This window comes from Pinus tabuliformis, chromosome 1_2, assembly GCF_031772625.1.
Source record: "Pinus tabuliformis cultivar Carrire ecotype Pingquan chromosome 1_2, CPIR1, whole genome shotgun sequence".
Taxonomy (NCBI): domain Eukaryota; kingdom Viridiplantae; phylum Streptophyta; class Pinopsida; order Pinales; family Pinaceae; genus Pinus; species Pinus tabuliformis.
In genome coordinates this window covers 1,322,730,377-1,322,802,465 of record NC_142298.1, presented here as the reverse complement: position 1 = coordinate 1,322,802,465, position 72,089 = coordinate 1,322,730,377, and positions in this window count along the sequence as shown.

Here is a 72,089-nt window from a genome sequence, read left to right as displayed (position 1 = left end):
TGAACATAGCCCAAATCAGTCATTTCAAAAAAATTTCCTAATTCTTTCTTTATGGATGCAATATAACTTTCATTGTTCCCTGTCATTAAAAGATCATCTACATATACCACAAGATATACAACTGTTTTGCCAACTTTCTTGACAAATAAAGTTGCATCATCAAGATCAAAATGTTTGAAGTTGAGTTTCAGAAGATGCTCAGTTAGTTTTTCATACCAGGCTCGTGGTGCTTGTTTGAGGCCATACAAGGACTTCACAAGTTTGCATACTTTGTGTTCATGTCCTTTCACAGCAAATCCTTCAGGCTGGGACATAAAAACATTCTCTTTTAGATCTCCATTCAAGAATGCAGTTTTTACATCCATTTGATGGACTTTCCCACCGTTCTGAGCAGCTAGTGCAAAGAGTGTCCGGATGGTGGCCCATTTTGCTGTGGGAGCAAAAGTTTCCTCATAATCGACCCCTTCCTTTTGTGCAAAACCTTTTGCCACAAGCCTAGATTTGTGCTTGTCAAGTGAGCCATCAGCTTTGTACTTGTTCTTGTAGACCCACTTACAGCCAATTGGTTTGGTTCCAAATGGAGGATCAACCAGCTTCCAAGTGCCATTCTTTATGAGGGCATCATACTCCTTCTGCATCGCTTCTTTCCATTCATCATGAGAAGCAGCTTCTTTGAAGGAAGTTGGTTCAAAATCTGTAGACAACTTCAATTCACAATCATAAGTAACATCCATATCAACAGGTGAATTAGAGTTATCTACATCACCTCCATCTTGTCGGTTTGAATTTCTGGTTCCTGTTTTTCCAATTTCATCAGGATGAACACTTTCAAGTGTCTTTGTCAGCCACTTTGGGGGACCTTTCTGAGATGGTCCAGGCTGTTCTGTTCATTGAGTTGGGACTGAATCAAGATTAAGTCTCCCAATTCTATCAATTACATCACTTAAAGCATCATCCGTTGTTGGAGTGTCATGTAGGGGAGATTGTTCTTCAGAAGGAGATTCCACATGTTGATCTAGTATAGGAATCCCCCCTTCAAGATGTGGAATCTGATTATCAAACTCTTGGAATGATTTCGGTTTTGTGAATCTATCCAAGCGATCAAGTTGCCGCTCAACAACACTGTCTGATTTGGATGCTTCAAGAAAAATGACATCTCTAGATAAAACAAACTTTTTATTTACTTCATCATAAAGGCGGTATGCTTTAGATGTGTTTGAATACCCCAGGAAGATACACTTACGACTTCTAGCACCAAGTTTGTTTCTATGTACCTTTGGTATTAAAGCATAACAGGTGGAACCAAAAATCCTGAGATGTTTTACCGAAGGAACATGTCCATACCACAATTCATAAGGAGTCTTGTTTCTTATAGCACTAGATGGACATCTATTCTTTATATATGCAGCACATAGAACAGCATCAGCCCAAAACATTGTCTTTACATTTTTGAAGAAAAGCATGGATCGTACCATATTCAAAATTGTTTTGTTCATTTTTTCAGCTACACCATTCTGTTGCGGATTATAAGGCACAGTTGTTTGATGTTTAATCCCATGTTGGCGAAGATAGTGTTCAAATTCATTTGATGTATATTCTTTTCCATTATCAGTGCGAATAGACCCAATATGAGATTGTGCATCATTTTCAATCCATTTATGAAAATTCTTGAATGTTTGAAAAGCATCAGATTTGTTCTTCAAAAAATAAACCCAACACATTCTGGTGTAATCATCAATAAATGTCATTATATATTTATTTCCATTTGCAGAAGGAACAGGCATTGGACCACATAAATCTGAATGAATAAGTTCAAGCTTCCTATGTGCTCTTGAATGTGAATCATGAAAAGACGGTTTGCTATGCTTTCCTAGAATGCAAGCATCACATTGTTTATGTTTTCTAGGAATTGTAGGCAAACCAGCAACACCATTTTTCTTCAACAAGCGGAGAGTATCATAGTTTAAATGTCCAAATCTAGCATGCCATAATAAACTTGATGGAAGTGCACCTTCTTCATGATGAGAAATATATGAGAAATGCTGTGCATGAGCAGAGGTTCCTTGCAGTTTAATGAGTCTTTCTTCTTCTATACCCCTCATGAAAAGTGAGTGGTCAGATGCCTTTCTTACCTCAAGCTTGCCATCAAACATGTGAATGGAGTGACCTTGCTGGCGGATGTGGACCAGGGACAGCAAGTTTCTCTTCAGCTATGGGAGATATAGAACATGATCCAGAAGAAAGTCTGGAAGACCAGGCAGTTTAAGCCTGATTGTGCCAAGCCCTGATGGCTTGATTTTTGACTGATCTGCAAAGTATACTGCTCCATCAACATTGTCAGTGAAATCTTCAAAGAAATCTCTCCTATAAGTCATATGACAGGTTGCTCCTGAATCAAGCAACCAGTCATTTTTCGAAGAAGCAAGTGAAGCATTAAACAAATCTTCATTTACTCCAATGTTACATTGTGCCTCAATATAGTGAGTGGATTCAGGTGCTTTACCTTTGTCTGTGTCATCAGTTTTACCTTTCTGCTGATTTCTTCTCTGCTCAACCTTGTCCCATGGTAGCTTGCATGTAGAAGCATCATGTGATCCATTTCGTTTGCAGCGAATGCAATGCAGATCTGCCTTTTCTGCTTGGGAATGTCTGCCCCCCCTGCCTCTGAAGTATCTTCCTCTTCCTCTTCGTCCACCTCTTCCTCTTGCAGAATCTTGAGTAGGATGCTTTTCTTTGTGAGCAAGGCAAACAGTCTCTTCAGAAGATTCAGGGACTGTTTTCTTTCCAAAGGCTTTCTCTCTTTCAGCAAACTTTTTCACAAGGGTGTCAAAGGTTATATCTTTAATATTTCCATTTGCTTGTAAAGACTCAAGATAGTTAGAGTAGGTAGGATAGAGTGCTTTGAGAAAGGCAATAAGAGAGATATCCAGCTCAACCTTAGTGGATTTAATATCATGCACTATAGACTTTATTTCAGATGCAAGAGTAAGAGGATCATTATTTTTCAGTTCAAGAGTGAAGAGTTTAATCATGAGCTGAAGAACTTCAAGTGCAGAATGTGTATCATAGAGTTCTTTCAGCTTTTGTAAAGCTTCAAAGGCAGTGGAATAGGATGAAATATGACGACTTACTTCCTCACTTACGGATGCTGCGATCAATGCAAAGGCTTTGCTGTTCTTATTTTCCCAAATGGCGAGTTCTTTGTCTGATGTGGGCTGCACAGGGTCTCTGTCTTCTTCTCCGACACACACACCTTTCCGCAGCTCATTGTAGATGAGGGTGTGTTTTACCATCCGAGACCATTCAGAATAGTTCTCCTTGCCAGTGAGAACTATTCCAACCATTGAAATGATTGAATGCATTCTGTGAAAAAAAATATCTCTGCCAAAAACACTTCTGTTGAGAGAGAAAAAAAATCCTTATATAATAGCCTTATGCATTTTATTTTTCTTCTAACATTTCATCAGCATCAGCATTTCTTATATCACCATTACTTCCATAATATTATGTTTTAAGAAAAAAGAGGGCGCTCAAATATATATCACTGCTCAACATATATCACTGTTTTGAAAAAGAGGGCGCTCAAATATATATCACTGCTCAACATATATCACTGTTTTGAAAAAACAGGGCGCTCATATGACTTGACTATATCAGTTTTCAAATCCCGCAATCTCAAAAATGATGCACAGATTACAAAAATTAAGAAATGATATATTTCAGGTACCACACCACCTCTTCGTTGCCACAAGTGTCTGGCAATGAACGCTGGATTGCTGGAATGAACGCAGTTCTTTATAACAAAAAACGATACCACTGTTCTTACCACAGTTTACAGTCTTCGATACCACAGTTTACAGTCTTCAATAAAAACACAGTCACCATCTCAAGTCTTCAAAAAACGCAGTCCACAGTCATTTAAAAATACAATGCAGTCTATAAAAATGCGCATATAATAGCTAGCACAAAGGTATCGAATACCATGAGAGGTCATGAGAAGTCTTGTCTTCAAAAAACGCAGTCCACAGTCATTTAAAAATGTGCATATAATACAATGCAGTCTATATAAAAAACGCAGTCTCAATCTTCAATACCACCATTCAGAACTGTATGCAACATTCAATACACCTTCTGCACCATTAAAAAACGATAACCTTTCGCACCATTAAAAAACGATACCACAGTTCCATGAAAAACGCAGCGCAGACTTCAAAAGAGCAATGACGCAGCGTAATTTCAACACAGTCATAACAAACGCAGACACCAGCGATACCATTTACCTAACAGTGAGATAGGTTTTACCTAACAGCAAAAACGCATCAACGTATACCATTTTGTTTGAATGGAATGAGGTAGGTTTTAGCAGAAACACATCAACGTACAGTTCCACGGACAGAGGGCGCAGTCTCCATGTCAGGACAGAGGGCGCAGTCTCATGAGAGGGCAGTGTCAGGCCAGAGGCGTTCAGGACAAAACAGACCAGGAGTTACAACCAATTTGGGACCTGTGCTCTGATACCATGTCAGGCCAGGGTAACTCCACATTGAACGAGAGAAAACACTGATTGATTTTATTCATTAGCTAACACATTATTTATACATATACAAAACGGATCAGTTCATCTTCTAGATGACTGTCCAGCTTCACCTCATCCATTTCGGATTAGGTGTCAACACACTCCTACTAAGGTTTTAAAGAATATCACTCCAGAAGAAGCATGGAGCTCAATTAAACCAGATGTAAGTCACTTTCTTGTCTTTGGAAGTGAAGCATGGGCCCATATTCCAGATGAGAAACATAAAGCTTTAGAACCTAAGAGTGAAAAATGTGTTTTTGTTGGATATTCTGAAGATGTCAAAGGATATAGACTTATTCCACTTAAGTCCAAAAATTTTATCATTAGAAGAGATGTAAAGTTTGCTGAAAATATATCGGCCTACGAGCCTAGTTCGGCGGATGTGCCACCTCTCCCTATCTCTTCTACTTTTGAAAATATTTCTTCTTCAGATGATGAAAGCGATGATGAAAATCCTCCCCCACCTTCTTAGGATCCTCCTTCAGCTCCTCAACTTCCAAAATGGGTCCATTTTACTCGGGATGTAGCAGGTGATCTTGCCGGTGATCCTACAGATCGATGACGTACACGTTCTCAGTTTGATAGAGCCTCTTCTTTACTGGCTCAAGCCTCAATGAATTATGATCCTGACACCTTTGCAGAAGCTTCAGGCCATCCAGATTGGGAAGCAGTTATGAATGAAGAATATCATTCATTATTGACAAATGATACATGGGATCTTGTTCCTCTACCAAAGGGACGAAAACTTGTTAGATACAAATGGGTTTATAGAACCAAGTATGGACCAGATGGGAAAGTTGATAAACATAAAGCTCATCTTGTTGCTAAGGGTTTTTCACAAGTTGAAGGCATTGACTACACTGAAACCTTCTCCCCTGTTGCCAAAATGAACTCTATCCGCCTTGTTCTTTCCTTGCTGCCTCTTTCAAATGGGAAGTCCATCAGATGGATGTTAAATATGCCTTCTTGCATGGGGACTTGCATGAAGAAATCTATATGGAACAACCTATTGGCTTTATACAAACAGACTCCAGCCTTGTGTGTCGGCTTAAGAAATCCCTTTATGGTCTCAAGCAAGCTCCTCGGGCTTGGTATGCCAAAATGGATAGCTTCCTTTTAGAATCTGGCTTTTCTAGGTGTCATTCTGACAATACTGTCTACACCAAGAAAGTGGGCAAGTCTCTTATCATTCTTGTTCTTTCTGTTGATGATCTTATCCTCACTGGTAGTGATCCAAACCATATAAACCATGTGAAGTCCAGCCTTAAAAGGAAGTTTGAAATGACAGACTTAGGACACTTACATTATTTTCTTGGTCTTCAAGTCTTGCAATCCAAGGAAGCTATTTCCCTTTCCCAGTCCAAGTATTCCTGTGATATCCTACGCCATTTTCACATGGAAGACTGTAAGCCAGCCCCTTCTCCCTTTCAGTCTGGAGTCAAACTTTCAGTCACTTGTACTTCTCCTGAAGTTGATGCTACCTTATATCGTCAACTTGTAGGAAAACTTTTGTATCTAACCCATACTCGTCCTGACCTTTCCTTTGTCGTTGGCCTTGTTGCTCGGTTTATGCAAAACCCACATGAAAGTCATTGGAAAGCAGCTAAAAGAATACTTCGTTATGTTCGAGGTATAGTTCAGTTTGGGATTCATTACAGTGCCTAAGCAGCTCCTCTATTGGTTGGTTTCACTGATTCCGATTGGGTTGGTGACCCTAATGATCGGAAGTCTACTGCAAGTTATGTGTTCACTCTTGGTTCAGGACCTATTACATGGGCTTGCAAGAAACAAGGTACCATTTCTCTTTCTTCAGAAGAAGCAGAGTATCGTGGTGCCGTAGAAGCTAGTAAGGAAGCCTTGTGGCTTTGTCAGATCCTATCAGAGTTTGGCTTTAAGCAGCAGCATCCGACTACACTTTGGTGTGATAATCAAAGTGCCATTCAACTATGCAAAGATCCAGTCTAACATCAGCGTAGCAAACACATTGAACTGCACATGCACTTCATCAAAAATCTCATTCATGACCATGTTCTTGAAGTGCAATATTGTTCAACAGATGATCAAGTTGCAGACATCTTTACAAAGGCTCTCACAGAGGCGAAGTTTACTAAACTTCGATTTATGGTTGGAGTTCAGGAAGTTGTCACTAAGGGGGGATAGGCTCTAGTGCCTCCTTCCTTCTCCTATTGTGTCATATTTGTAAATCCTTCAATCCTATTGATCCGTATTTAAACAGGAACGCAAAAAATTACAGAGATAACCATATACACAAAAATGCAGCGGAAATAATACTTCATTTCATTAATGGAAAATACTGAAATATGCTTACAACCAGAAATGGAAATAAACCAGCTAGGGCGATGGTAGCTTATCTCTGAGAAGAGATGTGATGGCTACATGCCTCTGAACTGTATTACAATGAGGCTCGAAGGCCTATTTATTGTTGAGAAACAATGGAAAACCCTTAACATTCCAAAACCTAACCCTAGGAGATGAAACGCCAAACTGTGGGCCCCGTTTGGGGTAAATTGGTACATCAACTTCCCGGGGTCGTAACTTTGGCATATGATCTCCGTTTGACGCGTACAATAGCTCATTTGATAGTGCCCCTGGATTCCCCAAAAAACGTCGTTTAGGGCCTCAAAATGGCTCCGGAAGTTCAGGACCTGAAAAACTGCTAAAAATAGTAAGTTGTGCTACAATTAAGGAAACTGAAAATGCTGAGAAAGACAATGGTGGGGGTCCAGGTGGACTTGGCAGGTGGCCACCAATATCCACCTGGATCATTCCTCCCCCCTTAGGAAGCAATGGTCCCCATTGCGTTGAGCTCCTCCATGAGATGAGGAAACTTCTGCTGAACTTGTTCCCTGGTGAGCCACTTGCCCTGCTGAAGGAGTTGGCCTGCTTTGACAACTCGATACAGTTGGATATTCTGTTGGCGATTGTTCTTGATCTGTGTGTCCATGATCTGATCAGTTGCAGCTTGTTCCATGCAGTCGGGATTTAATTCTGTGGGTTTGAGCTGTTCTGCAATGTCGGATGTGTCTAGCAATGGTGGAAAGTATGGCCGAAGGCGGTCCACATTGAACACTGGGTGCAGGCCAAGGAATGGGGGAATGCTGAGCTCAAATGCATTGTCTCCCATAGCCTTAGTAATGGTGTAAGGACCATATCGGAGTGGTCTCAATTTCCGATAGGCTCCAGTAAGGCGTTCCTTTTGCAAATGCAACCAGACTTTGTCGCCCACCTGAAACTTGTGTGGCACCCGGTGTTGATCATGTCGTTGCTTGTACTTGGCATTTGATTTCTCAAGAATGTCATGGACCTGCTGGCGAATATGTTGGATGCGCTCAATAAAGCTGGTGGCTTTATCTGTTTCGGACTGGACATGAGCTGAATTCATGTGAGTAGCTGCAAGTGGCATGGCCACATCAATGGGGCATAGTGGCTGGAATCCCAAACCCACCTGAAAGGGGTTATGGCCAGTGGAGCTGTGAAGAGATCGGTTGTAGTTGTGCTGAACATAGGGGAGGCTCTCGTCCCATGTGCGTGGATGCTTTGAGTTATACATGCGCAGAATGTGCACAATCATCTTGTTGACAACCTCTGTTTGGCCATCAGTTTGAGGATGGAAGGCTGTAGACTTCGTGAGTTTGGTGTCCAGCATTGACCAGAGACTGGACCAAAATGTGCTGAGAAACCGACTGTCCCGATCTGAGATGATAGACTGTGGGATCCCAAAGTGCACCCACACTCGTTCAAAGAAGAGTTTAGCAGTGGCTTCTGCTGTGATATTCTTCTTGCAGGCCACCATAATGGCCATCTTCGAGAACCTGTCGACGACCACAAAAACACAGTCATTTCCATGCTTAGTGGAAGGAAGGCCTGACATGTAATCCATGGAGATGGATTCCCAAGGTCGACTAGGGGTAGGCAACAGGGTATAGAGGCCGTGCTTCTTAATGGTCGGTTTGGCAATGGCACAGGCAATACATGATCGGATGTACTTCCCAACATCCTGTCGAAGATTCGGCCAATAGAAATAATTTTGCAGTACTGCCACTGTTTTCTCGACCCCGAAATGCCCAGCAGCCCGACTGTAGTGCGCTTCCCAAATCATCTTGGCACGCTCGCTTGAAGGAACACAAAGGTGACCGAGGTGGCATAATAGGGCATCTTGGAGGTGAAAATCTGCAACATGCCGACCCTCCAAGAGTGTCTGGTATGTGTGGTCGAATTCTGGGTCGCTTTTGTAGAGAAGTGGCCAATCAGAAGTCTCGTGCCCACAAGAGTTGAGCACGGTGGTTAGCGCCATGATCGGTGGCCGACTGAGGCAATCTGCAACATTATTGGTGTTGCCCTTTTTATACTTGATATTCAAGTGAAACTGTTGCAGGTATGTAGACCACTTCTGATGGCGATCATTCTGCAATTTCCCTTGGGTCTGTATGAACTGCAGAGGTCGGTGGTCTATGTGGATGACCGTTTCCTTCCCCAAAATGTAATGCTTCCATTGTCGGCAGGCCTGTACAATGGAATACATCTCTTTATCATAAGTGGGGTACTTCCGGACTGTGTCTGAAAGTGTTTCACTGTGATATGCCACTGGATGTCCATGTTGAGTAAGGACTGCCCCAATAGCATAGTCAGAGGCATCTGTCTCGACCTCAAATGGTTGTTGTAAATCTGGTAACGTGAGAACTGGTGTCGTGCAGAGGCGATCCTTCAACTCCCTGAATGCCTTCTATTGAGATTCAGACCAAAAGAATTTTGCTTTCGCCCCGCCCTTGGTGACTTGACTCAAGGGCCAAGAAATATGAGAAAACCCCAACACAAACATGCGGTAGAAGTTGGCAAGGCCTAGAAAGCTGCGGAGCTCTGTTAGAGTGGTTGGAGAGGGCCAATCCCGAATGACTTGGACCTTGGATGGATCGACATGCACCCCCTGTTCATCAATGATGTATCCCAGATACTGAACCTGGGTCATGCCAAAAGTGCATTTCTCCAAATTGGCACATAGCTTGTGTTGCCGCAGTGTTTGGAGAACCTGTCGGATGTGGTGGAGGTGCTCTTCCCAACTCTGGATGAAGATCAGAATGTCATCCAAGTATACTACTACAAAGGAGTTGGTGAATGGCCGCAAGATGTCATCCATTAGCCTCATAAAGGTTGTAGGAGCATTCGTCAATCCGAAAGGCATGACCAACCATTCGAAGAGGCCCTCCTTGGATTTGAAGGCAGTCTTCCACACATCGGAGGGTTCGATTGGTACCTGGTGATATCCTGACTTCAGATCGATCTTGCTGAAATATTTCGCCCCCTTTAGTTGGTCTAGGAGGTCATCAATCCGTGGGATTGGGTACCTATTACGGACAGTGATCTTGTTCAGCGCCCGATAGTCAATACAGAGTCTCCACGTCCCATCCTTCTTCTGTACCAACACGATCGGGCTCCCACAGGGCAATGAACTCGGACGGATGTGACCTTTCTGCAGGAGCTCCTGAATCTGACTCTTGATTTCATCGTTCTCCAGAACGGAGCGCCGATAAATTGGTCCATTGGGTAGCGGCGCACCTGGGGTCAGATCGATGGAGTGCTTGACTTGACAGTGCAGAGGAACCCCTGCCGGGGAGGTGAAGGTGTTCTCGTACTCCTCCACAACCTTGTCCATCTGTAGTTGTCGTGCAGAGGGACCCCGTTTGGAGGCCGCGGCCACTGTCTTCTTCTTTCCTTGAGGGTGTATCATCAGGAAAACAAATTTCCTGGTTTTGGAAATGATCTTACTGCATTGTTTTGCAGTAATCAAAGAGATGGCGGCAGGTGGTGCTACCTTTGGTATCCTGAACAACTTATTTCCCAATGTAATAATAACAGCACGGGGCCTTGATTCATACACAGCATGTTGCTTCCACAAGTATGGTTGTCCTAGTAATACATCACAAACTTCAAGGGGAGCAATGTCACACAATACCTCATCCGTGAAGGGCTTGATGTTGTATGGAAGGCGACACTGCCGGCTCACGCGAAGATCTCGTCCTTGGTGGAGCCACCCGATGGTGTATGGTTGTGGATGTGCTGTGGTCGGTAAGCCCAACCGCTTCACGACCTCTGCCGAAATGAGGTTCTTTTGACTCCCGCTATCAACAATGAACTGTATTGGGGAGCCCTTTACCCACATCTGGGAGTGGAAGAGACGCTCCTCCTCCTCTGGATCTTCAGGTTCGTTTTTCTGGATCTTCGCGGTAGCAACGGTGGCCCTGGGATCCGCATCAATGATCTGCTTCCCTTTTTCATACCCCTTATCGGGTTCTGACTCAGAGTCGGAACATGCATCTAATTCTGAAACCTTTAGCTCAGCCACCAGTGACTGCTTGGCCCGACACTCACTTGTGTTGTGAGTGGAGCTCTTATGGAACTCGCACCATTTTCCAGTGTCCTTTCTCAGCTTCGCGGTGCTGTTCTTTGCTTGCAGCTTCGGCTGGTTGTCTTGGGCTGTCCCACCTTGGCTTTGTCCTTTGTTCTGCGGTTTAGGGGCACCTTTCCCCTGCTTTGGATTCGCAGATCCAAAGTCTCGCTTCTTTTGTTTAAACTTCTGCTCGACCTTGACGGCATATCGGTATGCTGCGCCGAGCGAGGGGATGTTTAGGAATTGTATTTCTTCCTGGATGTACTTGTGCAGGCAGCCACGGTATTTGAGTATCAAATGTTGCTCTGAATCCTTGATACCCAACTTTGTGCGAAGGGTATGGAAAAGATTGGTGAACTCCGACACGTCTTGGTCCCTTCCCTGCCGCAGCGTGGTCCACTTTATGTATTCATCCTCATAGCTTCCGACAGGGTAGTACTGCTCCTTGATGGCATCCCGGAACGAATCCCAGGTGGGCGCGGCTGAAAATAGTGCGCCAGTACTTTCATCCTTCTGCTCGCAGTAGGTTTCCCACCAGTCCTTGACGTGGGGGGCTGCTTTGAGAAGAGCAAAAACAATCTTTTCCCGACTCGAAAATTCATGAACAGAAAAATAACCCTCTAGCAGATTTAACCATTTATCTACGGCATCTGCGTCTATCTGACCCTCGAATATGGGGATTTCAAAATTAACTTGTACCTTAAAGGGTGTGGCGTTTCCAGAGTAGCTGCTGGAAGCCAATGCGTTGCTTCTGGGTAGCCGCCAAAGGATCTGGGCAAAGTTGTCCATCATCGCGTTCCATTGTCGCTCGAGGGCTTCTTCGAGCAAGATTTTGATGGGATCTCCTGCCCCCTCGTCTTTCTTCTCGTCCGCCATGGGAGGCCGTCGGGATTTGCGAGGCTGGTCTTGCAAAGGTTCAACCAGTTCAAGCCCTAACTCCTTATATCCCGACCTTGTTGGGGACATGCAAAGAAAAACAGAGAAAAAGCAGACCGCTCTGATACCACTGATCCGGATTTAAACAGGAACGCAACAAATTACAGAGATAACCATATACACAAAGATGCAGTGGAAATAATACTTCATTTCATTAATGGAAAATACTGAAATATGCTTACAACCAGAAATGGAAATAAACCAGCTAGGGCAATGGTAGCTTATCTCTGAGAAGAGATGTGATGGCTACATGCCTCTGAATTGTATTACAATGAGGCTCGAAGGCCTATTTATTGTTGAGAAACAATGGAAAACCCTTAACATTCCAAAACCTAACCCTAGGAGATGAAACGCCAAACTGTGGGCCCCGTTTGGGGTAAATTGGTACATCAACTTCCCGGGGTCGTAACTTTAGCATATGATCTCCGTTTGACGCGTACAATAGCTCATTAGAAAGATCTATCCAAGCACTATCATTGTTGGAACAGGCAACATGGGTCCATGGACCCATGTTGCCCCTGGATTCCCCAAAAAACGTCGTTTAGGGCCTCAAAACGGCTCCGGAAGTTCAGGACCCGAAAAACTGCTAAAAATAGTAAGTTGTGCTACAATTAAGGAAACTGAAAATGCTGAGAAAGACAATGGTGGGGGTCCAGGTGGACTTGGCAGGTGGCCACCAATATCCACCTGGATCACCTATCCCAAGTTGTTCTTAATGGGGGATGTTAGGATATTCCGACACATAGGAAATAGTTAAGTATAACTTGGTCTAGTGTAGAGTTAGGTAAAGTGTGTTTCTTTACTATGTACTTTTGTAACTTACAATCTGATGGTCACGATATGTAGTGATCTGACGGTTCATTCTCTCATCGGTATTATCGACACTTGATCTGTGTCTTAACACCCGATTGGTCCATGATCTCTATTTAAAGAGCATGGAGGGTCATTTGTAGGTTAACCATTCATGAGAGAAGCTTATGTAAAATTTCATTCTTTCATTAATAAATTGCCTGAAGTGACCGCGTTGGCTCAGGCCGTGGACTGTTTCCCTCTTTGATGGTTTTAACCACGTCAAAATACTGGTGTATTGATTTGTGATCTGTTTGTGAGTGGTGTCCTTTGGTGTTCTGTCTGAGGAACTTACCTTGTAAATTCCTACAGTTTCCTCCTTGGATGAAAGTGAAATCAAGCAGGATTTCTATGATGAAAATTTGTAGCAATCTTGCCAGTCTTTCAATGATCAAGATATATGTGAAGATGCTCACTTCATTTTCCCTTCATTCTTTTCCTTTCCAGAGTTATCAATTGAGAAAGAAATTTTTGAAGATCAAAATTTTGATTTTCCTCACATAGAAACCCTAGAGGGTCATGATTCATTTATTGAGTCTAATAACAATGTACAATAGGTTTGTTGTTTTGAGCTTAATGAACATATTCAGCGGTTTCCAAATGATCAAGAAAGGGGCGATAATATTGAATCAGTTTGTTTTTCATTCCATTCTTTTTCTCAGTTTTCATTTCATGAAGAGACTTGTAAAGAACATATTTATGAAATTGCATGTATAAAAACTTTAGATAGACAACTACCTGGGGTTGCAAGAAAATTTTGAAGAAGAGCATATTTTTCTAGGTCTCATGGATGTGGAAATTTTTTCTATTAATGATGTGATTACCTCAATTGAGGATATACATGAAAAGATTTATGAACAAATTGCTCCCATTTCTTTTGAAGGTAGCCCTCAGTTTCTGAAAGACTACTTCCTTCTTGTTGCCAATCATCAGGTAAAGGTAACTAATCATGCTTTTGAAGATTCTTTTACTAACTTGTTGGAATCATTAAGAGGAAAACATTTTTTATTTTATCCAAGTCAATAAGGGGTAGCTTCTCATGTTTCCCAAGACCCTGTGGCTAGTATGTTAGAATCATCAGTGATGGTAGAGTTTGTATTGTTCATCATCAAAGGGAATGGATTCAGTTTCTAGTTTGAGTTTCCATTTCTTAAAAAAAAATATCTTCTTAAAAAAAATGTGAGAAGAAATCAGTTAAGCAACCATTTACTCCCATGGTTGCATTTGGTTTTTTATTTCACTTGATTGGGAAGATACTTTTAGTAGGTTAAAGTAGGAAATGGCATGCAAATATGTGTGGTTTTTCAGCAGTGAGTTTTTCAATTTCCATTTTCAGCATGCAGTGTGCAATAGGTGTGGATGAATTTCCTAAAGGACTTGAAGCCCGAAATGAAGGCCCTAAGGTTCTATTGATATTCATTAGAAAAATAAGAAAAAATTTAGAAACATTTGTATTTTTTGCTCTTAAAGTTTAGAGTCTGTAAAATCATCTTTTAAAAGAAGAAGTTCTATTTCTTAACCACTTTTTCTTTTAGCCAAATTTTGTAATGGATGAGGCAACTAGTCTATGGAAGGTTCTTGCTGCCATCATTGATTGACAACATCCCCATGGAGCCAGCTGTTATCACAATAAACTTTCCCCATTTTTAAATCTTTTTGGATAATGCTGACAATTGTAGTGTCAGTGTTTAAATTTTAATAAATACGGAAAATTGCTTGATAGCAAGGCTGTCAACATTTTTCGGAAATCTGAGTTGATAAACAGAGACGTTTGGAGTCATTTTTCAAGCATCAGAAGGAATCAAAGCCTACATCGACCCCTGTATATTGGAAAGTACTCTGAATTAGCTTTTCAACGGTATATGGAGCTTCCCAAATATGTTAGGATATTCCGACACATAGGAAATAGTTAAGTATAACTTGGTCTAGTATAGAGTTAGGTAAAGTGTGTTTCTTTACTATGTACATTTTGTAACTTACAATCTGACGGTCACGATATGTAGTGATCCGACGGTTCATTCTCTCCTCGGTATTACCGACACTTGATCCGTGGCTTAACACCCGATTGGTCCATGATCTCTATTTAAAGAGCATGGAGGGTCATTTGTAGGTTAACCGTCCATGAGAGAAGCTTATGTAAATTTTCATTCTTTTATTAATAAATTGCCTGAAGTGGTCGTGTTGGCTCAGGCCGTGGACTGTTTCCCTCTTTGGGGGTGTTGGAGAGGTAAATCCCCTCTACGGATAGAGGCGATCCCTACTAGCCCAGAATGGGTCTAGCAACAATCAGTCAATGCTACTATGCAAGTTCCTAATTGCAAATAAAAGATAGGCAATGAAAACCTACTTGGATTCCAACGCTATTGTTTGATGGAGAGATGTCATTCTCGCTCCTTCGCTTTGGCCGGTCACAATCTTCCACGATCCTCGTAGATAGATACCTGCACACACGAAGAGAAACACAAACACAAGCGTGAAATCTAATAAATGCAATTATACATCAGTCAGAAAGGACGTAATTCACATTAACCATTACAAAGACAAATGAGAATGGAACCATAATAGTAGTCATCTATTATTAATCAATAACAGAGAAAGGTACAACCAAAGTCCTGACGTTGAGTCCTTCTCAAGAGGGTCCATCCAACAAGTCTCTTAAGCATTCACCCTTGGAGGTAGATCTCCCAAGACAAAAACTCTCTCTCACACAAGAAATACTTCACAACCTTCCTTAAGCTCTCTAGCAAATCCACACTTGTCACACCAACTACCTACTAGCAGCAGCACTCTAAGCACTATCAATTCCATACTATCAAAAACTAGTTGCTCATGGCAATGGTAGAGACCTAAATAGGAGAAGGGGTCTCCATGAATGGTGGGAGGATGAGCTTATCTCCAAGGAAGGTGGCTCAAATGACGAAACAAACATGCCAGAGAAGGGAGGGCGACATTGACAAGGCCAACAACCAGGTCTGGAGTCATCTGGAAGGCCGGCTGTTAGAACAAACTTGCCCAAACAGGATCAGCGCCGGTGTATAACTGCACTGGAGCGCTGACATCGCATCTGAATAACAGGGAAGGTTATGTCAGCGCGACCTAACATGAACAGAAGATGTGCTGGTTCATGAAATTCGACCAGCGCGGAAAACACGTGTGCTTCCGTGCTGGCAGCGCATTCGTTGTATTATGAGGCGCCAGTCAGCGCGGTTATTTTAATAACAGTCGCGATGATGGAAAAAACTTTGGCAAAGTGGGTCACTTGGCAGCATTAGAGAGCATGAGCATGATTGATTTGAACTCATGACACAGTAGGGACACTGACAGGGAGACAGTGACAAATTACTGTGTAACAGATGCCCCCTAAAGCATGAAGCCCGAGAGAGTGGGAGGGGTGAAATGCTTTACAAAACTCGCTGAACTGGAGCACCACCAGGAAGAATCTGCACGTATGTACAACTGATATCTCTATTACATGTAGTCTAGGCATGGGCGCAGCCATCCAAAAGACATACGAAGAAGGTCTGTGGTATGGACGCAGCCACCCAGCTGAAGAGACCATGATGATAATAAGGTATGGTCGCAGCCATCCCAAAAGACTCAGGCATGGGCGTAGCCATCCATCAGTGAGTCATGTAATGATTATAATAATCCACAAAATCGCAACCTGGATTGCAATAGACAAAATCCAGGGTCTTGTGCTCCATCTCGACCCGAACAAAGTACAAGTCCAAGCATGTGAATATGGGAGTTGAAGTCGAACATGCAAGAACATCGTCTGATTAGCAATCAATGATGAAAACTGTTAACAGACGCGAGAGGGACCACCAATAATGACAATGGTCCTCAAGGTACTATAGGTACAATCCACGGCGTGCGAATCAATGAGCTGGCGTCGAACACCCGCAGAATCAATCGATCGGAGGCCAATGATGAAAACCTCACGTCGAACACGAAGAACCTGCCATTGAGGCATGCAGGCTCTAAGGCACCTGAAGGGAGTCTCTAAGTCACCTTCCTGGATAATGAGTTGAAGTCGACAGGAGGTAACCTTGATCGAAGGTGGGCCATAATGTTTCCCACATCATCGACACGAGACAGAGAAGGATAAAATATTTTGTGTGAGGTATCAGAAGGAGGTTGTAAGGATGCAGAGGTCAACTTCTCTTGAACATATCGGTGGCACGACAGTGGAGTTGGCAGTATCTGACGTCAAATGAGCAGAGGTCATGGTGACAAGGCAATGAGCAGATGAGAGGTCAAATAGGATAACCCAAACCCGCGGAGGCTAGTGTAAAACAAGATGAGAAATCCCCACCCAGACACGAATGCATACTAGTGCCATGTTCAAGAGCGACATACTGCCGACACGACAATTATTACAGTTCCGTTTTCCCCACCATTTCTGGCAGGTACCCCGATTATTTTTGGACAACAAGCTTGACGGGGATAGCATATGCTTGGAAAGCGTCATTTTGACGGCATCCAATGTCATTAATTTTTAACGAGTCTGACAAAGGAAGAACTCGGCGTCTTTTCCTGTTTAGAGAGTCTGAAAAGACAGCGGAAAAGAAAACTCCAGGGGGGTCCTTTTTCGTAAAGTTGTGTCTCTCGAGCCCGAAAAAGTATAAAACAATGCTCGAAATAACCGCCCGACCAGTATGATCGGGGAGTACTTTTCCTAAGTAGTGACTTCGACCCGAAAAAGTAGAAAAGCGGTCAGAAGTACGTTGTTTTGGAGCCAATAACGAGTTCGAAACGACAAACACCCGGCAATCTTTTTAGTTTAAACGGTCGAAAAAAGAGCTTTAAAGGCGACCGCCTCTCATTTCTTTAACGAGTCGAGAGGGGGACTCGGCAATCTTTTCGTCTTTAAACGGTCAGAAAAGAGCTGAAAGCAGACCTCCATTTTTATTCTCTTTAACGAGTCAAAAAGGGAAAAATACTCGGCAATCTTTTCACATTTTACGAGTCAGAAAAGAGTTTAAAGGTGACTCGTCCTAGAGGAACGAGTGGTATAAAAGGTAGCAACTGGTTCCGGCAACGGTGGAACTGCTCAAAACATGTAATGGTCAAGAGGCTGGCTAATAAAACCACTCATCGCTGTGGTTCCTCAGGAAAGGATAAACAACCAAGTGAGAGCATATGATCAGCCAAAGAGATGGTAGCAATGGAATGAAACAACCAAGGCTCATCTAGCAGAATTCAGTGGATAAATATGGCAATCACAAGATGTAAATCGGGTATGGGTTCATTTTTACACAAGCTTGAACCATGGAGAACTTTGCTTCGATTCGGTTTCATGTTTACACAAGCTTGAAACGAAAAACTATGCTTGTTATAAGTTCGCATGCCCCCAGCATAATAACACAAATCGAGGTACATGCCCCCCAAGCTTCATTGCATTCAACAAAGTGGATGGAATGAAGGTTCACTCTCGAGATCGATGAAAGACTCAACTTGTATTTTACGAGATCTTAATCAAAAGACTCGATTTGGAAAGGGAGGTGTTTCATTTTTTAATGAGGTTGACACAGTAAAAGAACTATCCTCATAACCCTTGTTTCATTTTTTAATGAGCTTGACACAAGATCAAGAACTATGCTCGGGACACTTTGTTTCATTTTTTAACGAGCTTGACACAAGACAAGGAACTGTGCTCCTGACACCTAGTTTCATTTTTTAAGGAGCTTGACACAGGAAAGGAACTATGCTCCGCCAGACCCAGTTTCATTTTTTAAGGAGCTTGACATAGGAAAGTGAACTATGCTCCACCCAAACTTCATCATAATGAATAGAAAGTCGGGGCTTCCAAGATTGCCACTCCCGATGGAAGGGAAACATCTTGGAAGTCGGGGCCCAATGCCCCCAGGACACTATGCACGATGGCGGCATCACTGGATCCAGGCATGGGATAGGTGGCCACGTAGTTGATCTGTGGTGGGGTAGATGCAACTGGTGGATGAAAACTAGGAGGGGACGACAACAGCGCAGGAGGCATCGGGGGACTAACGAATGACACTTGATCGATAGTCACAATTCTTCCATCGTGTGGAAAGCAAACCACACGGAAAAGCGAAGAAACGAGGACCCCCATGGCGTAAACATAGTCGCGACCAAGGAGAAGACTAAAGTCTAAAACACCTTGGGTAACCAAGACGTCTATATAGACAGTTTTGCCTCCCAAAGTAATAGGGAACTTCGGGAGAACTCCTGGAGATGGACAAGCTCCTCCGTCAAAGGCCAACAGATTCTGAGTGACTGGCCCAAGCTGCGGGGAACCTAAAGCTTGCCAAGTAGTGTACGGCATAAGACTAACAGATGCCCCTTCATCCAAAACAGTGCCAGGTACTGCCTTAGCACAGGCATGTACTGTGATCTGGAAAGGCATATGGGATGGAAGGCGACCGGCGATCAGGCGATTCCAATCAAAGGAAGCGACCAGACTACTTGGTGGGGGAATCGTATGATTGCCCCCATGTGCTAAAGGAACCGAAGGAGAATCTTCGGGAGTAGCTGGGTTAGGAGAGTCATTTCGGGACTCAGGAGAATCTGAAGAGACGAAAAGAACATGGGCGTGATTCTCTTCCGAAACAGAGTGAGCGAGCGGCGGACTCGAGTCGACACTCTTTCCGACCAATGGTTGGTCTGGAACAGGCTGGACACAGCCGGGTTCGGGAAGAGGGGCCTGGACAAGAGAAGAATGTGAACCAATCTCATTGTCGGGAGGCGGATGATCTGCAGCTGCAGAAAGACGTTGATATCCAACGGGGAGTTGGGGTGAAGGAGCTGTAAGACTTTCCAAGACAACAGAGGCTTTATCCATTAGTGGACAAAGGTGAAGGGGATGATTGCCTTCACAAAGTCTACAGGGGATTCGAATCTTCCCTTTTCCCTTACCATTCCCAACTGATAAGGTAGCATCGCCGTGAGCTTCAGAGGACGATGAGGGGTGGGCCGGATCGCGAGACCATACTTCTAGTACCCTGGGAATGCCAGGACAATCGCGAAGAAGATGGTCCTCCTTGCATAATCGACAAGGAAACTTAACCTTCCGCGGAGGAGCGGAAGGGGGCCCGACTTCAGGTGTACTCGAGGGAGTAACAGTTATACTTGTAGCCTCTCCCTTAGGAGACTTCTTCTTCTTGGTCTTCTTCTTCTTCTTCTTAGCCACCTGGTTATTCGAATCGAGACTTTCACCAGGCGAAGTACAAGAGGAAGACGTAGAAGTAGGCGTCGAAGGGGAGAGATCCACCTTAGGATCAACATGATGTTGTTCAGGTGGAGGGACTGATGGACTAGCAGCCGATACGGCAGGGACCAAAGAGGTTGAAAACAACCAAACAGGCAACCCGACAGTTAACCCTGGAAGGGATAACGTTGCCATATAAGGAGCAGCAACATTTCCAAAAGGAGGGAAATGACCAGGATTCCCATCAGAGGGGATGCCTGGGCTGGTAGACTCGGGGAAGGTTGCCATCACAAACGAGAAAGAAACCTACTCAAACTAACGCAAACAAGATCTAACCGGGTAATGTTAATCGCGGCCAAATAAATTTTAAGACGCAAGGACACAACTTGAGCTTTTCATGTTTTAAGAGTCGAGAAAAGGACAAAAAGGTGACTTTAGTCGCCTTCGAATGTTTTGTGAGCCCGAAGTGACAAACTGCTCAAGTGAGCCTTTTCTTTTAAGGAGTCCGAAAAGGATCAAAAGTGACTACTCTGGAGAGACTAGGCAAAGGGTTTACCAAACAAATCCGTAAAACTGCATATACACCTTGGCAATCATATGAAAACCAAGGACTTCCCGTACGGCAGTCAATCTTCCCGAATGTTGTGTTCGGTGCGTTACGGATCGTAAGGCGGCAGACACGGCTTCCTGTGGATAAAGGATGATAACCTAGTGGGGTCTCCCTATATACGCGACGGTACGTGGGAGCACAATCCGTGCTAGACCACTATCGAGTCACAAAAGGAGGAATCACCCAACCGTAATGTGAAACAACAGCGACTAGGTTTAACGACGCCGGAGCACGTCTCTAGCCTAGACCTCTAAACAGTGAGCGTTATGTTCCAATGCGTTTTTAAGTTCATTCAGTTCATTTTATGGTTGATCTTGAATTAAGTTTCAATTTGCAGGTCCTACCGTATGTAATCTCTCGCAATTCCCTAAATGCAAGCTATAATGAATGAAGTATCCTTTTCTTCGATGAACACCTACCTATGGGAGGGTAGAAATATCATTCCCAAACCAAGACAGGCGAATGCAAACACTAAGAAACACAATGCATCAATACACTATCTCACGATGCATCGATACTACTAATGAAAGATTTAAATTTTGCTTTTCAATTTCTCAAACATGAAAATTCGTAATGCAAATGCACTTTCACTTTCGTATGCCAAATGAATGCAATTTTTTTTTTTGTGAATTCAAAGAGACAAACAAGCAAGTGTGAACTGATCGATCCAAACAATTGTGATCTATGCTTGGTAGTGAAGAAACCGAATCCACATAAAAAAGTGGTTCAATAATCGACACTAAAAATCAACCAGCAACAAGCAGTGAAAAAGCCTCAAGCAAATCAATAAGAGGGTTGTGGATGAACCTTGAATAGACAAGTAACCCAAGCAAATGGTTTCTCGATGAAACTTCTAAAGGGCTAGGTCACATGGTCTAAAAAACACAAGACTCACTCGAATGAAATCAAAGAGAGAGTGCCCCTAACCAAAAGTAATCAAAACAAGCTAGTGAGAGACAAGAAACAACAGGGGATAAGAAAGATTGATGAATTCAGGAGATAAAGTTATAAAAACAAATTTTCAGGAATCAGTGCAAGTTACACACTGAGAACCCGAGATGATCACAAATGTCAGCGCATTTTTTACACAGACAACCCGAGATGTCAGCGCAATTTTTACACAGACAACCCGCAATGGTCGCGGAAAAACACCTATTTTCCGCAATGATGCGATTTTAGGAGCCGTCGCGGGAATTAAGCTAGAAACCCAAGATCATCGCGGGTAAAAAACTACCAAGTAGCGCTGACATCGCGACTGTACACGTCTTTTCCGCGATGATCCGATTTCCAGGATCATCGCGACTGTTAGGTGTAATTACGCGATGCACAGGATGTTGCAAAAGGGTGAGCGCGATGACAGCGCGACTGTTAAAATTAAATCCGCGATGGAGCTCAAAAATAGTGACAGGCAAATCAAAACTCCCAAATCAAAACAGCCAATCTTTCAATCAAACAGGGGCATTTCCCAGATCAACCCAGGAAACGCAAAAGACTGATAATTAATCCCCAAAACTTCAAAAGAGACCAAAACAAAAACTCAAGGCAAGAATGAACAAAAAGGGACAAAGGCCAGCTCCCCAGTGGAGTCGCCAAATTGTTGGAGAGGTAAATCCCCTCTACGGATAGAGGCGATCCCTACTAGCCCAGAATGGGTCTAGCAACAATCAGTCAATGCTACTATGCAAGTTCCTAATTGCAAATAAAAGATAGGCAATGAACACCTACTTGGATTCCAACGCTATTGTTTGATGGAGAGATGTCGTTCTCGCTCCTTCGCTTTGGCCGGTCACGATCTTCCACGATCCTCGTAGATAGATACCTGCACACACGAAGAGAAACACAAACACAAGCGTGAAATCTAATAAATGCAATTATACATCAGTCAGAAAGGATGTAATTCACATTAACCATTACAAAGACAAATGAGAATGGAACCATAATAGTATTCATCTATTATTAATCAATAACAGAGAAAGGTACAACCAAAGTCCTGACGTTGAGTCCTTCTCAAGAGGGTCCAGCCAGCAAGTCTCTTAAGCATTCACCCTTGGAGGTAGATCTCCCAAGACAAAAACTCTCTCTCACACAAGCAATACTTCACAACCTTCCTTAATCTCTCTAGAAAATCCACACTTGTCACACCAACTACCTACTAGCAGCAGCACTCTAAGCACTATCAATTCCATACTATCAAAAACTAGCTGCTCATGGCAATGGTAGAGACCTAAATAGGAGAAGGGGTCTCCATGAATGGTGGGAGGATGAGCTTATCTCCAAGGAAGGTGGCTCAAATGACGAAACAAACATGCTAGAGAAGGGAGGGCGACATTGACAAGGCCAACAACCAGGTCTGGAGTCATCTGGAAGGCCGGCTGTTAGAACAAACTCACCCAAACAGGATCAGCGCGGGTGTATAACTGCACTGGAGCGTTGACATCACATCTGAATAACAGGGAAGGTTATGTCAGCGCGACCTAACATGAACAGAAGATGTGCTGGTTCATGAAATTTGACCAGCGCAGAAAACACGTGTGCTTCCGCGCTGGCAGCGCATTTGTTGTATTACGAGGCGCCAGTCAACGCGGTTATTTTAATAACAGTCGCGATGATGGAAAAAACTTTGGCAAAGTGGGTCACTTGGCAGCATTAGAGAGCATGAGCATGATTGATTTGAACTCATGACACAATAGGGAGACTGACAGGGACACAGTGACAAATTACTGTGTAACAGGGGATTTTAACCACGTCAAAAGTACTGGTGTATTGATCTGTGATCTATTTGTGAGCGGTGTCCTTTGGTGTTCTATCTGAGGAACTTACCCTAGAAATTCCTACATGGTATCAGAGCTATTTGAGGGCCGCGTCCGTTGGTGATCCAAATCTGAAGCCGGTAGAACTGCATCCGACTACCGTTTCCTAGATCTACTGTTTCTGACTCCTTTCAGGCCGAGAGGACTGATCTGTTGTGTTGGGAGCATCTGTTCCAGTGAGGAACCCCTTTCGTTTCACGCGAAAAGGTTTCTGGTAGCCCTAGCTATGTCATTTTTAAGATCTGGAGGTATACAGTGTTTATTTGCAGTTTACAGTTATTTTCTCTCTGTTTATTTCAGTTTCGGTTTATTTAGCTTTTTTTTTTATTACCGGATCTATACCTTTCATTTTTGTGTATGCTCTTTGCCCCGCGACTCTGTGCGATCTGGGAAAATCAGAAACAGAAAGGAAGGATTTTTCTCATGCGTATGCTCTTTTCTGTTGCGCCTTAGTGTGATCTTGGAAAATCAGAAACATTGAGGAAAATATTTAGTTTCAACCTCTCTCTCTCTCTCTCAAACTTTTTGTATAGCTCACTTGGTCCAAAGCTAATTTATGAGAGTAGCATTCCCGCACTTCGTCGGCATCTTCATCAAATTTTCTTGAAAAAGCCATAACTTCTTCATCCGGAAGCCATTATCAGAACCGTTTTTTTTTAAACAGCATAATTTTTTGAGATCTTTCCATTGCAACACTTAGTTTTAGCATCTATAGCTTTAGTTTCTGTTAAAATGGAAAGTCCATGCCAAGTTATTCTTGACAGCACCAACTACTTCCAATGGTGGTCCTACATTGTGGATTTACTTAGAAGTAAAGGTCTCTATAGAATAGCCTCAAGCCAAGAAACCAAACCGAAAGATGAAGATAAGGCAGCTAAATGGGAAAATAGGCAAGATCAAGCACGTGGGTTGATAGGGATGTCTATTTCTCCAGATCTTAGATTCCATATTGCAAAATTTGATACTCCTGATGAAACATTGAAACAGATTACTAAAGTTTTTGGAATAAAAAATGAACTTAGAGCCCATCAACTTGAAAATGAGTTGCTTACATTGGACCCCAATAATTTTTCTTGCATTGAAGATTTTTTGTCCAAGTTGAAGACCCTTAGACTTCTCTTGGAAGGTGTTAAGGTTAAGAAAGAAGATAGTAACCTTATCTATTCCATTCTTACTAAGTTTGGACCAGCCTACTCTGTGTTTGTTTCCACCTTCCATTCTACAAGATAAGCCTTAATTTCTCAAGGACAAGACTACAAGTCCCCTTCCTTTGATTCTTTTTGTGATTCTTTAATAAGAGAACAAGAAAAACTCTTACACCTTGGTCTTCGTAATCTTGGAAACTCTTCTAAGAAAGCGTTAGCCGCCCAGCAGCAACCAAATCCAAAGAATCCTAAGAAGTTGTATCCTAAAAGGAATGGTCCTAAACCAAACAAGGGTCCTAAGCAATTTCAGCCTCAAAATGAAAAATCATTTCAACAAAATGATAAGACAAATAAAAACAAAGGGAAGAAGACTGATAAACATTGCAACTTTTGTAATCGAGATGGCCACTTAGAATCCAAATGCTTTAAGAAGATGGAAGCCTTGGAAGCAGCAATGAAGAAGCATAATATCCATTTGGAGCACTCTTCAACTTCAACTTCATCTTCAGGAATGGCACTTTTTGCATGTGGTTGTCAAGCATCTCGGTCTGGCTATGCACTAAATGTATCTTCTTCTTCTCATTCTCATGAGTGGCTCATTGATTCTGGAGCTTCTTATCGCATGGCCAAAAACAAAGCCATGTTTTCTTCTTTAAATGATTGTAACACCAAAAATATATATGTTGGTGATGATAGATCTCTTAGTGTTGTAGGGACTGGAACTGTTCATATAGACAATGTCAGTTTAATGATGTATTATGTGTTCCAACCTTATCCTGCAACCTTCTATCTGTATATCAGATAACTCATTCAGGTGAAGGTAAAATCGTTGAATTTTCACCTCACGATGTTGTAATTAAGGACCTAAGAGATCCTAGACAGATTTAAGCTACTGGCATTGCTGATGATTCTACAAGGTTGTATAAGTTTCACAACTTTGGGTCATCAAATCTTCACTCAGTATTTGTTGCTCATAACGATGAAGTGAGCAAACTTTGGCATGAGCGATTTGGTCACTTAAACTATCGCTCTCTTCAGAATCTATGTAAAGAAAATATGGTGACAGGTCTTCCAATGGTATCTTGCAGAGATGGTGTTTGTTCCGGATCTGTACTCGAAAAACATCATCAGGACAGTTTTGAAAAACGTGCCTCTTGGCACGCCTCAGCCCCTTTACAGCTCATGCATAGTGATTTATGTGGTCCACTTCCAGTTGTTTCATTCTCTGGCTGCAAGTATTTCTTAAATTTCATTGATGATTTCTCCAAACGCACTTGGGTATACTTCTTAAAACTCAAGAGTGAAGTATTTAACATGTTCTTGGCCTTTAAGGCCTTTGTTGAAAAGCAATCTGGACATCAAATTCTTAAGCTAAGATCTGATAATGGCGGAGAATATGTTAACAACAAATTCATCAACTTCTGCACTGAGAATGTAATTCAAATGCAACATACTGTTCCATATACTCCACAACAAAATGGTGTAGCTGAAAGGAAGAATCGCACCTTAAAGGAAATGGCTAATTGTATGCTTCAATCTAAAGGACTTAGTCTTAATTATTGGGCAGAAGCAATTAACTGTGAAAATTACATAATAAATCGCACTCCTACTAAGGTTTTAAAGAATATCACTCCAGAAGAAGCATGGAGCTCAATTAAACCAGATGTAAGTCACTTTCGTGTTTTTGGAAGTGAAGCATGGGCCCATATTCCAGATGAGAAACATAAAGCTTTAGAACCTAAGAGTGAAAAATGTATTTTTGTTGGATATTCTGAAGATGTCAAAGGATATAGACTTATTCCACTTAAGTCCAAAAATGTTATCATTAAAAGAGATGTAAAGTTTGCTGAAAATATATCGGCCTGCGAGCCTAGTTCGGTGGATGTGCCACCTCTCCCTATCTCTTCTACTTTTGAAAATATTTCTTCTTCAGATGATGAAAGCGAGGATGAAAATCCTCCCCCACCTTCTCCAGATCCTCCTTCAGCTCCTCAACTTCCAAAATGGGTCTGTGCTACTTGGGATGCAGCAGGTGATCTTGTCGGCGATCCTACAGATCAGCGACGTACACGTTCTCAGTTTGATAGAGCCTCTTCTTTACTGGCTCAAGCTTCAGTGAATTATGATCCTGACACCTTTGTAGAAGCTTCAGGCCATCCAAATTGGGAAGCAGCTATGAATGAAGAATATCATTCATTATTGGCAAATGATACATGGGATCTTGTTCCTCTACCAAAGGGACGAAAACTTGTTAGATGCAAATGGGTTTACAGAACCAAGTATGGACCAGATGGGAAAGTTGATAAACATAAAGCTCGTCTTGTTGCTAAGGGTTTTTCCCAAGTTGAAGGAATTGACCACATTGAAACCTTCTCCCATGTTGCCAAAATGAACTCTATCCGCCTTGTTCTTTCCCTTGCTGCCTCTTTCAAATGGGAAGTCCATCAGATGGATGTTAAATCTGCCTTCTTGCATGGGGACTTGCATGAAGAAATCTATATGGAACAACCTATTGGCTTTATACAAATAGACTCCAGCCTTGTATGTCGGCTTAAGAAATCCCTTTATGGTCTCAAGCAAGCTCCTCAAGCTTGGTATGCCAAAATGGATAACTTTCTTTTAGAAAATGGCTTTTCTAGGTGTCATTCTGACAATACTGTCTACACCAAGAAAGTGGGCAAGTCTCTTATCATTCTTGTTCTTTATGTTGATGATCTTATCCTGACTGGTAGTGATCCCAACCTTATAAACCATGTGAATTCTAGCCTTAAAAGGAAGTTTGAAATGACAGACTTAGGACACTTACATTATTTTCTTGGTCTTCAAGTCTTGCAATGCAAGGAAGGTATTTCCCTTTCCCAGTCCAAGTATGCCTGTGATATTCTACGCCATTTTCACATGGAAGACTGTAAGCCAGTCCCTTCTCCCTTTCAGTCTGGAGTCAAACTTTCAGTCACTTGTACTTCTCCTGAAGTTGATGCTACCTTATACCATCAACTTGTAGGAAAAATTTTGTATCTAACCCATACTCGTCCTGACCTTTTCTTTGCTGTTGGCCTTGTTGCTCGGTTTATGCAAAACCCACGTGAAAGTCATTGGAAAGAAGCTAAAAGAATACTTCGTTATGTTCGAGGTACAGTTCAGTTTGGGATTCATTACAGTGCCGAAGCATCTCCTCTATTGGTTGGTTTCATTGATTCCGATTGGGCTGGTGACCCTGATGATCGGAAGTCTACTGCAGGTTATGTGTTCACTCCTGGATCAGGACCTATTACATGGGCTTGCAAGAAACAAGGTGTCATTTCTCTTTCTTCAGCAGAAGCAGAGTATCGTGGTGCCGTAGAATCTAGTAAGGAAGCCTTGTGGCTTCGTCAGATCCTGTCAGAGTTTGGCTTTCAGCAGCAACATCCGACTACACTTTGGTGTGATAATCAAAGTGTCATTCAACTATGCAAAGATCCAGTCCAACATCAGCGCAGCAAACACATTGAACTACACATGCACTTCATCAGAAAGCTCATTCAAGACCATGTTCTTGAAGTGCAATATTGTTCAACTGATGATCAAGTTGCAGACATCTTCACAAAGGCTCTCACAGAGGTGAAGTTCACTAAACTTCGATTTATGGTTGGAGTTCAGGAAGTTGTCACTAAGGGGGGATAGGCTCTAGTGCCTCCTTCCTTCTCCTATTGTGTCATATTTGTAAATCCTTCAATCCTATCCCAAGTTGTTCTTAAGGGGGGATGTTAGGATATTCCGACACATAGGAAATAGTTAAGTATAACTTGGTCTAGTATAGAGTTAGTTAAAGTGTGTTTCTTTACTATGTACATTTTGTAACTTACAATCTGACGGTCACGATATGTAGTGATCCGACGGTTCATTCTCTCCTCGGTATTACCGACACTTGATCCATGGCTTAACACTCGATTGGTCCATGATCTCTATTTAAAGAGCATGGAGGGTCATTTGTAGGTTAACCATCCATGAGAGAAGCTTATGTAAATTTTCATTCTTTTATTAATAAATTGCCTGAAGTAGCCGCGTTGGCTCAGGCCGTGGACTGTTTCCCTCTTTGGGGGTTTTAACCACGTCAAAAGTACTGGTGTATTGATCTGTGATCTATTTGTGAGCGGTGTCCTTTGGCGTTCTGTCTGAGGAACTTACCTTTGTAAATTCCTACAAAATATACCCCAAAATCAAAAGTTAGAGAAGATTGAAGTTGTCCTTTGAAAACCAGAAAATAAAGAGAAAATGCCTAAGTATGAAAATCCTGGATCCCACATATCGGAGTTATTTAAAACAGAAGTAGTGGAGGTCAAAGCACATCAGTGATCATCAATTGCCAATATTGGCAATCAGCGATCAGAGGTCCCATGATATTGACAATCATATATCAGAGGTCCATAGAAATCGCCAATTGGAGATCAAAGGTCCAAGGCACATCACATATCATATATTGGAGCATAAAGCGATATCGACAATCGACGATCAGACGTTCATGGCACATAGCATATCAGCAATGGGTGATTGACGATTTGCAAATGGGGCAGAGTGACCATAGGGTAGTTGAGTTTTATGGAGAGAGCCCTCTCTGGGTTGAAGGGCCAACTTCAACCTAAAAGAGATTTGAATTTACCTTAGTTATTTTCTCCCATAGCTAGGGAAATTTCTAAGTGATAACATGACCATTGTCACTTGCATCATTATCTACGCTCACTCTTAGCTAGCCCCTAAAAAACAACAACTAATGAATTGTTAATGGAACATGTAATTACAATTCACATTAAATTGTTGCAAATTGCATATGATCTTGCATTAGAAGGAAAATTATGAAAAGCAAATGTTGATTCAAAATTTCATATTGAAATATTATTTCACAATGGTAAGCATTAACAATTATAGGTAGTGCTATAGCCATATAAATTGAATTGCTAATAAACATACACAGATATCAATTTATCATAAACATTAAAACATTTGCTTATTTCACATTAGTATATTAAAAAAATCATAAAAATTAATTAAATTATAATTTTATTTTAAATTATTATTATTATTATTATTATAAAAAAGATTATATATACTTTAAATTTATATATATTTAAGACAATATGTAACAACATTATTAACTAGGGAGACTCGCCCAATTTACCATAGAGATTTTATACATATGCTTTGTTATAATATTATGGGTCAATACCATAGCTTATCAATACCACATCTCATATGACACTTGCCCATATCAAATTTTCTTTAATTAATCATTTTAATTTAAAAGGATAAAATGATATAACTACTTTGGAGATGAATCTTAACCTTTTATTTGTGAATACTACCAATACTAGTGCAACCATATTTTGATCCCTCACAACTCTTGGTAGATCAATAGTTAAGATGCATTGAGGTTGGCTTAATTATTAATTATAAATATTATTTTTGTTTATTTTTATTTTATTTTTAGTTTTATGTAATTTGGCGGAGTCAAAATATTTCACTGATAATTATAATTAATAATTTTTATATTTATTTAGAGGACATTATATTACATTACATTACAACATCCCTACCATACTAGGTTGGAGAGTCTCTTTGGTGCAATTATTATTACCATGATAGATTTACCAAGCTTGCAAAATTATTAAGATGCAAAGAGATTCGATTCTACACATGTTAGATCCAAAGTTAAGATGGATCCATGTTGGTTTAATTCCCCCCTATAATTGGTTACATTCCACATGAATACCATGGGTCAATACCATCATTCTCATAAACCTGGTGCTAAAAAACTACTGGTAACTAGACCAAGTCAAGTTTACCTTAACTACTGAACACAAATTAATTAAAAAAAAAAAACATAGAATCTTTATTTTAACATAGGGTTATTTTTGTTTTATTTTATTTTGATTGAATTAAATGTTTAATTTACATTACATTACAACATTTTTACTAAAAGCCCAACAAAATTATATATATATATATATATATATATATATATATATATATATATATATATATATATATATATATATATCTATAGATATTACAAAATTTTTAACCATAGAAATTCATCCCCACTTTACCATAAAAATTACTAGCTATTCTTACAATACTATGGACCAATATCATTGGTTAACAATACCACATATTTAACTTGGAGAAAAATCTTAATCATTAATCTGTGAACAATACTATGAATATTTAAGCATATTATGTGGAAGTTAAATTTCTACCATCTACCAAACCATTATTGATAATTAAATTAAAATTCTAAACACCCTATTCCAAAATAAACATGAATATAATCTATCTAATAATTATTTATAATTAAATCAAAATTTTAAAATCCCTATTTCAAAATAAATAAAACCATGAACTTAATAAAAAAATAACACGGTCCATACCTAAAATCCCTCTCAACCATTTAATAAAAAAATAAACAAAGTTTAGTTTGGTTGGTTTTAAATGTAAAGAAAACTAAATAAATAGATTACATTTTATAGCTTATGTCTATTTGTACTAAAGAGACAATTTCCAAAATATCTTAATTAATGAAAATACCTTTCATATGTGGCTAACAACACATTTTTGAAGAAACAATAATATAAATGGACCTTTTTGAAAAAATAATAATATAAATGGACCTTTAGGGGGAAAAATATGAATCTTCTCATATAAAAATATCCTCTTATTTTTCCAGGCGACTCGAACTGTTAACCTGCTGCTTCATGGCTCCCACGGCGTCGATGCTCTCTGTGTTGTATGTGGGTCGCAGGAGCCCCAAAGCTTTTGTGACGGCCTCGACCTCGGCCTCCTCCATTTCCATTACCGCAGAGGAAGAAAATGAAGTCCCCAAATCCGAACCAGTTGCTCAATCTTCCCGGCGGAACTGGAAAGAAATGATGGCAGAGAAATTGGGAGAGCGCGATTTCATGGCGGAGCTCTGCAACGGCTTCCGTCTTTTGGTAGATCCCCAGCTGGGTTTGATAACTTTGGAGAGCCTGAAGAGAAATTCAGGTCTGTTAGGGTTGGATTCCCTAACGGATTCAGAGCAAAGGGCGATGATGAGCGAAGGGGATTTAGACGGCGACGGGGCTCTGAATGAACATGAATTCTGCGTTCTAATGATCAGACTCAGCCCTTCTTTCATGGCTGAAGCAGAGAAATGGCTTAACAATGTTGTGTGTCGGCACGAAGCGGATCTGCTCCCTCCCGCTGTGAATAGATATAAACATCCCAGATCTGGGCTGGATCTACCCGATCTGGACAACAATCAAAGGAAATGCCAAGATCCAAGAGCTCTGGAACTCTGGTTTGCGAAAGGTCATCGGGACTGGGACGCGCCAAATTTCAGCCACCCGATCCACTGCGCTTTCAAGAAGCATTGTTCGGTAGTGGTGATGGGTCTTGCACAGGCACTCTTCACCGATCTGACTCCCCAGATCTCAGAAGGGGCTATATGGCACGAGGATAGCCTGAATACAAAACAGTGGAGAACAGCTCCCACAGTCTCTGTGGCGGCAACTTTACCAGATCCACGCTTCCAAATCATTATAAAGCCCCCCTCTGGGAAATCAACCCTAATCTGGGTTCAAGCTTCAGACAGTGTCTCAAATCTGAAGAAAAACATTGCCAATCACATTGGCCTCCCGGAAGGATATCAACATCTGCTCTCTGAGGGAAGATCGTTACAAGATCACAGAGCAATTGACGACTACAACATCAAGCCAGGATCTAATATTATTCTCAACATGAGGCTACGTGGAGGTGCAGCAGCCAGTGGCCCACGAAAACAAACAGAAGGGGGCAGTGGATCTAAAGCAAAACACAGCCCAGAACCACACCAGCAGCACAGAAGCGAAGGAACATCTTACAAGCATATTCTACAAGGGGGAAAATCTTCTTCTGCAGCTCCACAGCAGGCCGGAACAGAACCCAGCCCATATATCGTGGAGCAACTGAACTATACACCTGAACTAACAATAGATACAGCAGAAGTAGAGGAGGTACGTAACATTTACGAAAGACAAGCCCTCATCTGTCGCTTCAATGGTTTCTGGCCAAAACCCATGGACCTTTTTCACTGGATTTTCACAAAATGGTCTCTTAATTGTGATGTCATGCTCTGTTCCAAAGGCTTTTTTATAGTCAAACTTCCTTCAGAAGAGGTCAGGGCCCTAGTAATTCAGGAGGGACCGTGGTTTTGGGGATCTTCAGGACTCTTCATTACACCTTGGACCCCAGAGTTTGATGCAAACTCCTTCATCGTTACCAGGATGCCAGTATGGGTACGACTACATAACCTCCCTACACATTTTTGGGACCAAAAGACACTCGCATGCATCGGAAACTCCTTTGGCAGATATATTAAAATGGATACTCAGCGAGTGGAAGATGGAATCTACACTTTCGCACGTATCTGTGTGGAAGTTGATCTCAGCAAAGGATTACCGGACCGCATAGTACTGAAGCATAAAGATCGTAGCTGGATGCAAACAATAGATTATGAAAATACAGCATTCCGATGCAGAATATGTCGGCAGACAGGGCACCTACAAAATGCCTGCCCAGATTTCAAAAAAGACAGCCAAAGAAGGAGGAAATCCGGGAAAAAAAGGGTGGACATTCCCCCCACCAGACCCTGAGGAAGAGGAAGAAGGTGAGGAGGAATTGCCCATCCCAAATGAGAACAGCCAAGCAGAACCGCAGGAACAATCTCCACAAGTGCCCATGGAATCGCAACCGGAAAAGGCTTTCGACACAATGGAACTCAGTGGAACCAAAAGGCAGCATAAATCGGACACCTCGGACTCTGACAAGGAAAACCCTCGACCCGGTGAGGAAAACCCACTTCAACTCGTTCCCATGCATCTGGCCCATGGCGAGTGGTGCAAGGTAGAGAAGAAAAAGGGGAGGAAAACTTGATCTTCCCCCTATCTGGCATCTCAGTGCGGCAGGCATGGTTTTTTTATCAGTTTTTCGTTGTACTTGACACTTGTGTCAACCATTTTTTGTCAGGCTTCATAGCCTTGTCTTTGCAATGCTTTGGCATCTACAAAATGTAATTTTCAAAATTAATGGGAATTACGACTTTTTCCAAGGGAAAAAAAAAAATATCCTCTCATATCTAAATTGGTCATAAAATAATATAAATTAAGCCTTAATATATATGGTTATTTTATATTTGAGGTTAAACTTGTTATCATATAAATGGTGAATGAAAGCACTTATTTTGGCCTTGGGGCAAATTCTCGATCTTGAAATAAAACGGATTGAGCAGAAGTCCTTTGGAGGTTTTTAGAAAGAGTTGCAGCCTCAACAAGAAGAAAAATATTATATTTTCTGTGAAACATAAATAGTGTAGCAACGGAAATTGAAATATGGAAAAGGCTCCCAGAAGAGTTGTTGTATATGATTTTAGCGAGGTTGGCCATTAGGTTTTTTGAAAAAAAAATGAGAACCATGTGAAAATAGTGGAAATATCTATTGTCTTCCCGTGATGCCTTTAAAGGACTTGTTCCAATTAGTCATTGTGTTTCACTCCTGGGTTTCTTATTCAGATCCATTGGAATCCAAAAGATGACCTGGATTCTTGTGTTATAAAAGAATGTGGTTCAAACATGTACAAAGTTCCTTTGCCTCATCACATCATTGTGAATGCTTGCAAGAGCATCGTTGTCATCGAAAAGGGGATATGTTGGACCTTTTCATAGGATTCCGGGTACCAGGAATTGGGTACATCTGCCTTATCCTCCAATACCTTCTTTCATTTTCAATGGATTGGCTTTCGATTCTTCCACAAGGTTTTGCACTCTCCTACTAGACAGATACTCTATTAGCCAGAGAAGAAATGTGATGTGTGTTTATGATTCAGAATCCAATGCGTTGACTCAATTTTCCATGATGGTCCCCAACCATATTCGACCTGCTGGAAAGGGTATTTACTGTAATGGCAAGTTTTATTTATTATTTCGCGAGGATTAAGAAATGTGTGAAATTGAAATAATTATTAAATAATGATTTAACAATTATTCCAAAAATAGAATTAAGGAATAATAAATAAATATTGATTTGTTTAATTATTCCTAGGTGATTTAGTCAAATGTGACAAGGAATAATTATCAAATAATTATAATTATTCATAGATAAAATTAAATAAATAATGATTTATTCAATTGTTCTCATGGAGTTTTTTAATTCTAATAAGAAATATTTTACTAAAAATGGCTTACTAAATTATTTCCCATGGTGAAAATGATTTTACTATGTTAAAATTAATCCTAACTGGTGTATTTCTATCCACCTAGTTAGAAATGACTATGTGATCATTTTTTAGGTGATAACAATTACTCTTTGTGAGAGTGAAATTTGTTGCACTTGGTCTCGTAATTTTGATATATCATGTTGCATTTCTTTCTCTTCTTCATGCGTCATATTAGATTTTTCAGGTTGCTTACTAGGTGTGTCAATTTTTTTTGTTTCGAGACATATTAGAATGAAATCATGATATATGTGCTTCTTTATGCCCTTTGAATCACTTCAAACTAATTTTTCAAACAAAAGAGTTCTAAATTAAAAAAAAATATACCCATATTTTTGTTTGTTTCTTGGAGCTAGATATTGAAACTATTGTGTCTATGTAAATTTCGGATCTCCAAGGTTTGAAATTTTGTCTTTTGGTATCCCTCTATGTCTTCTTTCTAGTGCCATAAGTCCAACCAATATTGGATTCTTCAAGAAAAAGTTATGCCCAATATCCCACAATGATTGGATTATAGATTGGTTCAGTAGAACAAACTTGTACGAAGTGCCATGTGTCATTGTTTTGACCTTCGGCCTTGAAAATAATAGATATAAAACTAAATTCCATGCACTTTCAGTTACTTTTTATGAAATCCAAATTTGATGCTCAAAGAAAAAGTTATAATGATTTTCCCTAGGTCAAATGTTTGAGATTAAATTATGGAGCCTGCAAAAACCCTAACTTCTTCTGACCATATCTCAGAAAATGTAGTAAAGAAAGATCTGAAACTTTTATACAAAGTTCACTAAGATTTTGGCTCGATGTGGTCGAAATTTAAACTTCTAAATCCTTGTATAAAAATATTTATAGTGAAAATACCAAGATGACCTATTTGAAGCAGCGAATCCCTAGAATCGAAAACTATGAAACTAAATGTTATGCAACCAACTCACAAAATAGAAGAAAATATAGATCGACAACTTGATAAATAATCTATTTGAGGGGGAAACCTCCTTTACATGAAATAAATGAACAATTCTTAGATAATACAAATGACAAGATCTCCTTGGTATATATAGGAGTCTAAGGGGTCACAATATAATCAAAGTCGAGGTAACAATAATAATGTAAGGGTACAACAATAAAAATAGTGAGCTTCTATGGGGCACAACAATAACAATATGGAGGTTACATGGGCACATCAATAACAATAGGAGGTTACACTAACAATAACAATAACAATAAGAGGGCTACACTAACAATAACAATAAGAAAGCTACACTAGTAATATAGGGACCTAACATTGAACCATTGTAGATACCCTGGGGATGAGACAAATGGAAGAGTGACTTTGAGGGGTTGGTTTTATTTTACAGGAAATGTTATAAAATATTTTTCCTTTCCATTTTTAACCTCGTGGATCCATGTGGTTATACTGCCACTAGAAATTGTGTTCCAAGTTTATAATCTATGGGGATATTAGATACTGCAAACTTCATATTGACACACTAATATTTGAAACACAATGTTGTTATTGGAACTTCATATTGAAGATTTAGTTGGTGGTATCCAATCCCTATAATTTCCTTGTTCGATTTTTGCCAATATCTAGCAGGTATTTCCTGTTTATTCAAAAAATTGATGTTAGACCCACTACTATCAATGTTTTGAGCAAAATTTGTTGTCCTTGTATGACAAGATTTATCATGACATGGAATTTTTTATGTTTGATGGCAAGAATCCTCATGGAGTTTAATCTAGACAAATCATCAGCTTCATAAATATCAACATTTGGATTTTCAGTTGAGTAATGAGGCTCTACCTTAAAGTCTTTAGCAGCTAAAACCACTGCAACTTTATTTCCTTTCTCAGTATATGTAACCTTCTTATTTAATTCATAAATTTACCTTTTTTAATAGGTTAATTTCATTCCCTAGTCACCCAGGGTAAGTGTTCTAGGTTTTTCTGCTCTTTTTTGTCTTATGAAATATTTGGTATTTTGTTCAAAAGAAGCATCTACAAATAAAGGTTTCTTGCTATTTGACTTACCCAATATTGAACAAGTTGTTGGGTAAAATTAATTGCTTAATAAAAACAACTAATCACTTGAACATTAATTATCAACTTGAGGAGCGTCTTTTTATTTCAAGGCAATCAGAAAAATTTATGCATGACAATATCAACAGCTGACACTGGTTATATATGATTGTGTTCTATACTATCAAGCTCATTCAACAAGAAATAAAATGTAACACTTGAATAATAAAACTAAAATTAAAAAGAAGAAAGTAAATGACAGGAAAAACAAGTATGCTAATCACACAGCTTGAATCATTGCTAAATTAAACCACACATTGCTGATTTGGAAATTTAATCTATTGCACCCAACATAATTCAAATGTTAATCTAGAGTAGTAAATTAAATGAAATCTAGAAATTGGATGAAATAACAAATCTGGAAAATGCAGAAAACAACAAATTAGTTAAAAAAATGAAATCTGCTTTAAGAAATAATGATTTAAATTCAAATAAACAGACACATAACTACACTAATTTACATGTTCAAGGCAACACCTCGTCCAAGGTAGTGGACTCAACTACTCAAGACTCAGTTCTGCCTTGAGAAATAATTCAGATCAGATTACAATTAACAGATGTAGAACTCAATGGATAGATTCCTTCATTAAAACATATTTGAGAAATAATTACAGCATAATAAAGCTCTTAGCTTTGCCTCAAATTCAACAATTGTTCATCTCCCATCCCACATCTCTTATCTCTTCTCCTACATCCTATCTAATAATTGTCCATCTCCTATCTCCTAATTATCCCCTATTATCCCCCTTCTTTGATATCTGTTTTCATTTAAATACACATAGAGCAAAGGGAAGTTACAACAAAGTTTATTACATACTGATTTCCATTACAAATTTGGATTGATTACATAATCTCAATAAACAAGATCATATCTCAAAGATTTTCCCATCATCATTTAGCAGGAAAAAGTCAAATCTGGTATTGCAATTGGAAGAATTTGGAAAATGGTCACAACAACAAATCTAAGAAAATTGTCTTCGAATAACCTTGTGTTTATCTCAATCCAAGCCAAATTTTTGAAAACTGCTCATCAAAAAACTGATTTGGTCCGTTCTGAACAAAACCCATGTCTTGGATTTTCAAGATTCACCTTCGTTTGTTCGGAAAGTCCAATGCAAAACTGTCAATTCTTATTCCAGCAAATTTCTGAGTTGGAATATTTGATTATGAGCTGGAAATCAAATTTGCAATTTGGAAAAGATCTTGGAGGCTAGAATAGTGAGTGATGTTATAACAAATTCATTAATAAACCATAATTGAAAAAATAATGCATAATAATCTTCAATATATTAAAAATAAAGGAGAAGAAATAATATTTATCCATAAAAGCATAAATAATTATAAAATGGAATTATATGATAAATTATGATAAATGACGTGATAAAGAAAGGTAGAAAAGGATGAAATAGACGTTAAAAAGTGATAATAATAATGACAAATTAGTGACCCAACACCAGTTTATCTCCCCTTTCCTTTAGTTTATCTCCTGCAATGCAAGCAATCAAATATGATTATAAATCACCATCTACATTGAAATCAATGCATCTAGTGTAAAAAATATTCTTCCCTCTATCCCCCCTCCATCTATATCTATATCTTCCTCCATCTCTCCTTTTGTGTCTCTCTATCTCACCCCCAAAACAACCACACACACATAGTCTCTCCATATCGATCTATCCCTTCCTCCCTCTCTTTATCTCACTCTCATTCACTCTCTTCACCTTCCATCTATATCTCTATCTCCCTCTATCTCTCCTTTATCTCTCTATATCTCTCCCTTGTCACTCCCTCTCTCTTTCTCTCTCCATTTTTATGTCCCTATGTCTTTCTTCTTCCCCCCGTCCCACCCTTTCACCCTCCATCTCTATATCCCTCTCTCTCTCCTCCTCTCTTTCATCCTTCCTCTCTCTCCCTTTCTCTCACTCCCTTTATCTTTCCACCTCTATCACTCTGTCTATATTTGTCCCTCCCATATATATCTAGAGTTAATATATATAATGATATATTCATTTATATTGTAATATAACAAATTTAATATTCTATTAATCCAAAGTCATTAAATTTAATAATATTAATATTATATTTAATGAAGTTTTTTATATGGCATGATAACAAAATTCATAATAAAACTATATCAAATTAATATTTTCAAATATCACTCAGGTGGAAATACTTATTTATTTAAAGATTTTAATATGTCCATAGGACATGGTTTTTCCTTTTAAAGATTCATTTTACAAATATTTAATTAAAAGAAATATTAAAAGATTTTGGAACAAGATTTTCAACTCTTTGTGTTAAATTAACCTTTTTAAGTTGATTCAAGAAATGGTATTGGCTTTAGTAAAGAGTAAAGATATTTAAAATTTTACCTAATTTGGACTTTTGATGTGGTAAAAAAATTTGTTGAATGTAAATTTATGATCCATTCAAATTCAACCTATATGATAAAATAATTATTAAACCCATGAGATAATTGTATTGTAGTTTTTAATTTATATGGTTATTTTCATTTTTGTTTAGGGCTGAGATTATTATTTTTATTATTTTATTAAATATTATTAAATTAAAATATTAAAATATTAAAATAACTAATATTAATAATTTAATATATTAAAACTATGATGCCTTTTCACTTGGCTATAAGAAAGATTGATAGATCACCAACTCAAATGCAAAGAAACCAACATAAAACCTTAAATTCCTCATATTAAAGAGCAGAGATATTGACTTAACTCTGAAATTGTTCAAACCCACAAAGGTTCAACTCAAACAACACGGTATAAATGGTACAAATTTCAAGCTCAAAACAAACCTTTCATTACTATGGTTTGTTTTGATCAATCTTTGCATTAGCGTCTAGAGTAAAATTTCAATATGTTCACTTCAAGGCCTTTCATATCCATCTATGCCCAACTCAAATCTTCTTCATGATTACACTGAGAGAAAGTGTGTATATTTTGGGGGTGAAAATGAGAGACAAGGGGAGATGAGAATATATATGGAGGGGGGGAGAGAGGGAATAAGAGAGAGGAAAGGACAGGGAGGGAGGAAGAGATATAGATATGGAGAGAGAAGTGTTAGAGAGAGAGAGAGAGAGAAGGTAAAAGGGAGGGAGAAAGATCTCTATCTTTATAGATATGGAGAGGAAGTGTGTATGTTGTTGAGAAATCTAGGGCATTAGCATTAGGGGATTTATCTTCCATTAGTGACTACTTGCAAATGCTTTTTGCTTCTTTAGATTAGTATCTTCTTCATGTTAGATTATTGGTGTTCTTCTTCATCAAATAGTAACCAATGCATGAACATAGATAGACAAGAGACACAACATGTAGCATCACCCAAGGCCAAAACCTCTCATTCTTTGAGAGGAAAACCCACACAAATTCTTCTTATAGAGATTCCAATTGATGAATACCAAGACCAAGACCCTTGACCTATTAGCCACTCCCAGACCAGGACACTACTTCTCTTGACTATCTTTTCTTCTTCGTGATTCTTCTTTCACTTCAACCTTCTTTTCATCTCCACATCATTGTCTTATCAAGATCCTTTCATCAAGACCTTCTTTTCATTATCATGTCCTTCATAGTATATAAATGTATGGTTGTGGTACCCTATGAATTGTTTTGTTTTCTTCACTGCTACTAAAACATGAACTATATAGAGATATGAATTCATCCTTTAGATACCTAACCTCTTCCTCTTATCTGATAGACTAAGCTCTACTCTCACATCTAAATCATAGAGATCCTCCACTAATCATCATCACCAAAACTGTGACCTTGTAAGCTTCCAACTCTACCCTCCACTGAAATGTAGATGATGCACATTCTGTACTGTGGACAGGCATCTGAAATACTTAACTATGACATCCAAAATCCTTTACTGTGACTTCCCTCTGAAACTGCAGAAGGATCTGAGTTCTGAACTATACTTATGCGAAGATCCTAGCTAGGTATATATAGTAGCATGTCACATATATTAATATGACATGACAGTACGAATGGATGTGTCTATTGATGTAAGTCGAGATGAGATCTTCCACATAGTTTGGAGGCCGACTTTGAAGAGGATGGAAGGTGCTTGTCATTGGAGAGCTATCTAGACATATTCCTAGACTCATATACATTGACTCATGCTCAAGAAGAGATCTTCATACATGACATTGACTCTTTGGCTTAATGATAAATCCTAAAGCTCTCAATGGGAGCCACTAACAAACAAAATCTCTTTCTCATGAAACCCATGAAGCAAGGCTTACAAAAATAATTTTATTTCCTTTTATTACATCATCACAATTACATGTCATTATGAAGACCGAACGAACCTAGTTACACTTTTCGACACTCCCTCTTAACTAGGGAGGTATTCATAATGGTACTTGGTCATTCTCAATCTGAATAATTTCTGACAAAAATAATTTAGATTGGTATCTCATTTGTATAGCATCATACCAACCAGCATTTTTATATAGTTGGGCCTTCACTAACAGATCTATCTCTCCATAAGATCATCGCACAATGCTGGTGAGACCAATGATTTATAGACATACTCATCATTGTCTCTCTCAGAACATACCCCACCTAGGGTCTCTCAGGATATGCTCCATAAGGGCTATTCTTTTCTTGGACTCCCTAGTCCCTAAAACAATATCGTTCATCCACGACTACTCTTTCATGGGATGCCCTATCTCATCCCACAAGAGCATCAGATGCCAAATGATTACACATTCCCCCATTATGTCTTCCTAGGTGAAGAATCGAAAAACGTTTCTATCGCTCCTTTTTATACCAGGAGGTTTTATTTTATTAAAGGAATGTACTCATTCCTATCATAGAGGAATGTACCTAAGCTTTTGGCTTAGGAATTTCTAAGTTTCTTCCAAGTAAGAAACTTCTTCTCAGGCTTCCTCTTAACCAAGGACCTATAGCAACTCTTCATGTGGAGATCCTAAAACAATCAACTGCATGAGGAACTCCTTTCTTCAATGTCATGAATTTCTTTAAGGAGTCTTAAACTTTTGGGAACTTCTATATATATGGCATAGATCATCCATCACTTTAATCCATGAGTTAGTCATGTCCTTAACTCATCAAAAAGTGATCCATCAAATTTTCCATCTGACTTTACTTCATGTCATTCTGCTTTCATGCCATATTTCTTGGAATGACATTATATCCTTCTATGTGGTATGCTTGGAAGTCATTCAAAGATCTTCCCAGATCCTAAAATAATCAACTGCATGAAGAACTCCTTTCTTCGATGTCATGAATTTCTTTAAGGAGTCTTAAACTTTTGGGAACTTCTATATATATGGCACAGATCATCCATCACTTTAATCCATGAGTTAGTCATGTCCTTAACTCATCAAAAATTGATCCATCAAATTTTTCATCTGGCTTTACTTCATGTCATTCTGCTTTCATGCCATATTTCTCGGAAGGACATTACATCCTTCTATATGGTCTGTTTGGAAGTCATTCAAAGATCTTCCCTTTAACATTCCTACATAAGACCAACCAGATGTTAGTTCAAAAATAATCACTGAACACTTCAAATCAGATTTACCTATGTGATGATCTTTCACCATGACATCTACCTGTAAGTATCAACATCATGCATGTAGATTGACACGTCTCCCACAGATGTTCAGTTTCAAGGGTCTCTATCTTTTTCAAACTTCCATCAAAGTCTTTACATCCTTCCTGAAGATTTCCTAGTCAAATCTTCTTGGTCTTTCATATATTGACTTTCTTTATCATGGTTTCATATCTCACAATATCTTCCTTTGTTTCTTCACACATTTCATTACTAGGATCTTCCATTCAGATTTCCTCAATTGTAGTCAACCACCTCATACTTGATATGATGACATATTATGTTGATTTCATCTAGTGTGACCCATGCCTTCCAGAATCCTTTCATAGGAAGATATTTCTTTCCTTTTATCATTATTCTCAAGATCAAGCGATGATCCATGTTACCTGCAACCATACAACATTAATTTGTAATATTGAATACAAGCATACATACCTCATTTACCTTTAAGTCATGTAAGCTTCTTTCAACATCTTCCTTGATTGAAAATAACTTCAACCCCTTGATTTGATTCATCTCTTATGTCACCATACCATCATTCTATGAATTCCACAAGTTGGAGTTCCTGATGAAATACTTGCTTCCACTCTAGATCGGTGAATCCTACGATGAGGATTGCATAAGAGAATCTTGAGGATCTTGCATATCCCTATCTATCATATGTTTCCTTTTGAATTGATGTATGATGATACTTTTCCTAGATGACTTCTTCCCTTTCTTAAGTTTCTAATGAGGTTCTCAAGAGCTATATCCTTCATAGTTGACTATCTGACATCTTTCATGTTTCCTATGGTGATGTCACAAGCTCTTACTTCTAATGCTTTTACTTCCTTGGACTTCCTTCTTTCAGCTTCCTCCACTTCTTCGGTGAAATGGACTTCTTCTCTATCCTTCTTGTTATTGTCCTTCTTAAGCTAAGGACACTCTTTCCTATAATGTTCATATCTATTGTCTTATTTCCTTTTGAAAAAGTGTTTGAATCCTTTCATTTGATCCTTCAACACTTTTCCCTCAACTTGTCTTCTTCTTATCTTGCATAGAAACCCCAAGTTGTTGAATGAGGTAACTTTCTTATCCCCATGGATATTTTCTACATTGATTAGCAGTTAGTGTATTATAGATCAATGATGATTATCTTCTTTCGTAGATCTTGTAGATGAGATCTTATGAAGATATCCTTCATCCTTTGATACCTTTACGTTTTGTGCAGATTAGATCGAAGTCATGTGACCTTCTTTACCACATCTTCAGATATTATTCTTACGAGTTTATCATATATATCTCTTTGACGTCTTCAATATTTCTTTATGAGGGGATATTTCATAAGAATCCCTTTCCATGAATTTAGAAGAGACCTTTTAACATGTTCAATGACTTCAAATTCTTAGAGGACTATGCCTATCCTCCCTTTTCATGCAAGGAATTTTGATGACCCAACCAACTTATATATCTCCTTGCAAACACAAAGTCATTTTACCAAATTTATTAAAGAATGAAAGATAGTTACTTGACAAGTGAAGACAAAATCTTCACCTTGATCACTTTTATGATGGTTGAAGAAGATGTATTAGAGCTCCCTCGTAGACGAACTTCTTCCAAATGAAAAAGCCTTTCTTCAGTAGAGAAGTTTTCTCCTTTTTATGAGAATGATTTGTTGCTTATTTGGATGAACGTCTTCAAGGACAAGGAGAGGATCCTTTCTTGCTCTATCACCTTGAAAATGATGACAATGCCTTCTTGCCTTCAAAATAATTCGAGTTTTCTTGTAGTGTAGATAAAAAATGCTTCTAGGTTTTCAACTTTCTCCAAGATGATGTGATCTTCATCTTTAAATTCTTCGAGCTATCTTGCCTTGTAGACAACTTGATGAGGGTATTTGTGGCCTTTTGAGGATAACTATAGAAACAAAATCTCTTACTGTTGCAAACTGCTTCTTCAATCTAGGGTTTGATTCTTCATTGTTGATCTTGATATTTTTCTTTGATAGCCTCCAACTTGCTTTGATGCATTTCCTTTAAACTTGATCCTTGAATGTCTCTTTGATTAGATTCCCTTCCTTTGCCTTCAGCACCTTAGCTCTGATTCCATGTTGAGAAAACTAGGGCATTAGCATTAGGGGATTTCTCTTCCATTAGTGACTTCTTTTGAATGCTTTTTATTTCTTTAGCTTAATATCTTCTTCATGTTAGATTATTAGTGTTATTCTTCATCAAACAATAACCAATGCATGGACATAAATAGACAAGAGAAACAACATGTAGGCATGATCCAGGGCCAAAACCTCTCACTCTTTGAGAGGAAAACCCACACAACTTATTCTAATAGAGATTTCAATTGACGAATACCAAGACCAAGACCCTTAACCTATTAGCCACTCTAAGACCAAGACACTGCTTCTCTTGAATGTCTTTTGTTCTTTGTGATTCTTCCTTTGATTCGACCTTCTTTGCATCTCCACATTACTGTCTTATCAAGATCCTTTCATGAAAATCTTCTTTTCACTGTCATGTCCTTCATAGTATAGAAATGTATGGATGTGGTACCCTACGAACTATCTCATCTTCTTCGCTGCTACTAAAACATGAATTGTATAGTGTAGAAATTTTGAATAATTTAACACATATTCAATGGAGATTATCCTGATCATGTACTAATGCGGAAAACATACACAATACATAAGCTCCTCGACGTTGATCAAGAATATAGCAGCATCAATAACAATAAAACATCAAGAGCATTCACACATTAACACAGTATGTATCACGGGGAAAGCATCTCGCTAAAAACCCCACACTATCTGTATATTAATGATTGAGTCATGTAACATTACACAGCATAATACTTCTCACAAGTATATCCACCTCTGTTACACACAATACAGCTCAGATCTGATCTCCAAATCTCTTCCACTGCTTGCCTGCCTCCACTGCTCAATACCTGCTCAAGAACTGATGAGAATTGCTTCCCAAACTCGATTTTCACCTGCAAAATAGTCACTCACTCTTTTTTGGACGTGAGAAAAGGCTAAAATGTGGGCCAAATACGTGAGAAAACTCATTGGCATACTCAATCCTTTGATTGTGCAAGATCTGGTGCACAACTATAGTCACAACTGATAGCAATCTGATTCTCTACCACCTGTCCCTGTTGAACTGAACATGCACTGACATGCAACTGAGTTAACTGATGTATTCTTTAGTTGTATTATGAGTTAATAATTATTTTAACAACTCATCATTAGTCTATCTGCAGTTAGACTAACTAAAACCAGTTTAACTAAGTTAAACTGAACACAACTCCATCAACTGTACCTCCAGTCCACTAAACTCAACTCACTTGAGTTCTAACTGAAGTCATGCATGCAACAACTCAACTGACTCATAATAAAAAACGAATTTCCTTCTGACAGCTGCATGTGCCACTTCCGTAGCTCAAACTGAAGTGCTCCAAGAGAATAAGATTAAGTTTATAGTCCAAATATTATTGTGAGATAATAATATTTGACTTTTCTATTTTTGACAGCCAGTCTAAAAATAGACTTGATCACTCACACTGTGATCACTCACACTTTCATCAAAAATAGAAGTCCATCTATTTTCCCAACTTGATCAATCATCCATAAACATAGACATGATCCATATGTCTAAAAATAGACATAGTCTAAAAATAGACTTGCGCCAAAAATAGCCTGCGGGCCCACTTAGTGAAGGCGACTCTTTTCACTAAGCTCCATCATCTTGTTGCAATCTCAACACTCCCTCTCGACAAGATATGGATTATCAGCAACCCCTATCCTGCCTCGGTGGTACTCGAATTTGCTCCTGGTGAGAGCCTTCGTCAGAATATCAGCATCCTGATCCTCCGTTGGAATGTACGAAAGTAACATGATCCTCCGCTGCACACAATCTCTGATATGATGGTACCTGATGTCAATATGTTTAGATCTATCATGAAATACAGGATTAGCCGAGAGTTTAATGCAACTCTGGTTATCACAGTAAATCACAGTAGGATCCAAATGAGAATCGAACAAACCAACCAGGATCTTCCTCATCCATATAGCCTCGCATGCAGCCAAACTTGCTGCCATATACTCGGCCTCCGCTGAACTGAGTGCCACAGATCTCTGCTTCCTGCTGTACCAAGAAACTGCTGTCGATCCGATACTGAAGACCCCTCCTGATGTGCTCTTTCTGTCTGTTGGGCTCCCTGCCCAATCTGCATCCGTGAAGCCACATAGCTTCACCTCATCCTCCTGTCTGTACCACAAACCATATCCCGATGTGCCTCTCAAGTAGCGCAATACATGCTTGCCCGCCTTCCAGAAGAGCTTGGTAGGCTTAACCATAGCTTGTGAAAGCTGGTTAACTGCATAGCATATATCAGGTCGTGTATTGACCAAATACATCAGCGACCCCACCAACTGTCGATAAACAGTGGCATCCACTTCTTCTCCCGAAGTGGCATCCTCCTTCCTCCAACCTCCAGGAAGAGGAGTATCAACAGGCTTGCAGCCATGCATGTTGAACTTCTCCAGTATCTCCCGAGCATACTTGCCCTGAGAAACAAACAGTCCACCACTGCGCTGCCATATTTCCAATCCTAGGAAATAGTGAAGGAGGCCCAAATCCTTCATCTCAAACTCTGTAGCAAGATCCTTCTTGCATGATAGTATCAACAGCGCATCACCCGTTAGAATCAAATCATCAACATACAGTACAATGATAAGCAACTTACCCTCCACCACAATCTGGTATAGGTTCGGATCCGCCTCGCTCTTGGAGAATCCAAGTCCTGTGAAATAGCTGTCTATTCGTGTGTACCAAGCACGTGGTGCTTGCTTCAACCCATACAGCGCTCTCTTGAGCCTGCACACATGCGACTCGCTGCTGAAGACTTCAAAGCCTTCGGGTTGCTCAATGTACACCTCCTCCTCAATGACTCCGTTGAGGAACGCAGTCTTCACATCCATCTGATGAATGTGCCATCCCATCTGCGCTGAGAGAGCAAGAATCGTCCGTATGGAAGAATACCTTGCGACAGGTGCAAAGGTCTCCTCATAATCGATCCCTTCAATCTGTGAAAAGCCTCGGGCAACAAATCTTGCCTTGTACTTCTCCACACTCCCGTCATCTGCCTGCTTAACTTTGTAGATCCATCTCGAACCTACCACTGATTTCCCTTTTGGTCTAGGAACAATCTCCCATGCACTGTTTCTGACAATAGAATCATACTCTTCCACCATGGCGTCTACCCATGCGGGATCCTCCACAGCTTCCTCGAAAGAGGATGGCTCAGTCACAACACACTTGCTCATAAGAGCCATGTATCCAGTGTACCGATCAGGTGACTGTCTCTGCCTGCGTTGGGCTGTAGGTGGTCCTACAACTTTCTCTGCATCTTGAGCCAGTCGCTCAGCTTCTGTCAAGCGCTTTCGCCCTCTGATGGTTGGCGCTGCATGAGTGGTCTCTTCCACTCCATGAACCTCGTCCTGTGGCTGATCCACGTCCTGAAGCTCATCCTTAGGAACTAATAGCTCCTCATCTGCATGCAAGTGTAGCTCCCTCTCAAGCGAACACTTCATGGCTTTCTCCTCCTGAAATTTTATATCCCGTCGCACAACAGTTTTACCACTGTCTGGCAAATACACACGATAGTTGTGGGGCGTATCAGTGTACCCCACAAATATCCCAACCTCTGCAGTCGGCTCCAACTTCTTTCTGGCATCCTTCGTCACATGCATGTAAACATTAGCACCAAAAATCCTCAAATGAGAAAGATCAGGCTTCTTACCAGAATAAGCCTCCTCGGGTGTACTCATGCCAAGTATCCTATGAGGACAACGGTTCTGCACATAAACTGCTGTATTGCATGCTTCCGCCCACAAGTGAAGGGGTAGGCCCTGATCATGCAACATTGCCCGTGCAGCACCCACAATCGTTCTGTTCTTCCGCTCAGCTACCCCGTTCTGCTGTGGGTTATGGGGAGCTATGAGCTCTCTACGAATCCCTTCTGCCTTGCAGAAATCCTTGAACTCGTCCGAGATGTATTCACCACCATTATCGCTCCTAAGAGCCTTCATCTTCTTCCCCGACTCCTTCTCGACCAGTGCTTTGAATTCACAGAACTTTGAATATGTCTCGCTCTTCTTCTGCATGAAGAAGATCCAGCACTTACGAGAGAAATCATCAACAAAAATCACATAATACCTGTGTTTTGCTGTCGAAGCAACTGAGAAAGGTCCACACACGTCTGTGTGAATTCTCTCAAGGATCGTCGTGGCGCGACTATCCTTCTCGTGAAAGGTGGCTTTCACAAACTTCCCCAAAGTACACCCCTTGCATTGATCTGACTGCGCAAGTGTGCCTTTAGGAAGCCCTGTAGTGATCTGCTGCAGTATCTTCAAGGCTCCATGGTGAAGGTGACCCAATCTCCTATGCCACAACTCGCCATCATCCCGGCTCACCAATCCTTCTGCCTTGCCTGCCATTGCTGCGCATCCATCTACATGCAACTGATAAAGGTTCCTCACTCGAACCCCTATCTTCCGGGTCTCACCAGTTGTCTTGCTGCGCAGGAAGGCCTTTCCCTCGCTGAAAACAACATCATACCCCTTGTCTTCTAACATCGCCACTGAGATGAGATTCTTCTTCAATCCTGGAACATGCATGACTTCCTTCAATACAAAGGGTTTACCAGACTCCCTCTCAAAGGAAATGGTACCGATACCGGTCGCACTGTATCTACCATCATCGCCCATCTCGATGTGCACTCCAAGATCTTTGTCCTCCAGATCAGAGAACAAATCTCTATCTCCCGTCATGTGAAAAGACGCACCACTGTCCAGAAACCACACTGATCCCATCACACTTGAAACCAAGCATGCGATCAATGAAAAATCAAGCTCAAACTGAGAAGCTAAAGCCTCTCCCCTTGCAGATCCAGCAGCTTGCTTGTTCTTCTTCTTCTGCGGACAATTTGTGGCATAGTGTCCATGCTGGTGACAGTGAAAACACTTCACCTTGGACATATCCTGCTTCTTGCCTTTCGCACCAGACTGAGAAGCTTTCTTGCTCTTCCCTTTCTTTGCTTTGGCAGCCAAAGCACAATTCTCTTCATCAGCTCCCTTTGACGAAGATCTGTCCCTGGTACTTCGCCTGATCTCCTCCTGCACAAGATCTGACCATAGTCTTTCCCATCCTGGCAACTTCTCCCGACCATTGACAGAGTCCTGATAGGAATGCCAACTCTTCGGAAGACCAAGGAGAGCCAAGCTCACAAAGTCCTCATCATCGACAGTAACCCCCACACTTCCCAGCTCATCTCGACACTGAGTGAACTTCGTGAGATACTTGGGAATACTGTCTCCCTTCTGGCATTTGATGTTTCTGAGTTTATCTTTGAGCGCCAGCTTCCTCTGATCGCTCTTGCTTTGGAATAATTCTGTTAATGATTTCCACATCAAATATGGAGTAGCCTTTCCATGGAGGCTGGACACAATGTGATCCTTCACGCCCTCCAACAGAATTCTTCGACATTTTGCGATCTTCTTTTGCCAAGCATCAGCTTGAGTAGCATCAGTAGGCTTTGGGATATCCGTATCTATGAATTCCTTCAGCCCGTTATCATCCAATACTGCCTCCATCCTGTCCTTCCATGCAATATAGTTTGAGCTGCCCTCAAGAGCATACTCCAATCGCAATCCGTTGAAAGACATTGCTGCGTTGTCACCAAGAAAACACTGCTGCAAATTCGAATTCCACCAACAACCAACTCAACTGCTTCCGATCAACCCTCGCTTGATATCCTGTAAAAATCTCTTCTACAAATCAAGCTGCCCCGATACCATGTAGAATTTTTTTTTCTACAAATCATCTAGCTCCGATACCATGTAGAAATTTTGAATAATTTAACACATATTCAATGGAGATTATCCTGATCATGTACTAATGCGGAAAACATACACAATACATAAGCTCCTCTACGTTGATCAAGAATATAGCAGCATCAATAACAATAAAACATCAAGAGCATTCACACATTAACACAGTATGTATCACGGGGAAAGCATCTCGCTAAAAACCCCACACTATCTGTATATTAATGATTGAGTCATGTAACATTACACAGCATAATACTTCTCACAAGTATCTCCACCTCTGTTACACACAATACAGCTCAGATCTGATCTCCAAATCTCTTCCACTGCTTGCCTGCCTCCACTGCTCAATACCTGCTCAAGAACTGATGAGAATTGCTTCCCAAACTCGATTTTCACCTGCAAAATAGTCACTCACTCTTTTTTGGACGTGAGCAAAGGCTAAAATGCGGGCCAAATATGTGAGCAAACTCATTGGCATACTCAATCCTTTGATTGTGCAAGATCTGGTGCACAACTATAGTCACAACTGATAGCAATCTGATTCTCTACCACCTGTCCCTGTTGAACTGAACATGCACTGACATGCAACTGAGTTAACTGATGTATTCTTTAGTTGTATTATGAGTTAATAATTAGTTTAACAACTCATCATTAGTCTATCTGCAGTTAGACTAACTACAACCAGTTTAACTAAGTTAAACTGAACACAACTCCATCAACTGTACCTCCAGTCCACTAAACTCAACTCACTTGAGTTCTAACTGAAGTCATGCATGCAACAACTCAACTGACTCATAAGAAAAAACGAATTTCCTTCTGACAGCTGCATGTGCCACTTCCGTAGCTCAAACTGAAGTGCTCCAAGAGAATAAGATTAAGTTTATAGTCCAAATATTATTGTGAGATAATAATATTTGACTTTTCTATTTTTGACAGCCAGTCTAAAAATAGACTTGATCACTCACACTGTGATCACTCACACTTTCATCAAAAATAGAAGTCCATCTATTTTCCCAACTTGATCAATCATCCATAAACATAGACATGATCCATATGTCTAAAAATAGACATAGTCTAAAAATAGACTTGCGCCAAAAATAGCCTGCGGGCCCACTTAGTGAAGGCGACTCTTTTCACTAAGCTCCATCATCTTGTTGCAATCTCAACATATAGAAATATGAATTCTCCCTTTAGATACCCAATCTCTTCCTCTTGTCTGCTAAACTGAGCTCTTCGCTCACATCTGAATCATAGAGATGCTCCATTGATCATAATCATTGAAAACTTAGATAGGATATTCGAAGTTTGTTGACCATAGATTAATATTTGTTGTCACTGTAATATATATTCAAGAGGGATCTGAATTCCTTTCTCCATAGAGGTGTGATCTTGTAACCTTCCCACTATACCCTCCACTGAAATGTAGATGATCCACATTATGTAATATGGACAGACCTCCAAAATACTTCACTATGGCATACAAAATCCTTTACTGTGACTGCCCTCTGAAACTACAGAAGGATCCGTGTTTTGAAATATACTTATGCAAAGATCCTACCAAGGTATATATAGTAATTTGTCCCATATATTAAGCTGACATGATAATACAAATGGATGTGTCTATTGATGTAATCCGACATGATATCTTCCACACAATTTGGAGGCTGACTTTGAAGAGGATGATAGGTGCTTGTCATTGGAGGGTTATCTAGACATATTCCTAGAATCATATGCATTGACTCATGCTCAAGAAGAGCTCTTCATACATGACATTGACTCTTTGACTTAATGATAAATCCTAAAGTTCTCAAAGGGAGCCACTAACAAATAAAATCTCTTGCTCATGAAACCCATGAAGTAAGGCTTACAAAAATAATTTTATTTCCTTTTATTACATCATCACAATTACATGTCATTATGAAGACCGAACCTAGTTACACTTTTCAACGTATGTTTGGGGGGTGAGATAGAGAGATAAAGAAGGAGAGAAAATGTGAGATGGAGATATAGATGAAGGGGACAGAGATGTGCTTACACTGAAATCAATGCTCACTATTAATCCAAATACTTTGAAATTTATGTACATTATAGATCTAGTTGCATCAAATAAAAAATCAACATCTATACTTAAATCAATGCATCTATTGCAAACAATCAAATAGGATTAGAAATCAACATCTACACTAAAATAAATGCATTTAGTGCAATAAATCAAATAGGATTAGAAATCAATATCTACACTAAAACCAATGCATCCAGTGCAAGCAATCAAATAGGAGTAGAAATTAACATATACGTTGAAATCAATGCATCTATTGTAAGGTATTAAATAGGTTAGAAATCGATATCTACACTAAAACCAATGCATCTAATGTAAGGTATTAATTAGGATTAGAAATCGAAATCTACACTGAAATCAATGCAACTAGTGTAAGCGATCAAATAGGATTAGAAATCAATATCTACACTAAAACCAATGCATCTAGTGCAAGCAATCAAATAGGAGTAGAAATCAACATCTACATTCAAATCAATGCATCTAGTGTAAGGTATTAAATAGGATTATAAATCGACATATACATTGAAATCAATGCATTTAGTGCAAGCAATCAAATAGGATTAGAAATAAAAAAAACTACACTGAAATCAATACATCTATTTTAGTGAAAAACAAAAATATTCAATACTTTCTAGATCAAACTTCTATGTCTATATTTTTCTATGTGTGTCTCTTTATTCTTCCCTCTCTCTCCACCTTCCATTATGTATCTATCTCCCTCCCTCTCTCCTTCTCTATCTCCTTATCCCTCTCTCCTTCTCTCTATCCCCCTCCCTCTCTCCCTTGTCTCTCTCTCTTCACCTCTCCCTCCCTTTCTCTATCTTTCTCTTCTTCCCTCTCCCCTCTTGCCATCTATACCTATACCTCCCTCCATATCTCTTTATTTGTCTCTCTATATCAACCCCCTTACAACATGTCATGCTCTCTGTCTCTCACACATATTCCCTCTCACCCCCTCCATCTATATCTCTATCTACCTTTGTCTCTCCTTTTTTTTCTCTCTATATGAGTTGACAAACATACTCTCTCTCTCTCTTCCACTTATCTCTCCATATCTATCTCTCTTCCTCCCCCCTCTCTTTGCCTCTCTCTTCTGCCCTCTCTCCCCCCTCCATCTATTTCTCTATCTCCCCTTGTGTCCCTTTCTCACTCCCAAAACATACACACCCACTCTCCATATCTATCTATCTCCCCTCCCTCCCTCTTCTTCTCCCTCTCTCTCTTCCCCTTCTCTCTCTCTCTCTCTCTCTCTCTCTCTCTCTCTCTCTCTCTCTCTGCTCTCCTCCCTCCATCACCATATCTCCATCTTTCCCTTGTCACTCCTTGTCCCTCTCCACCTTTCTCTCTCTATGTCCTTCCTCCCCTTCCAACTCCATCTCTCTCTCCCCCCCTCTCTCCTTCTCTCAAGTCCTCTCTTTCTTCCTTTCTCTCTCTCCCTTCTCTCCCACCTCCCTCTATCTCTCCCCCCCATCACTCTCTCTCTCTCTTTCCACCCTTCAATTATGTAAATATCTCCCTCCCTCTCTCCTTGCCACTCTTCCCCTCCATATCTATGTCTCCCTGTCTCTCTCTTCCCCTTCTTTCACTATCTTTATCCTCTCCTTTTCTCTCTCTTCCATCATATCATCTCTCCCTCATTCCATCTTCATCTCTCCCTTGTCACTCCCTCTCTCTCTCCACCTCTATCTTTCAATGTCTTTGTTCTTCCCTCCCTCTCTTTCCTCCTCCAAATCCATCTCTCTCCCCCTCCCTCTCTCCTCCTCTCTCCCCCCTCCACTCTCTCTTCCTTCCTCTCTCTCCCTCTCTCTCCTACCTCTATGCCTCTCTCCCCTACTCTATTCCCTCTCCATATAACTCTCTCTCTCTTAAATATGATCCCATTGTATTGTATTTAAGAAAGTATCTAAATTTAAAAAATAAAAATAAAAAAAAAAAAAATAAAAAAAATAACATAATTGATTGTAAAATTTTAAACATATATTTTGGATCAATCATGTCAAAGAAAATAGAATAATAAAATTCTTAAAAGAATCATGCACTTTCCTTTATCATTGTTAGTCACTTTGCTTTCCCTCTTTGTTTGGATCCAGATGCATCTATCATGGTTCTTTATAATATTATTTATATTATATAAATTTAACATATGTATATATAAAACTATTCTCATTTTTAATTTATTAAAACCTCGATTTAATCTCTATGGGAATATTTTTAGTAGTATTGAGGATGAAGGGTTTAGATATACCTCAAAAGTAATTATAACCTTTTTTTCTTTTAGATTTAATTAAAAAATGTTATAAAATTAAATTAAAATAAAGTATTTGTAAAATATTTTGATTTTGAAAAAAGTTATGGTTTTTGGGCATTTGGTATTGATAAGCCATGGTATCGGCCCACGGTATTGCAACAAAATAATTAAAAGCCTGGATCAAGAACACAATAATCAAAAACCAAGATGACCCATGGTATTGATAAACCATGGTATTAGCACATGGTATTGTGATTTTCTTCCCTCCTCTCCCTCTCTCCCTCCCTCTCTCTATCTTTCTCTTCTGGGTATTGGTACATGGTATTGTAGGAAAACCTATTTAGAAGTTAATAATATCCATGGTAAATATTAAATTTTTATCCGCTTATTAATTAAATTTAAAGATGGTTATGAATCATTATTTTAATTTATATGGTAAAATGAATGTTAATTTATAAGCACTATTTATATGTTATACATTTTAATTTCATGTGTATATTATATTTTCTTTATCTACCCTATACTCGCTGTAAAGCACTTCGGGCAAAATTAGCATAACTAACTTGGAGATAAATTTTAACACTCGATATGTGAATACTACTATGAATATTTACACACTAATATTTGAAACATAATGTTGCTTTTGGAACTTCATAGTGAATATTTAGTTGGTGGTATCCAATCCCTATAATTTCCCTGTTCGATTTTTACCGATATCTAGCAGGGATTTCCTTTATTCAAAACATTGATGTTAGACCCACTATCTATCAATGTTTTGAGAAAATTTTGTTGTCCTTGTATGACAAGTTTATCATGAAATGGAATTGTTGATTTTGGATGGCAAGAATCCTCATGGATTTTAATCCAGACAAATCACCATCTTCATAAATCTCAACATTTGGATTTTCGGTTGAGTAATGAGGTTCCACCTTAAATTCTTCGACAAATAAAACCTCTGCAACTTTATTTCCCTTTTCAATATCTGTAACCTTCTTACTTAGTTCATCAATTTACCTTTTTAATAGATTAATTTCATTCCCTAGTCACTCAGGGTAAGTGTTCTAGTTTTTTCTTCTATGTTTTGTCTTATGAAATATTCAGTATTTCTTTCAAAAGAAGCATCAAAAAATAAAGGTTTCTTGCTATTAGACTTACCTGAGATTGAACCAGTTTATCTCCCCTTTCCTTCAGTTTATCTCCTGTAATGCAAGCAATAAAAAATGATTAGAAATCACCATCTACATTGAAATCAATGCATCTAGTGCAAAAAATATTATTCCCTCTCTCCCCCCTCCATCTATATCTGTATCTCCCTCCATCTCTCCTTTTGTGTCTCTCTATCTCACTCCCTATTGACGGTACTAGACCCGCCAAAATTTAGAGGATCACACTAGTATGAAGTCCCAACTAGACCTCACACCGTTTGGTGTGGGAGTCCCATCCAGTATGATGGCCCGGTTGCCATTATCTTAAAGATTTGCCTCAACTCTTTCTTGTCAGCACAGGAGAGTGGTCTGCTTTGTCTTCGAGAAGTGAGGTTCATGTGTCTGGTGAGTGTAAGTGTCACTTGTGTCAATGGTTCTTTCGTTGTTGAGGGAGAGGGTGAGAGTGAGTCCCAAGTCAGTTGGGAGTAGTCCCAACGCTGCTAGGAACACACAACACAATAGGACATGCACAGCTTTCGGTAGAGCAGTCCACACGGATGTGGAAGTCACAACACACAAGGGAAGATAACACGTATAACACTCAAGTTACGGATTAGTCCACACGAGTGCCATGGTTGTTTACATCCAGTTTTATGTGAAAGGTTTGTATGATGTCCGAGAGAGTAGTCTACACGGGTGAGATAGTGTTAACAACATATACAACAAATTTCCATTAATAGATTATGTATTACAACAAGTGAAATAGTTCAAATCTAGAACACAGGTTAAAGCAACATGCATCACAAGTGTTAAAGATTAGTCTTACAACAGTTACAATACATGTGTGAAAACGTGTTGGCCTGTTAGTAGGCTTCTAAATTAAGTGAAAGTTCCAAGATACATTGTTACACCATACATTACTAACCCCATGTGAGGGGCATTGGAGCCACTACTTACTCCTCAAAGGAAAGATTATAGACTCTCTTGGCTATGTGGGAGGAGCTGAGGTGAAAAAGTCCTTTCCATGTACAAATGAGGGGGCATTTTAGCCAAGGGTGAAATTGACCCTTGTGGTTGTTCGACTACCCTCATGATTATTTAACTTCCATGACTTTTCGACTTTGCATGACTGTTTGTACAACAAGTGGGTATCTTGGACTTCCACGTTACATTACATTGATTGACAACATAGCCCATAGTAGAGGTGTGGGTGACATGACTCATGATATGACTCAACATGACAGTGTTGGTACATTTGTGTTGCTGCTAGAGTGCATGTCGAGCTACATTACTATTGGGTGATGGATGTCTTCATGGTGTATCACATATTCACCTCCACATGGCAAAGTGCGCAGAGTCTTCGATGGTATTTGGCTCACTTTATGAAGCTTTGGCACATTGTTCCTTGCTTGCATGTTGGAAGACTTGACAGGCTCATCTGTCTGTGAAAGGTGCATGTTCATTCATTCGTCCGTCCATGAGCACATCTTGCATGATTGCTCGTCCATCCATCCGCGAACATATCTTTGCATGATCATCCATTCGCAAGCACATCTCTTTGCATGCATCATCCATTTGTTCATTAGTGAACCTACCCTTTTGCATGTGCTCCCTTCGTTCATCCCATTCGTCGTCGCATCATGTTTGTTGGTGCACCTGTACCTGCAGTCACTCATGATGAGATGACATCAAATCCAAAAACTTCCTAGTCTACCATGACACATGATCATTCCGGATGCAAGTGACCAAGGGAGGCAACGATGTTGCGAGGTGAGATGATGGCACCAGGCACTGCTGAAGAAAATTGCGCAAGAGTCACTGAGTGATGGAGATGGGTAATCCAAGTCGATAGTGACTGTCCGTGAGGTCTGGCTCAACTGGAAGGAAAAATTGCACAAATTTTGGGAGGGACAGTGTCGGTTACAGGAAGGCAAGGTAGGCAAAATCTGCACAATTTCCGGGACGAGCAGGCAGTAGGGGTTGGAAGGAAAAATTTGTGAAATTTTTGGAGGAACAGGTCAGGCTACAAGGAGGATCAATAGGCAGAGATTGTGCAATTTTTGGGAGGAACGAGTTGAGAGCCTGGCAACCAAAAATACGTAATTCCCAGAGGGAACTGGCAGTTGGCTGCTGGGTCACTAGCAGCCAAAACTACATAATTCCCATAGGGAACTGGCATTTGGTTGTTGGGTCACTGGCAGACAAAACTACGTAATTCCTAGAGGGCACTGGCAGTTGCTGTTGGGATCCTGGCAACAGAAACTACACAATTCCTGGAGAGAACTGGCAGTTTGTTTCTAGGAGCTATTGGCAAGGGAAACTGCATTAAGGCCAGGATTCCAGCCTACTGATCATCTTTGCGCAATTATGAGCTGATCAGACTGTTGGGTAGTAGAAGGCTTGCTCATGAAAACTGCACAATTTCCTGGATGAGCAACCGATCGACTATTGGGATGAATGACTGGGAAAACTGCGCAATTTTTTGAGGGAGACAGGGACGGGCACTTGGTGTCTGTCTGGCCTGTCTGCGCAATTTCCTCAGCCAGCTAAGCGGGTAAGGTCAGTGACCTCTATGAAATTGTTGAGGGGAGTCATTCCCGAGGTGACTGTCGGGTCTGACTATCCGGGTGGTCAGTATGAAAGTTGATTGAATTGCTTGTAGGCAGCACAGCTTGAAAATACTTGCTTGGTGCTTCTGCACTTTTTTGGTTGACAGTCAATCGAGTCGATGGTGGGGCGATGGTCTAGCTGTCAGAGAGGAGTTCGGTCATCATAACTTCAGTAAAAATGGCTAACTATGTGAACGATCGAAAGATGCATAAGTGATCATGCAAACACACACTCTCATGACTTGATGACCAGATGACTCAAACCATCCAAACACACATGTTCAACATGATTGACCGACGGTGCAAGTGACAAGCGCGACACTTGTGATTGATCGTTGATCGATCATGACAGCGCTTGCACGACAGTGAATGCAACAGATGCTTTCCTAACGAACACAACAAGGACACACGAAGTGAAGACTTTCAATATAACCAAAACATGGTCACAAGCATGACTCAGACACCAGCATGCAGAAACTTGAATGAAATGAACAAGCAAGGTGGATGCAAAGACTCCCATGGGCTCACTGAGTGAACCTGAGGGTGTGTAGTCATCAAGTAAAATTCTCAAGGGAGGCTCTGAAATTGGGTGCATGCCAAAATTTTGGAGGGTGGTTGTAGCCGCTACAACACTTGGCGACACACTAGTAGAACTCCAACTTCTCCGTTTTGGTTCATTGCTAACACAGGGCCTTGGTCTTTCGAGGAGTATTAAATTGTTGTGTGGCTTACTTCGGCTTCCCCACTTACCCCATGGACATACATGGTTCACCCTTTGCCAACTCAGTCAAACACAATCAAAATTTTAGCTTGATATCAGTGTTTCGAATTTGGGAAGGGTAGCTTACCTCGCGAGTTGAAGATTTTCAGAGTATAAGTTTTCATCTCTGGTGTTTCTCCACTGCCAGCAGGCCTGGACAGTACCCTAGTGGAGTCACGTAGGAACACACACATTTCTCCACTGCCAGCGAGCATGCTCAGTACCCATGTGGAGTTGCATGCTTCACCTCTTTGCATAGGAAGCCTTTCTCTTCTTTCGCCTTTGTATTTTTTTTTCAAGAGGACTATGTATAGGAACTTATTTATTTTTGGGGCGAAAGAGGTTGTTCCTTTAGAGAAGCATGTAATACCTTTGACATCGGTTTTCTTATTTACATTTTCCCCTTCTCCGTTTCTACTAGTTGGATGAGCTTGAACACACAGAGCAGAAGGTTGAGTATAGGCATGGGGTTTCCTAGTGTGGACACAGGTTCATGGTTGGACCAAAACTTCCCTTGCAGACTGTTTGTATTTTCTGTCAAGACTTTATCGGCTGAAGGTTACAACCGAGCATAGAGAAGATGGACACAAGACTAGCCAAGTGCTATAGTGTCACAAGTTTCTTCAAATTTCAGCCACATACTCTATTCAGAAGCCAGAATGTAGTAGTTGGCAACACTTATTTCCGAAAACAAAAATAGTAATATATCAAACAAACAAAACGAACGTGAAAAAAAATAGCAAGCATAATCAAACAAAGTAAAAACAAAGATAATAAGTAGAAAACAGGATGAGAACAACATGCAGCAAGCAAACTATGTACATGGCACGGGTGTAGCACGACCTATTGAAGGTAATGCTTGAGATCTTGGCCGTTGAGCGGAAGGTTGTCAATCCTCCCATCAAATGATTGCAAGAAATACGTGTGTGGGCCAAGCTTCTAGTAGACCAGTGCGAGTCCATTGGTCTCCACTACTGGAACCCAGTGGCATTCCAAAAGACCTTTAAGTGAAGACAACACCATTGTTTCAAGTATTGTGTGCAACATGGGTTCGGATGATGGCACGGGGTAGTTGTTTTTATTTCAGGAATGGTTCAAGTTTCTGAAATCAATGCATAAGAGGATTTTCCTAGATTTCTTACGTGCATAATTTAAATTAGAAAACCAAGTATGATGACGAACTTTGCAAGTAATCCAATCATCCAAAATGTTAGTCAACTTTTCTTGTATAAGGAGTGCAAACAACATGTGTTTGTTACCTGGTCTTTGCTACAATGGCTCGTCTCCTCCTTTACTTGGAATACCGTTTTGAATTGCTCACGTGTAGTGTGTACTTAGGTCATCATCTACCAGTGTAGATCCACCCCAGTACTATTTAGTCAAGCAGTTAAAAATTTGTCTCTATTGCAGTGTGCAGCTTGTACCGAGATTGGCTATCTTTGAATCATGATAGGTTCCCAGGTTTCTCTGATCATTCATAGTGGTGGTCCTATGGGTCCTATTGTTTCTTGACCCTTGAAATAAATTATGCAAACCATATAGCTTGTTGAGGGAAACCCCACCCTCGGGAGTGAAGTTACTTTTCTTGCCCCCAGCTGTAGTTTTTAGGGGTTTCTCGTGCTTACCTTCATCAATTGTTATGTCCTTGAAAGCATAAACATTGTCTGCAGGGTACAGTATCACTTTGAGTGTGGCCACATTGAGGCTGATGGTCCTTTGTAAGCTCGGCACGAGTGCTTCATACTTAGCAACATTGTTTGTGCACTAGAACTTCAAACAGATTGAGATCATGCATTGTTTGTTGTTTTGGATGGCTGAGATACACTAGGTCCTTGAGCCACCATGTGTCTCTGATTCTTCAAAATTCATGGCCCACATCTCATCTCTACATGGACCATTTGGCATGCTACTACTACTACTATTGGTACAATGAACTGTACAAGTTTCATTACCATCAGTAGGGAAAGGAAGGAGTCCCAACTACATGTCTGTTGGGTTTGGAGCTGGTTGTGCAGGATAACATCCCAACGTTGTTTCTAGGAGGCAGTTTCCAAACACGAGTTCTGTGAAGGCCAACGATTCATTCTCGTCATTAAGGGGAGTGACATTATGCTTCATATACCTCTCGGAAACTTTTCGGATTTGGTTGCATTTACACTTGTATGGAAGCCACATGTGTGACTATTCTGTAGCAAAATATCCATCCAACTTGCTGGACCGGTCTCTGGTGAGTAGTAGACCGTATGCTTTCGGTATGTCCAAAACAACTATGTCGATGCATTGGTGGACTCAACCATCATGAGATAGTCGGATGATCATGTCTCGTAGTTCAGCAATGGTTGGTACCGATGTTCGATCAAGTTGGATGATCCGCACGGATGTCTCACTCCATTGTGCAATGATATTTTTCACAATGGAGCACGACATGACGTTGGCTACCATGCCAGAATCAACCAAGTAGTCACAAACAAGGACAGATCAACAATAGCTTTCCTTAAACAGTCATAGTTGGAGTCCTACCTCAACCGGTGGTCGATGGAGTTCCGTTGCGCTGCTCCAGCTTCCGTTTCCTTCTCCTAATGAGTGATCAACCTGAAACAATGCAAAGGAAATACAACAAAGCACGTAACCGGAACAACGATGATCTATTTACTCAAAAAGTCAAGAAGTCATGAGCTATCAAGTACATTACATACAAGACATAGGAAAACATCATTGATTGTATTAATAATGAAATCAGAGTAAGCTTACAACCAAAGTCTTGATGTCACAAGCCTTATCAGAGGGATCCAGCCAGCATGTTCTTCAAGCATTCACTCTTTGAAGATGGATCTCCCAACATACAAGAGCTCTCTCACTCATAAGTTTTATACAAGATTAAGGGCACTTCACAACCTTCCACAAGCTATCAACAATCCCACACTTGTCACACTCACACCAGCTATCTAGCAAACTCACAAACACTAACAGCACTGCTCAACTAGACAATTATCTGAAACTAGCAATGCATAGCAATGGTGAGAGTTTAAATAGGAGAAGGAGTCTCCATGAAAGGTGGAAGAGTGAGCTTATCTCCAAGGAAGGTAGCACAAATGACGGAACAGCCATGCCAGAGAAAGAAGGGCGACACAAACTATGCCAACAACCAGGTCTGGATTCATCTAGAAGGTCAACTATTGGAACAAATTCGCCCAATCTGGATCATCGCGGGGTCATAACTAATATATAGCGCTGACATCACTATTGAGTAATACAGCTATTCAAGTCATCGCTAAAGATTACAAGTAACCTCGCGCTGGGACATGAAATCGGACCATTGTGGGAATCAGGTGTACTTCCGCAATGGCAGCGCATCTGGACTATTTAGGAGCGCCCTTCAGCGCGTATATTTAGTCCATAGTTGCGATGAGGCAGATAACTTAGGAAAAGTGGGTCATTTGGCAACATCAGAGAGCATTTGTCTAATATGAGCATGTTTGACTTGGACACATGACACAGTGGGAAGACTGGAGTGAAGACAGTGACAAATTACTATGTTACAGATGCCCCCTAAAGTATGAAGCCCAAGAGAGTGGCAGGGGTGAAATGCTTTACGAAACTGACTGAGCTGGAACATTGGTTGAAGGGAAAGTACCCCTAGGGTCCTTTGGGCTAAGACTCTACCAGACTGAAAATTGCTTATACAAAGAAACACACACACACAGCCATCTTTTTTACTTTTAAGCAAATTCTAATGTTTAGGGTACATACCTAAGGTCCTACGTTCGAGAAGACCGTTAGGGTGCAAACCCTTCTTGAAGTTCCCTTCTTCTTTCTTTGACCTGCAAGACAAACAAATCAAAGAACACAACAGTACATGTATAGAAGTTTATATATAAATCATCTTTATGCTATAAAGTTAGTTATAAAAAAATCTTTAAGTAACCACTTTCATAAGAATTCAACACAAGAATCTCATAAGCATAAAGAAAGATTATTCGGGAACAAAGACGTGTTTCTTTATATATAAAGGCAAATAAAGTACATATATCGGAAAGATATCACCTGAACACCTTCAGCAGGCTCCAAGCAAGCTTCCTCCCAGATTCGTTCCAGCCTCCAGCCTCCAACAAGAGCTCCTTCCAAGTCTTACTCAATGATGATGTCAAGGATGAATGATCACCAATACACATGGAAACAAGGGTTTCCTATGCAAAATGGGGGAAGTGCAGAATGCACCAAGGACTTCAGACCTGGTCTAAGGGAAAAATCTCAGCATAATAATCTTGCTCTCCTTTCTCTCCCCCCTTGGCCTTCCCTTTGATGTCTTTTTATACCCTCTCCAAAGTAGTTTTTTAGTTAGGAGTTGGTTGGGAACAGTTGGGCCACGGGCACTAACAGGTGATCCAGCAGGTAAACCCGCGATCACCGCCCGAAAAAGAGGAAATTATATTTTTTTAAGTGTTTTAATAGATACACGCGGGTTGGGTATGACAGACCCGCGTGTACACGCGTTTAACACAGGGCAAAGTCGCGTATAGGGAATAAAACACTGTTTTTTAAATTTTTGGACCAGGTCTGGAAGGAGGGGTTGCCCTAGGCCATAAGTGCAGCATCACAAACCATAAGAGTGAGATTTGGAGCTATAACAGATGCCCCCTAATGTATGAGGTCAGAAGGGGAACATGATGGCCGAAATACATTAAGTAAGTACAAGGAAAGGAACTCTGCCGAAAAACCGAGGAGAACTTCACCAGAATTCAGCCTGCCAAGCCACCGAAAGGAGATCAGAAAGAAACACTGTCTGAGGCGGGCATACCCATGCTCAGAAAAAGTAAAGCATGTCCGCATATCAGGTACAAGCGGATCCACTAAGTATACAAGTAGAAATGACTGTAAAATACATAATGGATCATCTGATCATAATGAGTAAGTACATGTCTGAATATCACATATAAAACTGTCAATGATGCTGAAAGATGCAACGGATCACTGAAATCAAAGACTGATCCCATAAGGTACCAACTGAACATGATGGAATAGGATGGTACTACACTGCAAACTCAGGTGCCAGCATATAGAATGCCGCCATGACTGACTGCAACATATAAGGTGGAATGGTATCAACTAGCAGCAACAGGAGCAACTGTCAAATGAACCAATGAATGCTGATACAACCTGAGGTCTTCACCGACCGCCGTGGTACATTTCTACACCATGGGAATAAATGATCTGAAGTCGACCATGTGAGAAATCGTTTGATTACCGGTCATTGATGTATACCGTTAACAAACGCGAGACTACTCACCGATAATGATAATGAGCGTCAAGGTACCCAGTACAATCTAACAAGTGTGAATAGATGAGCTGAAGTCGAACACCTGTAAGAATCTATCAATCAGGAGACAATGATGGTTTCCCACTGTCGATAGCGAGGAATCTGCCACTAATAACTGCAAACCCCAAGGTACTGCCAAATGGACTCTAGATCTTTGCCCCAGAGCAATGAGTCGGAGTCGATAGGGAAAGATCCGCTAGAAGGAAGGCATTAAGGCATCCTCCATCAATCTAGCGCGAGTGTAACCCGTAGGCCAATAATGTGGAAGGAATCGGACGAAAAAGATGTAGTAACCCAACCGAAGTACGTTTCCGGCGTACACAAGATGTGGCTAGCGCACGGCAGAAACCCTCTGAACCAACCAATAATGAAAGCTGACACAGAGGCGAGGTATCCACCAATAGGGTCAAATGGAAACCAAGGTACTGCACGAATCCCAATGTGTGATAATGTATGCTGATGTCGAACACAAGGGAAACCACTCAGTCAAAGACCCATGATACTGATCGATGCTGAGCACAAGGTGACCTATCAATAATGAAAATAGGGCCAGGGTGCGGTCTCTAGGTCTGCCCTCAGAGCAATGTGTCGTCGTCGATAAGGACAAGACCCGCCAGCAAGAAGTCAATGGGGACCTTCTCAAACCGGCACGAGTGAAGGACCAATATAACTGATGTGATGATAGACATGACACTGACAACCAGGGATGGCCGACTGAAAAATGAGTCAAGAGACACCGCAGAAAGGCCGACTCAGGCTAACTTCCCTTGAACAAAAGCACGACTCAATGTGACTATGTGGCAGCATATAATGAATCTGTATAAGTTCGTCATGCAGGAGGCACGAACGAACCCTCCATATGATTGGAAGAGATAACCAATCGGGGGAGGACTGACTCGATAACAAGGTTATGGCTTACCTAAGTCAAACTAAATCCCACCCATGCGGAGGAGACTTTGTTTTGAGTGCTTTGTTCAAGGGCGACACGACTGACTCTAGCTGCCAACAATAAATGGAAATAATGTCCCTGTTCCCGCTCTTTTTGGAATATTTAATTTTTTTGTCTTTTTCTGATAAGCCGGAAAAAGAATAAAAGAATGCTATGGTACAGTGGAAAGAACGAGTGTCGGTGAAACAGATGATCTAGTTCCTGGGAAAGGAACGTTCCTATGCTCAATGCAGGGAGGTGAAAAACTGGTCAGTGACACTCAGAGGTATGTCCCTTCCACGGATCTGGGTATGTCAAGCTGCAGAGGTCAAGGGTATGCAAGGTTGCTTTTTGCAGACGTCATGGTCAAAAGTGGGCTTAAACACGAGTCCAAGTGAAGCCGGCTATAGGCCAAAAGGTGCAAATGGTCAACATGCAATGCAGAAGTACAACTCAACACACATAGGAGCCTCTAGGGTATAAGGCCAGAACGAAGCGAAGAAGCAAAGAAGAATGAGTCTTCAACGCATAAGTCATGGCGGGACTACAGAGGACTCCCGAGCCTACTCAAAACGAAGCAGCATGGGCAACAAATGTCAGTGAGGTGCTAACTAGGATGCCCATGTAAAAGGATGGCTCTACCATCATGTCATGATTTAAAGAATCGGCGAGTGAAAATGGCTTGCGAACCATAACATGATGGGGTCGACCCTACGGCAGATGTATCGGTCAAATGGAGGCTAGTATGCATAATGCAACGGAAAAATGGTGTCCCTAACCTATATGCCAGTGAGAACACGATACCTGCCATGACGGGTCAGCAGTCATGGAACCGTCTCGAAAAATGTCCAAAATGTCCTGAAAAACAACTCAATCTCGACATTCCAAGCTCCCAAGTTAAAAGTGACATGAAACCAAACAAAATAAAATTTTGAAAAAATTTTGCATTTTCAAAACTTATAAAAAGAAATTTTGGACTTACCATTTTCACCGTTTGACTTGGAGAGCAAATTGTGGAGCAAAAGGAGCAAACTTTCCCCGTGACTTATTCAACCGTTCAATCTTGCCGAAAACTTCCAGGTAAGCACTAAACTTGTCTTGCAATCAATTGTGATAGTTTTTAGGAAGTTTAATTAATGTTTCACCGTTAGATTTTTGCAAAAAATTGCTCTGCGGCGTACACGCGGGTTGGATGTATATAAATCGCGTATACGACGGCCCTACACGCGACTGTGTATAGGGTAAACCGCGTGTGCGCAGCGAAAAATTTTTATACAAAAAACTAATGGATGAAAATGATTTTTTCTTCCAGGATGACTCTCACATGGCGTGAAAGAGAGCACTCAGCTGTAGATAATGAAGTTATGGACAATGATGAGGCATTAGATGCCTTACGGGGATGCGGATTGTTAAAATTCTTCAAGTTGCCGAATATGAAAGCAAATGTGCGTCTGCTCGAGAGACTTATTGATTATTGGGATGTCGAGGAAGAAGCTTTTATGATTGATCAGATGCCACTCAGGATAGAAGTGGAAGATATATATTTCATCACGGGCCTTTCCCGAAGGGGAGAGGTAGTACACTCCCGGGGCAGGACCCGGAATAGTCTCAGCGTAGACGACTATGTACAACTTTACTGCCCAGGTCATCGGAAGGTCGGGAGTCAGATCTCAATCCCACACGTGGCGAGTTTGTCACTGCGGATAATCTTGTTCACCATAGCTCGAGTGAACGGATCATCTTCACTACATCAGGCATCACGGGTAAACATGAGCGTAGCAGTGGACTGTCTCACCACGGTGTTTGACTGGTGTACTCCTCTACTTGCCAACATGAAGGAGCAGCTTGCTTCTATCAGGAAGGGACAGACCAAGAACTTTGGGTACGGAACCATTTTATGCACGTTTTTCTTCGAGAAGGTTCCCGCACTCCGCCCCAGGGTAGCAGTTCCCATCAGTAGTCCACGTGATCCACGCATGGGCCGGTGGGCTGACTTGATGAAACGTCTGGGGGGTGGGGAAGTGCCCAGGAATGCATTCGACGACGACTTTTTTGCTTGGTGGGAGCAACAGATCATCGCCATAGACGACTACCCCTATGCTGGACTGGATTTCCGAGGAGATCCTGACCTAGTGTTACCACCAGACGCAGCATGGGGCGAGATCGGTAAGATTTTTTTGATTTTTATGATTTTATGATTTTTAGGATTTTTCAAGCATAATGATGAACTTTGAAAAATATATTTTTTTTTTGATGAGATTCAAATGACTGATATGATGATCATGTTCCAGACATTGGGCCCGTGCGACCAGATGGATTCCCACGGCATGGACGGCGTGGCCGAGGAGCCGAAGAGGAGGCTGCGAATGCGGAAAGGACGCTCAACAACGTCCAGCGACACTTGGCGAGATTGAGCTACCAAGTACCGATGGCCGAGATAGAGGACCTTCCTCCAGATATGCAGCGTCATGTGGTTGGGATGCCACGTGACTGGGTTCGCGTCTTTCGGCGCGTGGCCACTGCTATAGTTAGTTATTTAGATGCTCATCCAGAGCCGAGGCATTAGATATGCCTGACATGATTATGGGCATTTGAGTCCCAATTTTGTATATTTTGGACACACATATGTACACTCGAGACGCTTTGCGATATATATATATATACAGTTTGACTTTTTGATGCATGATTTTATGATGATGAATGATTGATATGCCAGTCTAATGCTTGATTAGCGATAGAATCAGCTAACCAATTTTGAGATCTTGGAATGTGCAAATAATTAATGTAAGTAAATGATCTTTGCAACAACCTCACCCTTAAATATTGGCGATATAATGATGGATCTCTAACCCGATAAATGTTATTTAACTGAGACACTATCAATTGAGAATCAAGATATACTACCAACGAGTCGATCCCATAAGAGATTGCCTCGGATAATAAATTGATAACAGCTGTATACTCGGCCATATTGTTTGAAGCAGGACCGATACACACGCCTCTTGATGTCATCAACTGACCAGTTGGGTAATAAAGTACCCAAGCTGCGGAAGCAAGATTCCGAGTGTGCCGACTAGCACCATCGGCGAATCCAAAATAAACCAAATCATCCATCAACACCTGCCAAAGCAGACCAAAAGTGCTGATATCAGAAAACGCTCGATAAGATATGTACAAATATACATAAAATACAAAGAAGCCATTGCCTGGCCAAAGCTAAGCAAAGCACTTCCTGAGGTAGAGCCCGTCAGGGGGCTCCGCCAACTGACTCCTAGGGATGTTTATAGGTACGACGATCGAACCAATCAATATACTCTCTTCGGCAAATAAATGTGTCGGAGCCAAAGGGACCGTACAAACATCACTAGTCGAACTGGAGGACCGAGATGCTACTTCATGCACAGGGGAATGAAAGTATAACCGACGATGTAAATCTTCCAAAGGTCGATCTACGGCCGTCATTGCTTCGAATATCGCTTCATCCGATGGAAAAACAATATCCGAGCAATCCGATGCAGAGGTGGAATCAGGGGTCCGAAAATGAGCCACATCACCATCTATTTCTTTCCCAGAGGAAATAGTAGAATGGTTATCTACAGAGTTATCGATAGATTCACATCTAGGTTCTGCTGCAGACATAAGAGATTCTATTTCACCCACCTTGTCGTCACCTGATGTGGTCACAGATGAAGCTAAGGTTCCAGGATTCGAAGAATAAAGAGTTTGGACAAACTCTCTCCGTAAAGGATCCCTGGAGGATGAAATTGTATCTATACCAGCTGTAGGAGGGGGAAGGTTAAACGTACCCATCAATGAAGAATACATCCCGACTCCTAGACTCTCAATAGGCGGACGGGGGTTACCCACTAAAGGAATGGTAGAGTCAGAGTTTGCTTGAGGATCAGCTGGACAATAGTCCAATTGGTCAACCTTAACGATTTTCCCCTCATAAGGAAAGCAAATGACACGAAATAGAGTCGAAACAACGGCTTCCATCTCGTATACCCAGTTCCTTCCTAATAGGAGATTATAATCTAGGTTAGCGTCTATGACTTCTACTTCAATATTAACGACCTTTCCTCCAACACATATAGGAAAAGCCGGGATAATCCCGTACGGTCTATGAGAGTGACCATCAAATGCTATCAATAGGGTGGGTGAAGGAACAACCGTCGGTGATCCAATGGCCTTCCAGCATGACATAGACATGACACACGTGGAAGCTCCCTCATCTATAACCGTCCGGAAAATATTCGTTTTCTGGTAGGTAGACTTTATCTGGAAAGCCATGTGATGAGGAAGTCTCTTTTTGACATTACTCATATCAAAAGAGAGAGCTAAGGAATTACTTGGATCTACTGCCCCCATTGCCAATAGCAAGGCACTTCGTTGAGTAGGACATGTCTGGAGAACCTCTAACGCGGACATAGCACATGGACTCTGAGCCAGATCCTCGACAATGGAGTAATTCTGGGCTGCCCTAATATTAGGGTTGATAGTCGCGCGTTTAGCTGAACCTTTCGGCACCCGAGGTATAGTCTCAACAGAAGGTCGCTCAATATGAAGTGGGTTGTTAGTTTCGGGAACTGATTTACCCTTAGAATTTTCACCTTCACCATAATCGCGTGACCGTGTGGCCACATTAGCGTGAGCACCCATCATGAAAACATTTGATGACTTGTCCCCTTCCTGGTTGCCCCCTGCGGAGGTACCAGGGTTCGAACTTGCGCCAGCAAGAAGTTGCTGCCCTTGGGGAAACGGGGTAGTTAACACAGCTTGCGAACTAGAAGTCCCTTGCTGTCCTAACAAGCGCTGAGCGTCTTCAATTCTAGGGCAGAGATGAGTTAGATGGTCTCCTTTGCATAACTTGCAAGGAAACTTAACTTTCTTTCTCGACTCATTTCCACCACCACCAGCGTTGTTGCCGGATTTATTTGCATCGGGCTTCCCATCCTGGTTCTTCTTCTTACCACGTCCTTTCTTTTTTCCATCGGAATTTTGATTTCCTTTGGGGTTATCGGATTGGACGGCATTAATGGAAGAATTTTGGGAAGCTTGAGGATTAGACATTGTGACTTGGTTGTTAGAAGCAGTTTGTAATGACAACTGCTGCAATTGATTCAACAAGTTCACTGTAGTCGAGTCTACAGACCCCACGATACCATCCGCATGCGGACCTGGCTTTGGCTTAGCTAAATCAACCTTAGATCCAGGAGCATCTGGCAAGTACTTTTGGAGGATCCCAGACTGAGAGTAGATCAGTTCTAATTGCTGGGCCCTGAAAATGGCTTGCTCCTCAGAATAGACCCCAGACATGGAGACATCCTTGGAGATCTCAGGTTGCAAAGACTTCAAAAACCACTCTAGACGGTACTCCGGAGGGATTTCGGCTTTAATGAGCCTTTTTCTCCGTCTCCATTCCTGTATGTGATCAGAAATGTGGGTTGCCTTATCCTGACGAAAGGTAGCCAGAAGTTCAGTTCCGGCATCATAGCGGACAGGCAACTGAAAGTGATTCAAGAAGATATTAGCTAAGTCTGCGAACGATGTAAAGCTGCCCCCTGGCAACTCTATGTACCATTTAGCCGCATTACCAGTCAAGGTGCGCTGAAAAAGTCTCAACCTAACCGAATCTTCGATGAGGGAGTTAGATGAGCACCACAAATGGAATGTGGTTACATGATCGCCCGGATCTTCACCACTCTTCCCTTCGAATTTTGGGATGTCCGAAGGTAGTTTGGTTGGGACCGGAGGCCAGGCTGGATTGTATCTGATAGGGTCGTTCGTTAGCTTAGTGAGATCTGGCAAGTTTAACGTTGCCAGAAATGGAAGCCTAGGAGGACCTAGGGGATTCCACCCAGACTGGGCAGAACTCCCCAAGTTCTGAAAAGATTGTCCTGGGATTTGAGAGGCACCAGGCTGCCCCAAGTGACCAGTAGAACCAGCTGAACCAAAGGGCAAGCCTTGTGGTCCAGCAAAATTCGGAGTTTGACCAACTCCTGCCGTATAAGCTCCATAGCTTGCAAAGTTTCCTCCTAAAGAATTGTAAGGAGTCGATAACCCCTGATATGGGTTCCAAGCCGAAGCGAGGGGAGGAATACTTTGAAACATGCTAACCGTGGAATACGGCCTACTTCCTTGTTGGCCAATAAATGGATTCGCAGTTCCTGCGTTACTAACCCCAGGGTTATTCCAACCTTGGAAAGGATTGCTTGTCCTATTGAAGAAAAAGGCATGGATCCTACCGTTGGGTTGGAATGTGGAATATGACCACTTCCAAAAGGAAAACCCTGAAATGAAGCCGACCCGCCCATCATGGACGTAGCGGCGCTGAACGGAACTGACGGAATACCCTGTGATTGGGTGCCAAAAAGGAAGGAACCAGTACTAAAAGCATTGGTTTGGGCATTTCCACTCGTGGACGGAATGGAGGTAGACCCAACCAAAGATGTGCTAGCAAACGATCCGAACAAGGAAGCGGAGGGGATGGAAATGGTTCCTCCCCCTTGCACCGATGTTGGGGTTTGCATAGTCGCAGCACTCGTGGAAGCCATGCTTCCAGTAGTGATCATAAATGGTAAGCGCGTAGCGTAACCTGGACTCGCTGGTCTATATAATGGAGGCCCAACGTATTGCAATACGTCTGGGTAACTAGATGGTAGTGGAGAATTTGGAATCA